This window comes from Dendrobates tinctorius, unplaced genomic scaffold (assembly GCF_039654945.1).
Source record: "Dendrobates tinctorius isolate UK_male_01 unplaced genomic scaffold, ASM3965494v1 ptg000020l, whole genome shotgun sequence".
Classification (NCBI taxonomy): domain Eukaryota; kingdom Metazoa; phylum Chordata; class Amphibia; order Anura; family Dendrobatidae; genus Dendrobates; species Dendrobates tinctorius.
In genome coordinates, this window is record NW_027361688.1 from 1404743 (window position 1) to 1475536 (window position 70794).

Sequence of the window (70794 nt, forward strand, 5' to 3'; positions counted from 1 at the left end):
CCCCCCACATATGGGGTATCAGCGTACTCAGGACAAATCACACAACAACTGTGGGGGTATGATTTCCCCTGTTACCCTTGTAAAAATAAAAATTTGGGGGCGAAAAGATAATTTTTGTGGAAAAAAAATAGAATTAGACTTACCGGTAATTCGGTTTCTTGGAACCTTCCACGACAGCCACCTTGGAGGTTGTCTCCCCGTCCTAATAGGGGACAGGAACACAAAGAGGTTAAATATCCCTCCCCTTCCTGCTACCTCAGTGTTTTTTCTGAACTAGTGATGGGAAGTTCGGCTCTTTTTGGCGATCCGGCTCCGCTGACCATAAAGAGCCGGCTCTTTCAACGGCTCTTTTCTTTAATATTATTATTATTTATTGTTATAGCGCCATTTATTCCATGGTGCTTTACATGTAAGGAGGGGTATACATAAAAACAAGTACAATAATCTTAAACAATACAAGTCATAACTGGTACAGGAAGAGAGAGGACCCTGCCCGCGAGGGCTCACAATCTACAAGGGATGGGTGAGAATACAGTAGGCGAGGGTAGAGCTGGTTGTGCAGCGGTTTGGTGGATCGGTGGTTACTGCAGGTTGTAGGCTTGTCGGAAGAGGTGGGTCTTCAGGCTCTTTTTGAAGGTTTCAATGGTAGGTGAGAGTCTGACATGTTGTGGTAGAGAGTTCCAGAGTAGGGGTGATGCGCGAGAGAAATCTTGTATGCGATTGTGGGAAGAGGAGATAAGAGGGGAGTAGAGAAGGAGATCTTGTGAGGATCGGAGGTTGCTTGCGGGAAAGTACCGGGAGACGAGGTCACAGATGTATGGAGGAGACAGGTTGTGGATGGATTTGTATGTCATGGTTAGGGTTTTGTACTGGAGTCTCTGGGCAATGGGGAGCCAGTGAAGGGATTGACAGAGGGGAGAAGCTGGGGAATAGCGGGGGGACAGGTGGATTAGTCGGGCAGCAGAGTTTAGAATAGATTGGAGGGGTGCGAGAGTGTTAGAGGGGAGGCCACAGAGCAGGAGGTTGCAGTAGTCAAGGCGAGAGATGATGAGGGCATGGACTAGGGTTTTTGCAGATTCTTGGGTGAGGAATGAACGGATTCGTGAAATATTTTTGAGTTGAAGTCGGCAGGAAGTGGAAAGGGCTTGGATATGTGGTTTGAAGGAGAGATCAGCGTCAAGGATTACTCCGAGACAGCGAGCTTGTGGGACTGGAGAGAGTGGGCAGTAATTTACTGTAATTGATAGGTTCGTAGGGGGGCCACGTGAGATGGGGGAAAGATGATGAATTCTGCTTTGTCCATGTTGAGTTTCAGAAATCTAGCGGAGAAGAAGGATGAAAGAGTGGACAGACATTGAGGGATTCTGGTTAGTAGGGAGGTGATATCTGGTCCAGAGATGTAGATCTGTGTGTCATCAGCATAAAGATGATACTGAAAGCCATGAGATTCTAGGAGCTGTCCCAGGCCAAAGGTGTAAATAGAGAACAGCAGGGGCCCAAGGACTGAACCTTGTGGGACTCCGACAGATAGGGGGCGAGGTGAGGAGGTGGTGTGTGAGTGGGAGACGCTGAATGTCCGGTCTGTTAGGTATGATGAGATCCAGGATAGGGCCAAGTCTGTGATGCCGAGGGATGAGAGGGTCTGTAATAATAGGGAATGGTCCACTGTGTCAAAGGCAGCCGACAGGTCCAGGAGGAATCCGTTTTCCACATTCCTCGTTCCAGGTCTTTGCCTGTACAGTGAGGGCCTCATTCTCCACCTGTATAAGGATCTAGTGACGCAGTGTAGACTGTTATTCAGCATTGCTGTCTCCTCAGATTGTCAGCTCTTGTGATCAGGCCCCGGCTCCTTGGTTGCAGACGGTCTTACCATGTATTCTTTTCTGATCTGTGGCGTTTTTTGTAGATGTCCTGTCTGGATTAGTAAGTGCTGCAATCTGTGTTGGCGCTGTATAAGAGTATAATCCGTAAAAGGTACGTTGGAAGCACTGCGCCAACACACACACACTCCAAAATATGTAAGCAAAGCATACTGAATGGTAAAATCAGCCACTAAGAACAGTTGACTGGCAGGGGTGCTCGGTGTCGCACCCTCACTGATCAGACATTGCTGACCTATTCTAAGGTCAGCCAGCATTAAAGTCATGGACAACCTCGCACGTGTACTTATTTGAAGCCTGCAAAATGATTTGGACTAGGGCCAGTTTTGTTTCCATATTACACTGAAAAGATCCTTTATGTTCCCCTAGTGGCACCTTTCCTCCTGACCCCCCTATTACTGCATTGTAATAAAGTCATGTGCATTAAAAATAGTGTCATATCGGCACTGGTGATCTGATAATGAACCAGTAGTAGCCCAGCGGGACGTCTATTCCCCCAGACTACTAGTCTGCACCTTCATTGCTGCAGTCATTCCCTCTTGGACGCGATTTATTCGCATCTGTATTTTTTCTGCAAATGGATGCAAACGCATGGAACTGCACCCTAATGAGGATTTGGTTTGAAATGTGAAATTCTGACTTCTGGGGCAGAGGATAGGGGGAGAGAGGAGAGAGAGACTGGTGAAAGGAAAAAAGAAAATGGGGTTCGGAGCCTGCGCAGTAGGAAATCCACATGCAGATTGGACGCAGGCATCCTGATTCAGGTGCGTCTACATTGACAATCATATGTTTTTGCTGACACATATCAGGATGTCTGCAGATTTTTTTTAACACCCAAAATTCGCATCAAGCTGCGTTTTGGGAGAACATGGAAAATCCTGATGCAAACGCAGGTCCGTGCCTCCCTATGGTAAGTATAGGGATGTAATCTGGATCAGGATTGCTACGCTTCACAACGCACAGTACCAAAGCACTAGTGTGAACGCAGTCCCACTCATGCAGCCCCTAACCAGGTGCCCCCATGTCATATACATGCTCCCAATACATTTTATTATCATTACCACACTGTAACACAGGGCACAAGCCCTTCTAGTGAGGCAGATCACTGTATGACAGAGCAGCATGCGGACATAGTCTATATTATGTCTCCAGTCTGGTCCCATACAGTTTCATCACTTTCCCATAGCACATCCCTCACTGCCGAGCATCAGTGCCGCAACACAGATCCCTGCACACGGACCCGTGTTGTCCTGGATCCGTGCTCCATGTTATTTCCAGACGTGTAGCCGCGGATCCGTGCGTCTCCCTGTGCCTCGTGTTTTTCAGATGACACAAAACTGCAACAACTTGCGTTTTTGTGCATCTGATAAAATATGCAGACATGCGGATCTGTGGGAAAACGGTGACACCTGGATGCACATACAAGTCCCATCCGTCACCACTGAAAGTCAATGGAGATGAAAACGGATCCGTGTGCAGCTAAAATATGCATGCGTGAAACCAGTTTAACCCTATAAGGCCATGTGCACACGGTGCGGATTCTGCTGCGGAACCGCAGCGTTTCAGGCTCTGTGGGTCCGCAGCAGCTTTAGCTGCGTTGTACAGTACCATTGTTTTCAATAGTAAACTCAAAAACGCTGTGCACATGCTGCAGATTTTTCCACACGGATTTGCTGCGGGTTCATATCCGCAGCATGTCAATTCTTTGTGCGGAATCCGCTGCGGTTTCAAACCTCTATTGTAGAGGTGTGAAACCGCAGGGCTAAACCGCAGGTCTTTTTTACCTGCGGATTTTTCCAAATCTGCAGCACCAAAAATTATGTGTGCACATGGCCTAATTATTGGGGCTGGACCTAGATCTCTGCACAGTTTTGCCTGAAATCACTTCATTATATTGCTTACCCCTACCCTACCCTCAGCAAGAACTGACACTTCTCCCTGTAGGGTTCCTGTCCTGTGTGACTGTCCTGAATCCTCCTCACTCACTCAGTGCTGCACTGCTGCTGCTGAGCCAGCTGACTTTCACTAATAGTATACTATAGTATAGTATATGTGAGAGTCTACATGAGACCAATTTGCTGAGTCACTTGAGTTTAACCCCTCTACAGTCACATGCCATATACTGTATGCCATGCATGCATGTCTGAAGCTAGGAGGAGTATATCACTTTAAATATTTCCACTCACTCCAGCACAGACAGCACACATTTCCCTCTGTCTCCTGACAGCTTCGCCTCCTCCGAGATGAGTCACTGCCACTGCCTGGGGCAGGAAAAAAAAAAAAACTGGCTCGTTCACAGTGCAGAGCCGGCTCATTTTGTTCCCAGCGGGGAGCCGGCTCTTTGAATCGGATCGTTCATGAATGACACATCACTATTCTGAACGTACTAGCATGAATAGTTACCACCAGTAGAGCAGGAATCATCAGGTAAACATATTATATAGGGAGGGAAAATAATGCTGTCGTGGAAGGTTCCTAGAAACCGAATTACCGGTAAGTCTAATTCTATTTTCTCTAGTCACCTTCCACGACAGCCACCTTGGAGTCATGCCTACATTAATTTTTTAGGGAGGGACTACGGCTTGCAAGACGCGTCTGCCGAACGTGAGATCCCTATTGAAATCCAGTCTATAGTGTCTGGTAAAGGTGTGCACAGAGGACCAGGTAGCCGCTCTGCATATCTGCTCTGAAGACGTATTTCCTCTTGCTGCCCAGGAAGTAGCGACTGATCGAGTGGAGTGGGCTTTTAACGATCCGGGAGGAGAGAGATGTCTTGAAGAATATGCCAGGGAGATGGACTGCTTGATCCAACCCGCTATTGTGTTCTTTGCCACTTTCTTCCCCTTATTTCTTCCCGAATACTGAAGGAACAGGTTCTGATCGATTCTCCAATCCTTGGTTGCCTCGAGGTAGCGGAGAACTACCCTGCGGACATCCAAGGTATGAAATTTTCCTTCCTTCGGATTAGAAGGATTTGGGCAAAATGAGGGCAACGCGATATCTTGACTTCTATGAAAGTCTGACACCACTTTGGGCATAAAGGAGGGGTCTAGATGCAGTACTATACTGTCTGAATTGAGTAGGAGGTAAGGTTCCTGTACTGAAAGGGCCTGCAGTTCCCCCACCCGTCTAGCCGATGTGATTGCCGCCAGAAACACCGTTTTAAGTGTGAGAATTTTTAATGGGATTTCTGACAGGGGCTCAAACGGGGCCTGTGTTAGGCTATTGAGCCCTAAATTAAGATCCCAGGGAGGAACCCAATTAGGGAGCAAAGGGCAAATTCTGCCTGCCGCTGTCATGAACCGCTTGACCCAGCGGTGTTTGGCTAGGTCTTGGTCAAAAAAAGAACTAAGGGCAGATACCTGTACTTTCAATGTACTTGGAGTAAGCCCTAGATCTAACCCTTTCTGCAGGAAGTCTAGTATTTGGACAATATTTGGGTGGGTGGAGTCAGGGGCCCCCGGAAGGCACCAGGAGGAAAATTTTTTCCATACTTGCCGTAAATTGCATTTGTTACCGGCTTTCTACTTTTTTGAAGGGTCCGGATTACCTCATTCGACAACCCTTTGGCCCTCAGAATGTTGGCCTCAATAACCAAGCTGCTAGATATAACTTGGTTGGGTTCGGGTGTAGTAATGGACCCTGGAAAAGGAGGTCGGTCTTCTGGGGTAGAAGCAAGGGACCTTCCTGGGCCATGTCCAACAGAGCGCTGTACCAGCTTCGTCCTGGCCACATGGGAGCCACCAGGATTGTCTTGACTCCGTCTGCTCTGATCTTTTGTAACTTTTTTGCCAGCATCGGGATTGGTGGAAAAGCGTAGGCCAGTCTGAAGACCCATGGATGGGCAAATGCATCCGTCCCCAGGGCTCCGTACGTGGGACTGAGGGAGAAATAAGTCGCTGCTTTTGTATTTTGCATACTCGCGAACATGTCGACCTCTGGGTCTCTCCATCTCGAGGCTAGAGCCTGGAAGACCTCTTGGTTTAGACACCATTCTCCTGGATGGACGTCCTTCCTGCTCAGGAAGTCTGCCTGGATGTTTTCCGACCCCTTCAAGTGTACCGCAGAAATGGATAACAGGTGCTTCTCTGCCCAGAGGAAGATCCTTGCTGCTACCTTCTTTAGACTGGCGTACCTTGTGCCCCCTTGGTGTCTGAGATATGCCACCGTGGTCACGTTGTCGGAGTATATTCGAACATGATGGTTCTTGACAAGGGTTGATGCGGCCTTCAGTGACTCTTCCACCGCCGTCAACTCCCTTAGGTTTGAAGATCCGGATCTTATGTTCTGGGGCCACTGCCCCTGGAAGTATGAATCCTCGACCACGGCTCCCCAGCCTCTCAGACTGGCATCGGTACATAATATTCTTTGAGGAAGCTGATTCCAGCTTACTCTTCGTCTCAGGTTTCGGTAGCTCAGCCACCACCAGAGGGTCGATTTCACATGTCCTGGAAGTGGAACCCTCTTTGATAGGTTGTTTGGGTGCTTCCTCGTGTTTATCAGGACGTATGACTGGAGGACTCGCGTGTGAGCTTGTGCCCAGCTTACCGCCTGAATGCACGGTCAGGGAACCCAGGATGGACATGGCATCCCTCAGCGTAGGTGCCCTTTTGTCTCTGAACCGGATTATTCTCTGCCGAAGGTCTATTAAAGGACGTCCTCTTTTCTTAATCCAAGAGGATCCCCAGGAATTTTTTCCTCAGGGAAGGATAGAGGGCCGACTTCTGGAGATTCGGTATCCACCCTAGGGTTTCGAGTATCTGTAGGGTTCTTGATAAGTCCTGGTTCAGCCGGGTTACCGATGGGGCGACGATCAGCAGATAGTCTAGATATGGCACAATGCATATCCCCTGAAGCCAAATGGAGATGACTGCTTCCTTCATGATCTTCGTGAACACCCTTGGTGCTGGGGATACCCCAAACGGCAGGGCATTGAATTGGAGGTGGCTGATTCCTTGGTCGTGGGAGATCGCGAACCTCAGGAACTTCCGGTGGTCTGGATGAATGGGAACGTGGTAATACACGTCCCTTAGATGTATTGTAGCCATCTGCCAGCCTCGTCCAATAAGAGGGATCGCTGATTTCACTGACTCCATCTTGAACCTTCGGTACTTGATGAAGTGGTTCAGGGGCTTTAGGTTTATTATGAGCCTGTGCTTTCCTGAGGGTTTCTTTATCAGGAACAGGTGAGAGTAATGTCCTCTGCCTGCCTCTTGTGGATGTACATACGAGACCACTCCTTCCCGTAGAAGTTCTATCTGAAGCAACAGGACTTTTTGCAGGCTCGGGGACAGTGCCGGGGTAATTTTTAGGGCATGCGGGGGGGGGGGGGTGCTCGAACTCCAGTTTCAGCCCAAATTGAGTAGTGTACAGAACCCACTGGTTCGAGGTCGTGGCTTGCCATTGGGCAAGAAACTGTGTGAGTCGACCCCCGACCCAGGAGTCACTGCTTCTCTGGGGGCTGCTGCTGTTGGGGCACAAGGATGTTTCTTCCTTTACCCCCTTTCGGGTAGCTCCAACGACCCGTCTTGCCCTTCCCTCTGAATGCCTTCTGAGAGGACTGTTCTGTTGAGGGACGAAAAAAACACCTTTTGGTGGATTTCTGTTCTGGCAGTGACTTATTCTTGTCAGAAGTCTTCTCAAGGATATCATCCAGGACAGGCCCGAACACGTGGTGCCCCTGGAAGGGGATGGCGCAGAGTTTCGTCTTGGAGGTGATGTCGCCCCTCCACGACTTCAGCCACAAGGCTCTCCAGGCCAAGTTTGAAAGGACTAGGGACCTTGCTGCCACCCGTACCGGTTCTCCTGAAGCATCAGCTAAATAACCTGTTGTGTTCTGGAGGATTGACAGGGAGTCTAAGATTTCCTCTCTTGGGGTACCCCCCGATAGGTGGTCTTCCAACGCACGTAGCCAGAAAAACAAAGATCTGGCTACGCAGGTGGAAGCAATATTTGCCTTGAGCAGGTTCGTAGAAGCTTGCCAGGACTTTTTAAGGTGGCTTTCTATTTTGCGATCCATCGGATCTTTCAATTGGGAAGCATCCTCAAAGGGCAAGGACGTTTTCTTAGTGACCTCAGACACTTGGACGTCTATCTTAGGGACCTCCCAAATAGAACTATCACCTTCTAGGGGAAACCGATTTTTTTTTTTTTTAGCTCAGAAGGCACCGTAAGTGCCATCTCGGGGGAGGACCACTCCTGAGCTATTAGGTCCTGTATAACCTCATGAACCAGGAAACCCTTTCTACCTCTGGGTTTCAACCCTCCAAACATATCATCCTGGACTGAGAGCCTGACCTCCTCCTCCTCCAACCCCATGGTATTTCTTACCCTGGAGACTCCTCCATATCCGCCGAGGAGAAATAGTATTTTTTTGCATCATGACTGGAGGCGGACGTGGAGCCCTCATTTTCCCAAATATCCTCCGATCCTGAGGAACGGACTTCTCCCGAGTCTGAGTCGGCTTCTATAGGAGTCCTTATCCTCTTTTTTTGGGGCAGGGCCCTGGGACACCGGGATTTAGGCTACTATGGAGGTTTGAACCTCCTGCCTAATGAGAGTTTTTATGCTGTCAAACAGGGAGGGTTGCTCGGTACGCAGGATATTTTGCGTACAAGGTTGGCATAACTTCTTTTTGTAGTCAGAAGGAAACCTGGCACCACATATACCATACTTGCGGGGGTGTTTAGGGACAGAGGCCTTGTCTTCCTACAAGAAGAAGAAAAGGCTTACTCAGACTTGTGCCACCAACTATTTGACAGGCAAGGGACCGGCCCTGCTACTCACTGTAGGAGGGGGAACACTGGGCTCAGCAGATGCTGCAGTTGAGGGCTTCTCACCATCCATGTCTGCACACACCACAGACACACTGCGCTTTCCTGGAGCTGCTGCGTTAGTTTGCTAGGTGCTCCTCCCTCCTTCCCTGAGGAGGATACCGCTCGACCCCCGCCGCCATTGGAATCATTTCCCGGGCCCCCTGGGTGCCGGCGCGCGTTTCCCCCTCACAGGACGCCGGAGGTTGCGAACCGGAAGTGCGCGTCACCGCTACCTCCGGTCGATTGCCCGCCCCCTCTGACGTGCGCAGCTCCAATGCAGCGCTGGGAGGAAGGAGGAAGCCGGGGAGCTATGCAGGACCCCGGCAGGCACCATACTGCCCCGCTTTACCCCGGAGGGCGCGGGTGGGGCGGCAGAAGTCCCGAGTCACACCGCGGTGGAGACGGAAGCAGCCCATGGAGGAGAGGTAAACCCCCCGACCTCGGCTGCCCAGCTCTGTGAGTACATAGGGGCTCCGCTCGCTGGCCACGGCAGCCCCTTGTGACCTCTTCATGCCTCGACAGGGGACAGGAAAAACACTGAGGTAGCAGGAAGGGGAGGGTTATTTAACCTCTTTGTGTTCCTGTCCCCTATTAGACAACCTCCAAGGTGGCTGTCGTGGAAGGTGACTAGAGAAAATGGATTTTTTATTTTCACGGCTCTACGTTATAAACTTCTGTGAAGCACTTGAAGGTTCAAAGTGCTCACAACACATCTAGATAAGTCCCTTAATGGGTCTAGTTTCCAAAATGGGATCACTTGTTAGAGGTTACCACTGTTTAGGCCCATCGGGAGCTCTGCAAACGCAACATGATGTCCGCAGACCATTCCATCAAAGTCTGCATTCCAAAATGGCACTCCTTCCCTTCCAAGCTCTCCCATGCGCCCAAACAGTGGTTCCCCCCCACATAAGGGGTATCAGCGTACTCAGGACAAATCGCACAATAACTGTGGGGTATGATTTCTCCTGTTACCCTTGTAAAAATAAAAATTTTGGGGCGAAAAGATCATTTTTGTGGAAAAAAATGGATTTCTTATTTTCATGGCTCTACGTTATAAACTTCTGTGAAGCACTTGAATGTTCAAAGTGCTCACCACACATCTAGATAAGTTCCTTAATGGGTCTAGTTTCCAAAATGGGGTCACTTTTTGGAGGTTTCCACTGTTTAGGCACATTAAGGGCTCTCCGAATGCAACTTGGCATCCGATCTCAATTCCAGCCAATTCTGCATTGAAAAAGTCAAACGGCGCTCCATCCCTTGCGAGCTCTGCTGTGTGCTCAAAAAGTGGTTTACCCCCACATATGGGGTATCGGCGTATTCAGGAGAAATTGTACAACAAATTTTGTGGTTGATTTTCTCTTTTAACATTTGTGAACATAAAAAAAATTGGTTCTGAAATAAATTTTTTGAAAAAAAACGTTAAATGTTAATTTTTTCCTTCCACATTGCTTTAGTTCCTGTGAAGCACTTAAAGGGTTAATAAACTTCTTGAATGTGGTTTTGAGCACCTTGAGGGGTCTAGTTTTTAGAATGGTGCCACTTTTGGGTATTTTCTGTCATGTACACCCCTCAAAATGACTTTAAATATGATGTGGTCCCTAAAAAAAATGGTTTTGTAAATTTTGTTGTAAAAATGAGAAATCGCTGGTCAACTTTTAACCCTTATAAATTCATAACAAAAAAAAAAAAATGTTGCTTCCAAAATTGTGGTGATGTAAAGTAGACATGTGGGAAATGTTACTTATTAAGAAATTTTTGTGACACCTCTCTCTGATTTAAGGGCATAAAAATTAAAAGTTTTAAAATTGCAAAATTTTCATCATATTTCCGTTTTTTTTATAAACACAAGACTTATCGAAGAAATTTTACCACTAACATGAAGTACAATATGTCACGAAAAAACAGTCTCAGAATCAGCGGGATCCATTAAAGCGTTCCAGAGTTATAACCTCATAAAGGGACAGTGGTCAGAATTGTAAAAATTGGCTCAGTCATTAAGCTGCAAACTGGCTCTGTCGCTAAGGGGTTAAGGAGGTGATAACTTGTCGATCGATGACCATTGCTTCAGACTCAGGCCCCTTTCACACATCCGTTTTTTGCCATTAGTCGCAATCCGTCGAATTTTGAAAAAAAAAGGATCCAGCGACTGATACCGCTGGACCTGTTTTTTCCCATTGGCATGCTGTATAAAGAGATAACATCCGTATTCCAATATATTCTGGCCTCACAACTTATAGGGTAACATCCAGAATATGGAATCCAGATGGGGGCGCTGGGTCCTAGTGCCCTCTGCCTCCAGTGATCTGCTGGTTAGGCCTGTTTCACACATCCGTATGTTACCATCAGTCAAAATCCGCCGTTTTGCAAGAAAAACCCGGATCCGCCATTTTGCTTGGCGGATCCGTTTTTTTTTCCCATTGAGTTGCATTACCGGCGGATCTTGACGGATGGCCATCCGTTGGATCCGTTTTTTTGCGGATCCACCAAAATGTTGTCGTCCGCCGACATGCCTGGACGGACAATGCAACGTTTTTTCGGGCGGCCGAATCCGCATTTTACATTGCGCATGCCCGGAGGACTTCCCTCGGCCGCAAATTTAACCCTAAACTCTGTTCGGGCGGCTGAAAAATTCTCTCTCTCTCTTCCCCTATTACACACTCTTCACACAATGGAGAGTATATAGCACTATATGGGGGTATACAGCAGGATATGGAGGGTATATAGCACTATATGGGGGTATGCAGCAGGATATGGAGGGTATATAGCACTATATGGGGGTATGCAGCAGGATATGGAGGGTATATAGCACTATATGGGGGTATACAGCAAGATATGGAGGGGATATAGCACTATAAGGGGGTATACAGCAGGATATGGAGGGTATATAGCACTATATGGGGGTATACAGCAGGATATGGAGGTATATAGCACTATATGGGGGTATACAGCAGGATATGGAAGGTATATAGCAGTATATGAGTGTATGCAGCAGGATATGGAGGGTATATAGCACTATATGGGGGTATACAGCAGGATATGGAGGGTATATAGCACCATATGGGGGTATACAGCAGCATATGGAGGGTATATAGCACTATATGGGGGTATACAGCAGGATATGGAGGCGATATAGCACTATATGGGGGTATACAGCAGGATATAGAGGGTATATAGCACTATATGGGGGTATACAGCAGGATATGGAGGCGATATAGCACTATATGGGGGTATGCAGCAGGATATGGAGGGTATATAGCACTATATGGGGGTATACAGCAGGATATAGAGGGTATATAGCACTATATGGGGGTATGCAGCAGGATATGGAGGGTATATAGCACTATATGGGGGTATACAGCAGGATATGGAGGGTATATAGCACTATATGGGGGTATACAGCAGGATATGGAGGGTATATAGCACCATATGGGGGTATACAGCAGGATATGGAGGGTATATAGCACTATATGGGGGTATGCAGCAGGATATGGAGGGTATATAGCACTATATGGGGGTATACAGCAGGATATGGAGGTATATAGCACTATATGGGGGTATACAGCAGGATATGGAGGGTATGTAGCACTATATGGGGGTATACAGCAGCATATGGAGGGTATGTAGCACTATATGGGGGTATACAGCATGATATGGGGGAAAAAAAGAAAAATTTTTCAGCTCACCCCAAAGAAGACAGCTATAAGTCCGATTGGTGCACGGAATGTGGAAACAGGATCCCTCTACAGCAAAACGTGAAATGGAAAAAATTCCAGCATCCAGATCAGTAATTAGATTAAAAAAATTTTTTTATTCCTTTATTCCAAAATTTAAAAAAATCATAAGATTCTCCATCATGATAAGAGACGCATCAGGACGTGTAGTTGGACGCGTTTCGGACAAAAAACCAGTCCTTATTCTAAGACAACACATAATACATCTGAACACATGCTTTTAAAAGGAAACATAGGAAGTCAAGGAACAATCAAGACTAAACATAGCCAGCTGATTAATGGGAGGTAGTAAGTCACAATCACACTTACAAAACACTCAAAATCTCACTCCTAATATTCATACCCGTTGGAACTCTGCTTTGTAACAGTAACATCCATTTTGCCTCTCGGCGTAATAATAAATCATTTAAATTTCCACCTACCCTCTTTGTCTGCACCTTCTCTATGGCATTAACCCTAAAGTTGCTAAGATCTCCTTTATGTATATGCAAAAAATGTTGAGAAGCAGCAGACAAACTGCGTGTGGTAGTGTGACCTACGTCATAAACGTGCTCGGAAATACGACGTCTCAAGGTGCGTGAAGTATTTCCCACATACTGAATATTACAATCCACGCATGTTATGACATAGATCACACCAGTAGAACCACAGTTCAAAAAAGATTTTATTTTAAATTCCTTTCCATTAACAGAAGATACTATTTTTTCTGTGTTCCACATAAACCTACATAGCCCACAGTTTTTCTGAGCACACTTAAAAGATCCACAAGTGGGTAACCAATTAGTTATACTTGCTGAACTGTCTGAAAAATATTTAATAGCATTTCTATTGGCACTAGTATGATCACTTGGAGATACCTTATTAGCAATAGTTTTATTCCTCCTTGAAACAAATCTGATCCCATCCTTCAGTATATTCTTTAATGTATCATCAACATACAAAATAGGGAGGAATTTTTTAATAATATGAACAATCCTGTAGTAGTCAGTACTAAAATTAGTTGAAAAAACAATAGGTGACCGACCCTCCACAGAATTTGGTGTTTTTCTGCTTTCCTTCTGCAAATAATCCTCTCTACTTTTTTCATCCGTTCTATGCTTAGCTTTCTGAATGTCTACCTTAGTATAACCCCTCTTTATAAAACGTTTACCAATGATCTCACATTGTTTATCGTATAAATTAGGCGTAGTACATGTTCTTTTTGCTCTTACAACCTCCCCTGTAGGTATATTGGCTATAACATGACGTGGATGGCAGCTAGATGCGTGTAACAGTGAATTGCCTGCCGTATGTTTTCTAAAAATATCACAATCAATCTTTCTTTCTTCCAAATTTGCCGACAAAAAAATGTCCAAAAACGAAATTATCTTGGCATCAAATTGATATGTGAAACGTATATTGCATGGATTATTATTAATATAGAACATAAAATTCTCAATATTAGATACATCACCATCCCACACAATTATAACATCATCAATGAATCTCAGAAAAAGAAAAATATCAGAAAAAAAAGGATTTTTTTCAGAAAAAATATACTCCTCCTCCCACCAGGCCATAAAAATATTAGCAAGAGACGGTGAAAACTTGGAACCCATGGAACAGCCTTGCACCTGTAAATAAAGATCATCCAAAAAAGAAAATAAATTGTTTTTTAACAAAAAATAAGTCACTTCAATCAAATACATCTGTAAATCTTCTGAAAAATTACTGTATTTCTGTAAATAAGTAGTAAGAGCCAAAATAGCCAAATCGTGTGGGATGGAAGTGTACAAACTTTGTACATCACAAGTGAGCCAACAAAAGGAACTTCGCCATTCCACCTGAGAAAAAATACTGAGAACATGCTTGGAATCCTGCACATAGCTAGGTGAAATAGTGGCTAGAGGTTTTAATCTTGCGTCCAACCATTCCGACAAATTTTCATTAAGAGATCCTATGCCCGATATGATAGGACGAAACAAAGGTGGAAAAACCTCCTTATGAACTTTTGGAAGTGCATGTAACAAAGGAACTCTGGGATATAAAGGACAGAAAAATTCACATTGCTTTTGATTAATAATTCCCAAACTAAAACCCCTATGTAACAATTCCTGTAATTCCATTCTGATGTTATCTGTAGGGTTATAATTAATTCCCTTGTATACTTCACTATTAAAAAGCATAGCCCTCACCTCTCTTTCATACAGCCCAGTATCTAATATGGTCACAGATCCCCCCTTGTCAAAATTTCTTATCACGATATTGACATTAGCAGATAACAAATCAAGTGCCTGTTTCTCAGTACGAGAAATGTTAGAACGACCATTCTGATTAGCATTATAGATTTTCATAAGTTCATCCTCAACAAGAAATTGAAAATCATCCATAACTTGCAATTTTGACTGCTCAGGATAATATCTAGGATTAGGGACTCTAGAGGAAAAATTAACATCAGTTAAATACATTAACTTAGAACCAGATTCAGACAAGTCCCTCAAATTCTTTAGGGTAACTTGCTCCTGGAAAGAAGTAGGCATAAATTCCTCAGGAACTTTATCAACATATTCATCATTGATATTGGAAGTTTTTTCACGTTCCACATCTTCTGCAAAAAAATGTCTCCTAAGAGTCAATCTTCTCATAAAGTGATTAACATCAAGCATAGTGTTGAATAAGTCCATTTTCGCTGTAGGCACAAAATTAAGACCCCTTTAAGAACATGTACCACGCCTGATTTATACGATAAACAATGTGAGATCATTGGTAAACGTTTTATAAAGAGGGGTTATACTAAGGTAGACATTCAGAAAGCTAAGCATAGAACGGATGAAAAAAGTAGAGAGGATTATTTGCAGAAAGAAAGCAGAAAGACACTAAATTCTGTGGAGGGTCGGTCACCTATTGTTTTTTCAACTAATTTTAGTACTGACTAGAGTTGAGCGACTTTTGGTTTTTTAGGGTTGCGTTTCGTTTCGTGAAACCCGACTTTTCCAAAAGTCGGGTCGAGCAAGATCGTCCGATTATAGGGAAAAGTCGGGGTCGTCCCGAAACACGAAACCCAATGTAAGACAATGGGGAATAAAAGTCGGCAGTGAGAGGAGGACAGGAAACACACCTACAGTGCCCATTTGAATGCCAAAAGCATCAATTCTTCTTTCTTAAGCTTGTCAACCTTAATTAACTTCATAATACAAGTTACGCACTCAAAAATGGGGGTTATTTGGCTACAAACTGTGGGGGGGGGAGGGCTGGCTCCAGGTTTTCATGTGACCTGGGCGAAAGAGCGCCCCTTTAACACATACCACAACTCATCATGCTCCGATACGGCAGAGAAATAGCGGTATAGTACAATGAAAAATACCTCACTTTTTACATCTCATGACGAGGCCCATCTATTTCTCCATACAGAATCATTGGTCCCATATAATGTTTGAAACAGTATATGATGAGCTCCACATAATGCTACAGTATATGTTGGTCCCCATGGATGAAGCTCCACTGTCTTATGGGCCCAAATAATGCTCCAAACATAATGGGCCCCATTTCTAATGCTCTAGTGTATAATGGGCCCTGTAAATGCTGCTCCAGTGTCTGATGTCCACCTTTGGAATGTTCCAGTGTATGGTGGGCCCCATCTATCATTCTCCAGAGTATAGTGCTCCCCAAAAATTGCTGTCCCAACATTGAAAACAATCAAATAAGTCTCCTCGCTAGGGAATCCCTGTACTTGTCTGGACAGGTGCTGTAGCTTGCTTAACAGCTCGCCAGCCGTTCTCACGCCCAGTATGGATTACACGTGATTGCACAAAGGTGAGAAAGGGTACCGTATCCCCAGATAACATGTATGGATAGCGTACACATTCAAAATATATGTCTCAGGAGGCAGGCTCAGACAGTGTTAGGCCCAGTATGGATTGCACGTGATTGCACAAAGGTTAGAAAGGGTACCGTATCACCGGATAACATGTATGGATAGCGTACACATTCAAAATATATGTCTATACAGCATGAGGCAGGCTCAGACGGTGTTAGGCCCAGTATGGATTGCACGTGATTGCACAAAGGTTAGAAAGGGTACCTTATCCCCGGATAACATGTATGGATAGCGTACACATTCAAAATATATGTCTATACAGCATGAGGCAGGCTCAGACGGTGTTAGGCCCAGTATGGATTGCACGTGATTGCACAAAGGTTAGAAAGGGTACCGTATCACCGGATAACATGTATGGATAGCGTACACATTCAAAATATATGTCTATACAGCATGAGGCAGGCTCAGACGGTGTTAGGCCCAGTATGGATTGCACGTGATTGCACAAAGGTTAGAAAGGGTACCGTATCCCCGGATAACATGTATGGATAGCGTACACATTCAAAATATATGTCTATACAGCATGAGGCAGGCTCAGACGGTGTTAGGCCCAGTATGGATTGCACGTGATTGCACAAAGGTTAGAAAGGGTACCGTATCCCCGGATAACATGTATGGATAGCGTACACATTCAAAATATATGTCTATACATCAGGAGGCAGGCTCAGACGGTGTCAGGCACAGTATGGATTTGACGGCCCAGATTACACAGCGGAGGAGCAGGGAGAGGTAAAGATTGCAAATGCTGGGGCCCTGCCCAAGCAAGGGGGGCCCACTCGTGGGCGTCGGTACTGGCACTGGGCCCCTCATAGTACAGCGGTGTGTCTGACGGCGGGTGTGCACCACCACCGTCAGAGACACTTGATTGCACTATGAGGGACCCTGTGCCAGTGCCCGCGCCCAAGAGTTGGCCTACCCACCTGTTCAGGGCAACGGCACTCGCACGGTGTCGTGCGGTAGGTGGTGACCCCGGCCATGGGGGGGAGGCAGCACAGTTAGGGAGTTTTAGAAAGTGGCATATGTTGATGTTGGACATTCAGCTGATGCAAAAGGCGAAATAGGTGAAGTACCAGGAAGAGGTGGACCAAAGCAAGCCATTTTTCTGTCACCCTATGTGTCATCAGGGGAAGGTGGGACAAAATCCTTGGAAAACCATGCGTGGTTCATTTTAATGAAGGTTAGATCATCCACATTTTGGGTTGACAGACGGGTCCTTTTTTCTGTCAGGATTGATCCAGCTGCACTGAAGACTCTCCGATAGCACACTTGCAGCTGGGCAAGCGAGCTCCTGTAAGGCATATTGGGCCAATTCAGGCCAGGTGTCCAGTTTAGCGGCCCAATAGTCAAAGGGGAATGACCTGTGTGGGAGAACATCGATATGGGAGGAAAAGTAGTTTGTAACCATAGTTGACAACTGCTGTCTCCTGTCACTTTCCATCGATGCAGTATTACCAGTTGTGTGAGCGGTATTTGAAAAATCAGTCCACAACATTGTCATGAAACCCCTGTCTCCAACGCCACTTCTGCTGTGTGCACCACGAACACCTCTGCCAAGCTGCCCCCGGCCCGTACGGCTCGTGTGAGAACCATCACCGCTGCTGTGTGCTGGGAATGCCTCAAGCAACCGATTTACCAGAGTTGCTTGTTTATTAGCCAATATTAGGTCAAGGTTCTCCTGTGGCATGATGTTTTGTAATTTGCCTTTATAGCGTGGATCCAGGATGCTGGCCAACCAGTAGTCGTCATCGTTCATCATTTTGGCAATGTGGGGGTCCCTTTTTAGGATCCGCAAGGCATAATCTGACATGTGGGCCAATGTTCCCGGTGTCAATGATGCACTGCGAGTGCTGGGTGGAGGAGCACTTTCTGGCAAATCCATATCCCTCCAGTCACGCACAAACCCTGTACCAGACCTTGCCACGCCAACATTTTCACTTGCACCACGAGATGCATCCTCCTCCCCTAAGTAATCATCCCCATCATCATCCTCCTCCTCCTCTTCTTCCTCCACCTCGTCCAGGAGAGGTCCCTGAGCAGACAATGGCTGAATGTCATCAAGGATTCCCTCCTCCTCTTCCTCCTCATCAACATTGGCTGCAGACGCCTGCTCCTTAAGGTGCGTCAAAGTTTGCATGAGCAGACGCATAAGTGGGATGCTCATGCTTAGGATGGCGTCGTCTGCGCTTACCAGCCGTGTGCATTCCTCAAAACACTGAAGGACTTTACAAAGGTCTTTCAGCTTCGACCACTGCACACCTGTCAACTCCATGTCTGCTCTCAAAGTGCCTGGCCGTGTATCCTCCCACAAATGCATTATGGCCTGCCTCTGCTCGCACAGCCGCTCCACCATGTGCAGGGTGGAGTTCCACCTTGTTGCAATGTCGATAATGAGGCGGTGGTTGGGAAGGTGGAGCAATCGCTGCAGCTTCTGCATACGAACGGAGTGTACAGGCGACCGGCGGATGTGCGCGCACAGTGTTCGCACCTTATGGAGCAGGGCTGTTAACTCCGGATAATTTTTGAGGAAGCACTGCACCACCAGGTTCAAGGTGTGAGCCAAGCAAGGTATGTGGCTGAGTTTTGAAAGGGCTATGGCTGCCACAAAATTACGGCCGTTATCACTAACTACCTTGCCTGCCTCAAGATGTACACTGCCCAGCCATGACTCAGTTTGTCGCTTCAAGTACTCGGCCAGCACCTCGGCGGTGTGTCTGTCGCCCAAACACATCATCTGCAACACAGCCTGCTGACGCTTTCCACTAGCTGCTCGATAGGGGGACACATCGTGTGCAACAGTGGCAGCTGCAGATGGAGTGCTCGTACGACTGCGCTCTGTGGACGAGCTTTCGCTTCTGGAGGAGGAGGAGGGTAGAACGCCTACAGCCAACTGTTTCCTATACCGTGGGCTAGGCAGCACTGTCCCACCACCGCTGTCCCCTGTGGACCCTGCATCCACCACATTAACCCAGTGCGCAGTGATGGACACGTAACGGCCCTGGCCATGCCGACTGGACCATGCATCAGTTGTGAGGTGCACCTTTCCGCTCACTGACTGCTTGAGTGCATGGACAATGCGGTCTTTCACATGATGGTGGAGGGCTGGGATGGCTTTGCGAGAGAAGAAGTGGCGACTGGGTAGGTCATAGCGTGGTACTGCATAGGCCATGAGTTCGCGGAAAGCTGTGCTTTCCACCAACCGAAAGGGCATCATCTCAAACGAGATTAGTTTGGCAATGTGGGCGTTCAAACCCAGTGTACGCGGATGAGAGACTGAGTACTTTCTTGACCTACTCATAGTGTCTGGGAGGGTGAGCTGGACTTGAGAGCTGCATATGGTGGAAGTAGCGGTGGACAGGGCGGACTGAGAGAGGGTTGATGATGGTGATGGAGTTGGTGTTCTTTCTGATGGCCTAGAATCAGTCTTTCGTTGATATAACAGTGGGATTCCCTGACTGCTGTGGTCTTGCAACGACACCTCAACATTTGCTGCTGTGCTAACCGGTGGGCTTACAGTGGGGGAAACAATGTAGCGTTGCTGACTACCTTCGTTGTGATCAGTTGCACATGTGGCACTTGAGGTTTGGTGTTGTGTCCACGCTTGCAAGTGCATGCTGGTTAAATGTCTAAGCATGCAACTGGTATTCAAATTTTTCAGATTTTTCCCTCGGCTAAAGGTCTTTGCGCACTTCTTACAGATAACCTTGGCCTGATCATGAGGATTTTGTTCAAAAAAGTGCCACACTGCACTCTTCCTACTTTGGCAGACATTTTGCGGCCTAGCACGCTGTGATCTTTTGACCCTCTGGACAAGCTGTCCAGCAACTCTTTTGATGTTTGGAACCTGTCTTTGGAGTGCTCCGGGCCTGCCAGATAACAGCTGTTGCGATGTCGATGTCTGCTGTGGATGCTCCTCATCTGAGCTATTGGAAGCAGCACCCTCTTCCCCCAATGGATGCCAATCTGGGTCAACAACTGGGTCATCCATCACCTCCTCTTCTATGTCATGTGCACCTTTCTCTGTGTCACCGTGTATGGTGGTATAGTGTGCGGGAAGGGGCACCTGAGTCTCATCAGGGTCAGAATCTGTCTCTGTACACTGCGAGGACAATGTAGTGCTCTGAGTGAATGTACCAGCAGAATCATCCATCAGCGGCTGTGCATCAGTGCACTCCATGTCAGATTCATCTTGGCCTGGGTAATTCACCATTTCACTTGATAATCCAGGCATGGTATGTGAAAACAGCTCCATGGAGTAATCAGTAGTATGGTCTGCATCATCCTTCAATCTTGGTTGGGGTGAAGGACACAAGGAAAGGTGTGGTTCATGAACATGAGCCTCCAATGACGACTCAGTGATTTTACTTTTTACAACTGAAGAAGAGGAAGCGATAGAGCTGGAGGCTGAGTCAGCAATGTAAGACAAAACTTTTTCCTGATGCTCTGGCTTTAAAAGCGGTTTGCCAACTCCTAGAAAACTAAGCGTTCGAGGCCTTATGTAGCCAGACGATGACGCAGGGTCAGCACCTCCTGCATTCGGTCCTATTTTGCTCTTGCCACTACCATCAGATCCACCACCAACACCATCATTACCAGCTGCCAACCCCCGCCCAATTCCACGGCCTCTTCCACCAGCCTTCCTCATTTTTGGTAGAAATGTAGACAAAATCCAACAAACTATATAGTAATGTAAAACAAGGTACAAGGTGTCTATAGGACAGGGGAGATTTTGAATATCTGCACACACTTTTGGACACTGGACACTTTTGGATTGTGTGAGGCCCACTGATATCTCAGCGCTATGTGACAGGCTCGATGGCACTGCTGTGACAAAAGTGACTAGAGGATAAGGGAGATTTTGAATATCTGCACACACTTTTGGACACTGGACACTTTTGGATTGTGTGAGGCCCACTGATATCTCAGCGCTATGTCACAGGCTCGATGGCACTGCTGTGACAAAAGTGACTAGAGGATAAGGGAGATTTTGAATATCTGCACACTTTTGGACAGTGGACACTTTTGGATTGTGTGAGGCCCACTGTTATCTCAGCGCTATGTGACAGGCTCGATGGCACTGCTGTGACCTAAGTGACTAGAGGATAAGGGAGATTTTGAATATCTGCACACACTTTTGGACACTGGACACTTTTGGATTGTGTGAGGCCCACTGATATCTGAGCGCTATGTGACAGGCTCGATGGCACTGCTGTGACAAAAGTGACTAGAGGATAAGGGAGATTTTGAATATCTGCACACACTTTTGGACACTGGACACTTTTGGATTGTGTGAGGCCCAATGAATATCTGAGCGCTATGTGACAGGCTCGATGGCACAGCTGTGACCAAAGTGACTAGAGGATAAGGGAGATTGGATTGCTTTTAAAAAAGCAGTTTGCGGAGCAGTGGGTAAACAGCAATGCCAGCCTGTCAGGAAGCCTTAAAAGGCAGCCCAACAACCAACACCACTGATACACCACTATATAGCCTCCCCTTGCACTGCACACACAGTGACTGGTGTGTTGTGCAGGCCAAATTGCTATCAGCAGCAGAAGCAGTTTTTTTTTCTTCTCAGCAGGACAAAAAAAAAAATTGGGATTGCTTAAGCAGTTTGAGGCCCAATGAATATCTGAGCGCTATGTGACAGGCTCGATGGCGCAGCTGTGACCAAAGTGACTAGAGGATAAGGGAGATTGGATTGCTTTTAAAAAAGCAGTTTGCGGAGCAGTGGGTAAACAGCAATGCCAGCCTGTCAGGAAGCCTTAGAAGGCAGCCCAACAACCAACACCACTGATACACCACTATATAGCCTCCCCTTGCACTGCACACACAGTGACTGGTGTGTTGTGCAGGCCAAATCGCTAGCAGCAGAAGCAGTTTTTTTGTCTTCTTCCCTGCCTAATGCTCTCCCTACAGAATCAGCAGCAACCTCTCCCTATGCTAAGATCGGCAGAAGTAAGATGGCGGTCGGCGTGCACGCCCTTTTATACCCCCTGTGACGCCCACCAAAGCAAGCCAATCACTTGCATGCCCTTCTGAAAGATGGTGGTGACCCGTGCCTATGTCATCACGTTGCCCACAGTGTCCGTGGATCCTGATTGGCTGAAAGAGCGCAAAACAAACTTTTGAAACGCGACTTTGGCGCGTAAGTCGCCGACCTCGTGGCCGACCTCATCCTAGGGTCGGGTTCCGTTTCATGAAACCCGACTTTGCCAAAAGTCGGCGACTTTTGAATTTTTTCGACCCGTTTCGCTCAACTCTAGTACTGACTACTACAGGATTGTTCATATTATTAAAAAATTCCTCCCTATTTTGTATGTTGATGATACATTAAAGAATATACTGAAGGATGGGATCAGATTTGTTTCAAGGAGGAATAAAACTATTGCTAAGAAGGTATCTCCAAGTGATCATACTAGTGTCAATAGAAATGCTAATAAATTTTTTTCAGACAGTTCAGCAAGTATAACTAATTGGTTACTCACTTGTGGATCTTTTAAGTGTGCTCAGAAAAACTGTGGGCTATGTAGGTTTATGTGGAACACAGAAAAAATAGTATCTTCTGTTAATGGAAAGGAATTTAAAATAAAATCTTTTTTGAACTGTGGTTCTACTGGTGTGATCTATGTCATAACATGCGTGGATTGTAATATTCAGTATGTGGGAAATACTTCACGTACCTTGAGACGTCGTATTTCCGAGCACGTTTATGACGTAGGTCACACTACCACACGCAGTTTGTCTGCTGCTTCTCAACATTTTTTGCATATACATAAAGGAGATCTTAGCAACTTTAGGGTTAATGCCATAGAGAAGGTGCAGACAAAAAGGGTAGGTGGAAATTTAAATGATTTATTATTACGCCGAGAGGCAAAATGGATGTTACTGTTACAAAGCAGGGTTCCAACGGGTATGAACATTAGGAGTGAGATTTTGAGTGTTTTGTAAGTGTGATTGTGACTTACTACCTCCCATTAATCAGCTGGCTATGTTTAGTCTTGATTGTTCCTTGACTTCCTATGTTTCCCTTTAAAAGCATGTGTTCAGATGTATTATGTGTTGTCTTAGAATAAGGACTGTTTTTTTGTCCGAAACGCGTCCAACTACACGTCCTGATGCGTCTCTTATCATGATGGAGAATCTTATGATTTTTTTAAATTTTGGAATAAAGGAATAAAAAAATTTTTTTTTAATCTAATTACTGATCTGGATGCTGGAATTTTTTCCATATCAAGCATGATATGGGGGGTATACATCAGGATATGGAGGGTATGTAGCACTATATGGGGATATACAGCACTATATTGGGGTATACAGCAAGATATGGAGAGTATATAACACTATAGGGGGGTATACAGTAGGATATGGAGGTATATAGCGCTATATGGGGGTATACAGCAGGATATGGAGGTATATAGCGCTATATGGGGGTATACAGCAGGATATGGAACTGAGTGTGCGGCTCTCAGCGCCTCTGTATATATGGAGATAAATGCTATTATGAGGAGTCCGCTTCTTCTCAGTTCTGTTAATCACACTGCTATTATTATACACATAATGTAAATTTCTGGTTATCTAGAGAGGTAAACAGAAGAATTGCAGGTATTCAGGGTGGTCCTGACAAGCACAATGGATGTGGCCTGTGGGAATACAGAGGACAGAACTTGTTCTTCAAGCTTGGGGGATGCAGGGAGAAAAGTCCATGTACATGGCTACTTCAGGGAACAAGATGGAGACAACATGGTTTCCTTCACAATCCCGTTCATCCAGTGCTGTGTACACAGATTGTGCTGTTGATGCCTCTATGCTTTCCACCCCCATATTGTACTGTTTACCCCCATATAGCGCTGTATAATCCTGATATGCTGTTCTGCCCCAGATAGCGTAGTATACCGCCACATAGCTCTGTATACCGACACATGATGTAGTTTACCCTCCATGTAGTGCTGTATAACCCCTAAAAATATAAACTATCACCCCATATATATGGTTCACTCACCACTACCAGATATTTAAAGGGGTATTCCCAGCTCCAAGATACTATCCAATATGGAGAAGGTAGAATAATAGCATAGTTGCTAGTGTTGGTAATCATGGATACCTAAGGTTCTGCAATAACTGCACACGAGGAAAGAGAAATAGTAAATCAGAAGAACTATACTATATTTCTAATTGGAGGTATTTGCTAATATAGGATCTTGGAGATGGAACTACCCCTGTAATCACAGCTCCCAGCCTGACAAGAGCAGATCCACCGCCGCCATCCTGACACCACATGTTACAGAGAACAAAGAGCAGAAGAAACCATCAGCCCATGTGCACAGCCAATCAGCACTCGGTAGGGCTATGGCTCCGCCCACAGGCAGCTCCAGATTACTCCCCCCACACCCTCAGTGTTAACCCATTAGTGCCTGCAATGTATCCAGCTGCAGCAGCACAGGCTGCAATCATCCCAGCACAGGACTATCAGCAGCCCCTTCCCCCTCTCCCTCCCCAGGAGCTGTAGCTTCTCCTCAGAAGATGTGGGTGGCTCTTAAAAGAGCCTTTGGGTTGTCAGGATAGAGAAGAGAATACAATTAACCTCCGAAGCCGTAGAGAGTGCGGCCCTGGCGCTTGAGCGCGTACACCACGTCCATGGCGGTGACGGTCTTCCTCTTGGCATGCTCAGTGTAGGTGACGGCATCACGGATCACGTTCTCCAGGAAGACTTTCAGGACGCCGCGGGTCTCCTCATAGATGAGGCCGGAGATGCGCTTCACTCCTCCCCTGCGAGCGAGACGGCGGATGGCAGGCTTGGTGATGCCCTGGATGTTATCACGGAGAACCTTCCTGTGCCGCTTGGCGCCGCCCTTCCCCAGACCTTTCCCTCCTTTACCGCGACCAGACATCTTCCAGGTAGTCAGCAGAAATCTATGACTGAGGAGTGCACAGTCCGCCTTTATATAGTCTGTGAGCGGACCAGAAAGAGAACTGCAGCGATGACGCGTTTCCAGGGCAGGGATGGAAAGTAATTTGCATTATCAGCCCCGCCCCTTCCTCTGCTGATTGGCCAATCACAGAAATGTTAGTGATTTTGAATTTCCCGCTCATTCTTTTGTTCTTTTCCGCTTCTACAGGGATGACACTAACAATAGTCAGAAACCTGATTCCTCTCCCCGGTGACATCCTGCTCGGAGTAATTACAATGTGAGAGCCGGACCTACTATATTCTCTCCATCCATAGAGTAACGTATAACCGCCATATACTGCTGTATACCTGTAATATACCACTATATTTCTCCATGTAGTGCTATAAACCCCCATATTGTGCTTTATACCCTCCATATTGTGCTCTGCTCATTTATCTCAGTGACAGGTTCTGCTGCGATAAACAAGTGATCGGCTTCTCAATGACAATGTGAGATTCAGACCTAGAAATAGATCAATCTTTGGGATCTTATTGGCCAGGAGCCTCCACCAATCTGCGGAGCAAAGGGTGTGTAATATCAGAGGAACGTCAGTGAGAAAGTGCAGAGAGCTCTGATCAGAATGAGGACAAACTGCTGGAAACATCGCTGACTACAAAGAGCCAACAGCCCATCTCCACCTACTATCAGCAGAACAATGGACACCAGGCCCCAGCGCTCTGGGAGAGAACCGGATTCAATGAGAGAGGAGCAACCGATCATCTATGGCTGCCTGCACCTGCTCCTCCACTGTCAGACTATTCCTGATGTTCCCCATCATTCTACATCTCACTACAACCCTCATCTCCCTCTCCATTTTACTATCCTTTAATCCCCAACCTCTAATGCCAGATACATTAATCTGATCTCTTCCTCCAGCTAACACACGAGGTGTCAGTAAGTGCAGACATTCCCCAGGGAGAGGAGCGAGATACAGACACGCAGCCACAGCTCTGCTGTAGACGGGGTGGGTGGCTCTTAGAAGAGCCTTTGGGTTGTGGGTGCAGTGCACAGAGCAGATCACTTGGCGCTGGTGTACTTGGTGACGGCCTTGGTGCCCTCGGACACGGCGTGCTTGGCCAGCTCTCCGGGCAGCAGCAGGCGCACAGCGGTCTGGATCTCCCGGGAGGTGATGGTGGAGCGCTTGTTGTAGTGAGCCAGGCGGGAGGCTTCCCCTGCGATGCGCTCAAAGATGTCATTGACGAAGGAGTTCATGATGCCCATGGCCTTGGAGGAGATGCCGGTGTCGGGGTGGACCTGCTTCAGCACCTTGTACACATAGATGGCGTAGCTCTCCTTCCTGCTCTTCCTCCGCTTCTTTCCATCCTTCTTCTGAGTCTTGGTCACAGCTTTCTTGGAGCCCTTCTTGGCCGCTGGTGCAGACTTGGCAGGATCAGGCATGATGAGAGCAGAATGTTCTCTTCACTGGAGAGAGAATAATGATCCTGCTCCTCCCAGAGCGGCCGTATTTATAGACCGGCCATGCAAATGAGCAATGCTGTCAGATCGCTGTGCTATTGGGTGAGAAAGTCATGTGACCAATGTACAGGTAATGATCTCTGCCCACTGCAGCTCATTGGTGTTTCCACAAGTCTTGTTTCCATTGGTGACTTCAGATCCAGCCAATGGCAGGAGAGGAGGCGGGGCAGCAGCAGGTTATAAAAGGTGCAGGAGACTGCGCACTCCCCATACAAGAGCATTCTCTATCTGCTGATAACTGTGAGCGCAGTGATGTCTGGACGTGGCAAACAAGGAGGGAAGGTCCGTGCTAAAGCCAAGACCCGCTCATCCCGGGCAGGACTGCAGTTCCCGGTTGGTCGTGTGCACAGACTTCTCCGCAAGGGTAACTATGCTGAGCGGGTGGGCGCCGGGGCTCCGGTCTATCTGGCCGCTGTGCTGGAGTATCTGACTGCTGAGATCCTGGAATTAGCCGGTAATGCCGCCCGAGACAACAAGAAGACCCGCATCATCCCCCGACACCTGCAGCTGGCTGTGCGCAATGACGAGGAGCTGAACAGGCTGCTGGGTGGGGTCACCATCGCCCAGGGGGGCGTCCTGCCCAACATCCAGGCCGTGCTGCTGCCCAAGAAGACCGAGAGCAGCAAGTCCAGCAAGAGCAAGTGAGCGCTGTCACCGACCCCGTATCATCCACACAACCCAAAGGCTCTTCTAAGAGCCACCCACACCGTCCCCACAGGAGCTGACGCCGCTGATCTCTGGTGTGATCTGTTTTTTGAAAAAAAAAAAAAATTTATTGAAACTTTATTTTAAGATTTTTGTAGGAAAAGAGTAAATTTAGCCATTTTAAATTTTCCACTCATTTATAGATTGTCAACCAATATTCTATAATTTAAACTTTTGGTTAAACATTTTCATGTATATAATAAAGTGTAAAAGCTCACAAACTAACAGACCGATACAAAATAAAAAAGGGGGTATGATATAGAATGTTGTGATCTAGTTATATCCATCTCATAGAGGTCATATATTTACCATGACCCAAAAGCCGTCCCAAGGAAACCAAATTAGGTTAAATCTCTACAGTATTGTCATTAGGTGCTCCCTAGTACGCAAGATTCCTGATATCCTTGATGCGAGACTATAGATCTAGTGGGAAGGGGGAGAGGTTTGCTTCCAGTGGTGAGCAATAAACAGCCGGCTGCTGTCAGCATATGTAAAAGCAATCTAATGGATCTCTTAGATATGGACTCGGAAAAATTTAATAGGAATAGCTAAAGATCTAGAGGGACCTCTCCAAAAACGTGCTTAGTGGGGAGTTGGACTTTCACCCAAAATGGTTTAATCAAAGGGCAGTACCGAAAAGTAGAAGCTTTAGGTAGGGGGTGCCTGCAAGCAAAGTGGAGGAATAGATGAAGCAAAGATGAAGGATTTTGGACCGATTTTCTTTGTATGAATTAAAAGATGCAGTCTTAGCTACTTGGGTCCAAACATTTCTCCACTCCATCTTACATGTTCCTCCCATCTGAGCATATAAGTGTCTAGTTACAGCAGGGGTGGGGAACCTCAGGCCCCAGGGCCATTTACGGCCCCTGATAACCTTTTATCCGGCCCCCGGGCAGATTCTTAGGGACTGTAGTGCTTTGGCAGGGAGCTGTATTTTGACTGCAACCAGCTCCTTAATTTCTTCTTGCTCTGTGAGCATACACACGCAGTATTCACTCCTGAACAATGAAGGGCATGCAATGAAAGATTACGTCCTGACACCAGTGCCAGAGTCAGGATGTAATTTGTGGGCGGAGTTTGTACGGCCCCCCCGGCAGAAAAAAAGATTCCTCACCCCTGAGTTACAGAATCTGTGTCTGGAGTCTAACACATTGTAAATACTAAACCTTTTGTTGTTGAAGTATTGTTCCATGGTCTCTCGAAAGGAGTAGACGCCTGTAGACTGTGGAATAATTATAAGGCAAAGTGCCTAATCTTAATGTAGTGGAATAATGAAAGACAATGGAGAGAGAACTTTGTCCGCGAAGTTAAACCAGACTGAGTCCACACCCCTGTCATTGAGTGGCCTAGACTTGTAGGGAAATGCAGATGGAAAAGGAAGGAAGTAAGACTGGAGTTAGGTGATGAAAGATTGAAATTTTTTTGAGAAGATCCTCTATAAATTTCTAGCACGCATCAGTGGGCCTAATAGGTCTATTGAAGGACGACTGTGAGCCCCATTCCAGTTTAGGAAATTGGAGAATTAGGGAAACCAGAGAACCTGGGGGAGAACATACAAACTCCTTGCAGATGTTGTCCTTGGTGGGATTTGAACAGTGGGTCTCCTCAAAACATTCCAAAGCCATAGTGATATTTTTAGATTGTGAGCCCCATCGGGGACAGCGATGACAATGTCTGTAAAGCGCTGTGGAATTAACGGCGCTATATAAATAAGTAAAAAATTAATATTTAGTCGTCTACCTACATATAGAACTCTACACAGCAATGTAATGCGGTTTACCCCGATACACTACTGATTATATGGGTCCTAGCGCTGCCTGTTCTGCTGATGAAAGGCTGAGCTGTTAGCGCTCAATGCCCAGACCCACTTTTAGTACTGATGTTGCATTAACCCTTTTTGCTCCTGAGACTGATGGATGCGCATGTCTGTTATAGTGATGCGCGAACGTGCTCGAAAAATAGGTTAGAGTCCTAGCGGCTACATGTCTCACGCCTGTTAGGCAGTCCCTACATGTGTTCCAGCTGTATAACAGGTGTGAGACAAGTAGACCCATAGACTGGAACATATGTTTCAAGCACACTGAAGACACCGTTAGCACATGATCATGCTCCCGTAACGCCTTATCCGAGCACATTTGCTCATTACTTATAAACTAAGTTGTGATTTATTTCCATAAGGGAAACTCACTTAACTTGAGATAACCCATCGGCACATATTACCGCAAGGATCCGGTGCAGGATCCGGATAGTTTAGGCATTGGCTCCTTAGTGGGGGAATTTGGTGGCTCTGGGAAGAGCCTTTGTGTTGTCTTCAGTGCCCGGGGCGGATCTAAGCCCTCTCCCCACGGATCCTGCGAGCCAGCTGGATGTCTTTGGGCATGATAGTGACCCTCTTGGCGTGGATGGCACACAGGTTGGTGTCCTCGAACAGTCCCACCAGATAAGCCTCACTGGCCTCCTGCAGGGCCATCACCGCCGAGCTCTGGAAGCGCAGATCCGTCTTGAAGTCCTGGGCGATCTCCCTCACCAGGCGCTGGAAGGGAAGCTTACGGATTAGCAGCTCGGTGGACTTCTGGTAGCGGCGGATCTCCCGAAGAGCGACTGTTCCTGGGCGGTAGCGGTGCGGCTTCTTCACTCCGCCAGTGGCAGGCGCGCTCTTCCTGGCAGCCTTTGTGGCCAGCTGCTTGCGGGGAGCTTTCCCTCCGGTGGATTTACGGGCGGTCTGCTTAGTTCTGGCCATAACTCTGTAGAGATGTACACAGATGTGATGAGAGGAGCAACAAGAGCAGGGTCTTTATACTCATGGGATTGTTCTCATTGGTTTATGTGAATCACGCCCCTTACACTTCATTGGCTGTGTGCAACCAATCATTAAGCAGAAGAAGCTCAGCACAACTCCCAGTAATCTCGTTGTTCCCTCCTCCATGAAGTGCTGCTGGGTATCCGCAGTTCACACTGGTCACAGGCTGCCATAATGCAGGAGAGGGTCACATCATGTCTACACTGGTCACACAGCTCTGCCGGGACAAGGTGGTGGCAGTGAATGCTTTGTGGGAGGATGGGGCAGCTAAATCTTATTTCTCGGCAGGGACTTCTTGTCTTTAGCTATCTTCTTAGTCGGACTCTTCGTCATCTTCAGCTTCGGGGGTTATTTGGCTTCTCAGTGACTTTCTTGGATTTTTTCGGGCTCTTCCTGAGATTAGAGATTCGCCCACTTTCTTGCCTGCTGGTTTCTCAGGGTTGTCCGCATCCATTGTCAGCTTGAAGGATCTGGAGGCGCTGCTGCCCGTCAGCTGGAGCCCAGTGCCCTTGGTGACCGGAGGCTTGATGGTTCAGGCGGCTGTTACGCTTCTCTACATCCCATCCTTCAGGAGCCGGAGCCTTCTTCAGGGCAACTAGAGCTGCAGCGCTATGTATATATCCATTGTGTGCAGAGTATGGGGGGCAGTGTTCACATCTGGGGTCACAGGAAACACAACCTTTGATGATTAAGCTAAAATATCATATAACCCCAGAATCCCACTGCTATGTCATGTACCCCCATATAGTGCTGTGATCCTCAGTATTGTGCTATATACCCTCTGTATAGTTCTATACACAACATATAGTTCTGTATACATCCAGCGCAGCGCTTCATACCCTCCAAATTGTGCCGTATACATCCGTATAGAGCAGAAATCCTCCTTGTAGTGCTATAGACTGATGCTGATACTAAAATACTGCGGTTTTGTCCACTTACAGAGGAACGAAAATCCAGCGAGGCTGCAGGTGTGTACGATAACATCCACATTTATTATAGAAAAATAAACTAAAAGTGCCTGTCAGCTCCAGTGTGACTGAGACCGGCGCATCTCACCTCTCTGGCGCCTCACTCATGGGCACTTAGGTCTCGGTCACATTGGAGCGGCCATGGACTTCTAAAGGATCCTTGCTGCAACGTGGGTGAGTGGACGCTCCTTCCCCGTTCATGGTCTTATCCTCATGTCACCCCCCATGTGGTGCTGTATATCGCCATATAGTGTCACCCCCCATGTGCTGCTGTATATCGCCATATAGTGTCACCCCCCATGTGCTGCTGTATATCGCCATAGTGTCACCCCCCATGTGGTGCTGTATATCGCCATATAGTGTCACCCCCCATGTGGTGCTGTATATCGCCATATAGTGTCACCCATGTGGTTCTGTATGTCGCCATATAGTGTCACCCCCCATGTGGTTCTGTATGTCGTCATATAGTGTCACCCCCCCATGTGGTGCTGTATGTCGCCATATAGTGTCACCCCCCATGTGGTGCTGTATATCGCCATATAGTGTCACCCACCATGTGGTGCTGTATATCGCCATATAGTGTCACCCCCCCATGTGGTGCTGTATATCGCCATATAGTGTCACCCTCCCATGTGGTGCTGTATATCGCCATATAGTGTCACCCCCCCATGTGGTGCTGTATATCGCCATATAGTGCCACCCCCATGTGGTGCTGTATATCGCCATATAGTGTCACCCCCCATGTGGTGCTGTATATCGCCATATAGTGTCACCCCCATGTGGTGCTGTATGTCGCCATATAGTGTCACCCCCCATGTGGTGCTGTATATCGCCATATAGTGTCACTCCCCATGTGGTGCTGTATATCGGCATATAGTGCCACCCACATGTGGTGCTGTATATCTCCATATAGTGTCACCCCCCATGTGGTGCTGTATGTCGCCATATAGTGTCACCCCCCCATGTGGTGCTGTATATCGCCATATAGTGTCACCCCCCTATGTGGTGCTGTATATCGCCATATAGTGTCACCCCCCGTGTGGTGCTGTATATCGCCATATAGTGTCACCCCCCCATGTGGTGCTGTATATCGCCATATAGTGTCACCCCCCCATGTGGTGCTGTATATCGCCATATAGTGTCACCCCCCCATGTGATGCTGTATATCGCCATATAGTGTCACCCCCCCATGTGGTGCTGTATATCGCCATATAGTGTCACCCCCATATGGTGCTGTATGTCGCCATATAGTGTCACCCCCCATGTGGTGCTGTATATCGGCATATAGTGCCACCCACATGTGGTGCTGTATATCTCCATATAGTGTCACCCCCCATGTGGTGCTGTATGTCGCCATATAGTGTCACCCCCCCATGTGGTGCTGTATATCGCCATATAGTGTCACCCCCCTATGTGGTGCTGTATATCGCCATATAGTGTCACCCCCCGTGTGGTGCTGTATATCGCCATATAGTGTCACCCCCCCATGTGGTGCTGTATATCGCCATATAGTGTCACCCCCCCATGTGGTGCTGTATATCGCCATATAGTGTCACCCCCCCATGTGATGCTGTATATCGCCATATAGTGTCACCCCCCCATGTGGTGCTGTATATCGCCATATAGTGTCACCCCCCTATGTGGTGCTGTATATCGCCATATAGTGTCACCCCCGTGTGGTGCTGTATATCGCCATATAGTGTCACCCCCGTGTGGTGCTGTATATCGCCATATAGTGTCACCCTCCCATGTGGTGCTGTATATCGCCATATAGTGTCACCCCCCATGTGGCGCTGCATATCACCATAGTGTCACCCTCCCATGTGGCGCTGCATATCGCCATATAGTGTCACCCTCCCATGTGACGCTGTATATCTCCATATCCGACACTGGGGGGCGCTATTCACTTTCTCCACAGTGCTGTGAATTAGCGGCGCTGTGGTTTTAGCATAGTTAAATACCGCTGTTAAAAGGCGTTGGGGATTAAAGGATAGTAAAATGGAGATGGAGATGAGGGTTGTAGTGAGATGTAGAATGATGGGGAACATCAGGAATAGTCTGACAGTGGAGGAGCAGGTGCAGGCAGCCATAAATGATCGGTTGCTCCTCTCTCATTGAATCCGGTTCTCTCCCAGAGCGCTGGGGCCTGGTGTCCATTGTTCTGCTGATAGTAGGTGGAGATGGGCTGTTGGCTCTTTGTAGTCAGCGATGTTTCCAGCAGTTTGTCCTCATTCTGATCAGAGCTCTCTGCACTTTCTCACTGACGTTCCTCTGATATTACACACCCTTTGCTCTGCTGATTGGTGGAGGCTCCTGGCCAATAAGATCCCAAAGATCTATTTCTAGGTCTGAATCTCACATTGTCATTGAGAAGCCGATCACTTGTTTATCGCAGCAGAACCTGTCACTGAGATAAATGAGCAGAGCACAATATGGAGGGTATAAAGCACAATATGGGGGTTTATAGCACTACATGGAGAAATATAGTGGTATATTACAGGTATACAGCAGTATATGGCGGTTATACACTACTCTATGGATGGAGAGAATATAGCAGGTCCGGCTCTCGCATTGTAATTACTCCGAGCAGGATGTCACCGGGGAGAGGAATCAGGTTTCTGACTATTTTTAGTGTCATCCCTGTAGAAGCAGGAAAAGAACAAAACAATGAGCGGGAAATTCAAAATCACTAACATTTCTGTGATTGGCCAATCAGCAGAGGAAGGGGCGGGGCTGATAATGCAAATTACTTTCCATCCCTGCCCTGGAAACGCGTCATCGCTGCAGTTCTCTTTCTGGTCCGCTCACAGACTATATAAAGGCGGACTGTGCACTCCTCAGTCATAGATTTCTGCTGACTACCTGGAAGATGTCTGGTCGCGGTAAAGGAGGGAAAGGTCTGGGGAAGGGCGGCGCCAAGCGGCACAGGAAGGTTCTCCGTGATAACATCCAGGGCATCACCAAGCCTGCCATCCGCCGTCTCGCTCGCAGGGGAGGAGTGAAGCGCATCTCCGGCCTCATCTATGAGGAGACCCGCGGCGTCCTGAAAGTCTTCCTGGAGAACGTGATCCGTGACGCCGTCACCTACACCGAGCACGCCAAGAGGAAGACCGTCACCGCCATGGACGTGGTGTACGCGCTCAAGCGCCAGGGCCGCACTCTCTACGGCTTCGGAGGTTAATTGTATTCTCTTCTCTATCCTGACAACCCAAAGGCTCTTTTAAGAGCCACCCACATCTTCTGAGGAGAAGCTACAGCTCCTGGGGAGGGAGAGGGGGAAGGGGCTGCTGATAGTCCTGTGCTGGGATGACTGCAGCCTGTGCTGCTGCAGCTGGATACATTGCAGGCACTAATGGGTTAACACTGAGGGGGGGGAGTAATCTGGAGCTGCCTGTGGGCGGAGCCATAGCCCTACTGAGTGCTGATTGGCTGTGCACATGGGCTGATGGTTTCTTCTGCTCTTTCTTCTCTGTAACATGTGGTGTCAGGATGGCGGCGGTGGATCTGCTCTTGTCAGGCTGGGAGCTGTGATTACAGGGGTAGTTCCATCTCCAAGATCCTACATTAGCAAATACCTCAAATTAGAAATATAGTTCTTCTAATTTACTATTTCTCTTTCTTCGTGTGCATTTATTGCAGAACCTTAGGTATCCATGATTACCAACACTAGCAACTATGTAACATGGATACCTAAGGTCCTGCAATGATTGCACTTGAGGAAAGAGACAACAAATCCGAAAAACTATACTATATTTCTAATTTGAGGTATTTGCTATTATTATTCTACCTTCTCCATATTGGATAGTATCTTGGAGCTGGGAATACCCCTTTAAATATCTGGTAGTGGTGAGTGAACCATATATATGGGGTGATAGTTTATATTTTTAGGGGTTATACAGCACTACATGGAGGGTAAACTACATCATGTGTCAGTATACAGAGCTATGTGGCGGTATACTACGCTATCTGGGGCAGAACAGCATATCAGGATTATACAGCGCTATATGGGGGTAAACAGTACAATATGGGGGTGGAAAGCATAGAGGCATCAACAGCACAATCTGTGTATACAGCACTGGATGAACGGGATTGTGAAGGAAACCATGTTGTCTCCATCTTGTTCCCTGAAGTAGCCATGTACATGGACTTTTCTCCCTGCATCCCCCAAGCTTGAAGAACAAGTTCTGTCCTCTGTATTCCCACAGGCCACATCCATTGTGCTTGTCAGGACCACCCTGAATACCTGCAATTCTTCTGTTTACCTCTCTAGATAACCAGAAATTTACATTATGTGTATAATAATAGCAGTGTGATTAACAGAACTGAGAAGAAGCGGACTCCTCATAATAGCATTTATCTCCATATATACAGAGGCGCTGGGAGCCGCACACTCAGTTCCATATGCTGCTGTATACCCCCATATAGTGCTATATACCCTCCATATCCAGCTATATACCCCCATATAGTGCTATATACCCTCCATATGCTGCTGTATACCCCCATATAGTGCTATATACCCTCCATATCCTGCTGTATACCCCCATATAGTGCTATATACCCTCCATATGCTGCTGTATACCCCCATATAGTGCTATATACCCTCCATAACCTGCTGCATACCCCCATATAGTGCTATATACCCTCCATAACCTGTTGCATACCCCCATATAGTGCTATATACCCTCCATATCCTGCTGTATACCCCCATATAGCGCTATATACCCTCCATATGCTGCTGTATACCCCCATATAGTGCTATATACCCTCCATAACCTGTTGCATACCCCCATATAGTGCTATATACCCTCCATATCCTGCTGTATACCCCCATATAGTGCTATATACCCTCCATATGCTGCTGTATACCCCCATATAGTGCTATATACCCTCCATAACCTGCTGCATACCCCCATATAGTGCTATATACCCTCCATAACCTGTTGCATACCCCCATATAGTGCTATATACCCTCCATATCCTGCTGTATACCCCCATATAGCGCTATATACCTCCATATCCTTCTGTATACCCCCATATAGCGCTATATACCACCATATCCTGCTGTATACCCCCATATAGCGCTATATACCCTCCATATCCTGCTGTATACCCCCATATAGTGCTATATACCCTCCATATCCTGCTGTATACCCCCATATAGTGCTATATACTCTCCATATCCTGCTGTATACCCCTATATAGTGCTATATATATCTGTACTGTCACACACTTAACATTATGGCTGGTCCATACAATCAGGGCAACTGTTACCACCCACCTTTCGTATCTCCCTCTTTCCTCATAGACTGTAAGCTTGCGAGCAGGGCCCTCACTCCTCTTGGTATCTGTTATGATCTATGTGATTATTGTTATGCTGTAATGTCTATTGTCTGTACAAATCCCCTCCGAAATGTAAAGTGCTGCGGAATATGTCGGCGCTATAAAAATAAAATTTATTATTATTATATACCCTCCATATCCTGCTGTATACCCCCATATAGTGCTACCTACCCTCTGTATCCTGCTGTATACCCCCATATAGTGCTGTATACCCCCATATAGTGCTACATACCCTCCGTATCCTGCTGTATACCCCATATAGTGCTACATACCCTCCGTATCCTGCTGTATACCCCCATATAGTGCTACATACCCTCCGTATCCTGCTGTATACTCCCATATAGTGCTATATACCCTCCATATCCTGCTGTATACCCCCATATAGTGCTACCTACCCTCTGTATCCTGCTGTATACCCCCATATAGTGCTGTATACCCCCATATAGTGCTACATACCCTCCGTATCCTGCTGTATACCCCATATAGTGCTACATACCCTCCGTATCCTGCTGTATACCCCCATATAGTGCTACATACCCTCCGTATCCTGCTGTATACCCCCATATAGTGCTACATACCCTCCGTATCCTGCTGTATACTCCCATATAGTGCTATATACCCTCCATATCCTGCTGCATACCCCCATATAGTGCAACATACCCTCCATAGAGTTTAGGGTTAAATTTGTGGCTGAGGGAAGTCCTCCGGGCATGCGCAATGTAAAATGCGGATCTGGCCGCCCGAAAAATCATTGCATTGTCCGTCCAGTCATGTCGGCGGAGGACAACATTTTGGTGGATCCGCAAAAAAACGGTTCCATCGGCTAGCCATCCGTCAAGATCCGCCGGTAATGCAACTCGATGGGAAAAAAAACTGATCCGCCAAGCAAAATGGCGGATCCGGGTTTTTCTTGCAAAACGGCGGATTTTGACTGATGGTAACATACGGATGTGTGAAACAGGCCTAACCAGCAGATCACGGAAGGCAGAGGGCACTAGGACCCAGCGCCCCCATCTGGATTCCATATTCTGGATGTTACCCTATAAGTTGTGAGGCCAGAATATATTGGAATACGGATGTTATCTCTTTATACAGCAAGCCAATGGGAAAAAAACAGGTCCAGCGGTATCAGTCGCTGGATCCTTTTTTTTTCCAAAATTCGACGGATTGCGACTAATGGCAAAAAACGGATCTGTGAAAGGGGCCTGAGTCTGAAGCAATGGTTATCTTATATGATCCACAAAGACCAAGTGGGATTTGTCCCTTGAAGACAAGGTGGCGACAGCACCAGAAGGACAGTCAATCTCCTAGAAATAGTAAAAAAAATATCTGGAAAATCTACTGTCTTCCTGAGTTTGGACGCATTCTTCGGATCGGTGCGATTTCCAATGGTCGGATTCCATAGATCGACAAGTTATCACCTCCTTAACCCCTTAGCGACAGAGCCAGTTTGCAGCTTAATGACCGGGCCAATTTTTACAATTCTGACCACTGTCCCTTTATGAGGTTATAACTCTGGAACGCTTTAATGGATCCCGCTGATTCTGAGACTGTTTTTTCGTGACATATTGTACTTCATGTTAGTGGTAAAATTTCTTCGATAAGTCTTGTGTTTATAAAAAAAACAGAAATATGATGAAAATTTTGCAATTTTAAAACTTTAAATTTTTATGCCCTTAAATCAGAGAGAGGTGTCACAAAAATTTCTTAATAAGTAACATTTCCCACATGTCTACTTTACATCACCACAATTTTGGAAGCAACATTTTTTTTTTGTTATGAATTTATAAGGGTTAAAAGTTGACCAGCGATTTCTCATTTTTACAACAAAATTTACAAAACCATTTTTTTTAGGGACCACATCATATTTAAAGTCATTTTGAGGGGTGTACATGACAGAAAATACCCAAAAGTGGCACCATTCTAAAAACTAGACCCCTCAAGGTGCTCAAAACCACATTCAAGAAGTTAAGTAACCCTTTAAGTGCTTCACAGGAACTAAAGCAATGTGGAAGGAAAAAATTAACATTTAACGTTTTTTTTCAAAAAATTTACTTCAGAACCAATTTTTTTTATTTTCACAAATGTTAAAAGAGAAAATCAACCACAAAATTTGTTGTACAATTTCTCCTGAATACGCCGATACCCCATATGTGGGGGTAAACCACTTTTTGAGCACACGGCAGAGCTCGCAAGGGATGGAGCGCCGTTTGACTTTTTCAGTGCAGAATTGGCTGGAATTGAGATCGGATGCCAAGTTGCATTCGGAGAGCCCTTAATGTGCCTATACAGTGGAAACCTCCAACAAGTGACCCCATTTTGGAAACTAGACCCATTAAGGAACTTATCTAGATGTGTGGTGAGCACTTTGAACATTCAAGTGCTTCACAGAAGTTTATAACGTAGAGCCGTGAAAATAAGAAATCCATTTTTTTCCACAAAAATGATCTTTTCGCCTCCAAATTTTTATTTTTATAAGGGTAACAGGAGAAATCATACCCCACAGTTATTGTGCGATTTGTCCTGAGTACGCTGATACCCCTTATGTGGGGGGGGAACCACTGTTTGGGTGCAAGGGAGAGCTTGGAAGGGAAGGAGTGCCATTTTGGAATGCAGACTTTGATGGAATGGTCTGCGGGCATCATGTTGCTTTTGCAGAGCTCCCGATGGGCCTAAACAGTGGTAACCTCTAACAAGTGATCCCATTTTGGAAACTAGACCCATTAAGGGACTTATCTAGATGTGTTGTGAGCACTTTGAACCTTCAAGTGCTTCACAGAAGTTTATAACATAGAGCCGTGAAAATAAAAAATCCATTTTCTCTAGTCACCTTCCACGACAGCCACCTTGGAGGTTGTCTAATAGGGGACAGGAACACAAAGAGGTTAAATAACCCTCCCCTTCCTGTTACCTCAGTGTTTTTCCTGTCCCCTGTCGAGGCATGAAGAGGTCACAAGGGGCTGCCGTGGCCAGCGAGCGGAGCCCCTATGTACTCACCGAGCTGGGCAGCCGAGGTCGGGGGGTTTGCCTCTCCTCCATGGGCTGCTCCCGTCTCTACCGCGGTGTGACTCGGGACTTCTGCCGCCCCTCCCGCGCCCTCCGGGGTAAAGCGGGGCGGTATGGTGCCTGCCGGGGTCCTGCATAGCTCCCCGGCTTCCTCCTTCCTCCCAGCGCTGCATTGGAGCTGCGCGCGTCAGAGGGGGCGGGCAATCGACCGGAGGTAGCGGTGACGCACACTTCCGGTTCGCAACCTCCGGCGTCCTGTGAGGGGGAAACGCGCGCCGGCACCCAGGGGACCCGGGAAATGATTCCAATGGCGGCGGGGGTCGAGCGGTATCCTTCCCAGGGAAGGAGGAAGGAGCACCTAGCAAACGAACGCAGCAGCTCCAGGAAAGCGCAGTGTGTCTGTGGTGTGTGCAGACAAGGATGGTGAGAAACCCTCAACTGCAGCATCTGCGGAGCCCAGCGTTCCCCCTCCTACAGTGAGTAGCAGGGCCGGTCCCTTGCCTGTCAAATAGTTGGTGGCACAGGTCTGAGTAAGCCTTTTCTTCTTCTTGCAGGAAGACAAGGCCTCTGTCCCTAAACACCCCCGCAAGTATGGTATATGTGGTGCCAGGTTTCCTTCTGACTACAAAAAGAAGTTATGCCAACCTTGTACGCAAAATATCCTGCGTACCGAGCAACCCTCCCTGTTTGACAGCATAAAAACTCTCATTAGGCAGGAGGTTCAAACCTCCATAGCAGCCTAAACCCCGGTGTCCCAGGGCCCTGCCCCAAAAAAAGAGGAAAAGGACTCCTATAGAAGCCGACTCACACTCGGGAGAAGTCCGTTCCTCAGGATCGGAGGATATTTGGGAAAATGAGGGCTCCACGTCCGCCTCCAGTCATGATGCAAAAAAATACTATTTCTCCTCGGCGGATATGGAGGAGTCTCCAGGGTAAGAAATACCATGGGGTTGGAGGAGGAGGAGGTCAGGCTCTCAGTCCAGGATGAGATGCTTGGAGGGTTGAAACCCAGAGGTAGAAAGGGTTTCCCGGTTCATGAGGTTATACAGGACCTAATAGCTCAGGAGTGGTCCTCCCCCGAGATGGCACTTACGGTGCCTTCTGAGCTAAAAAAAAAATCGGTTTCCCCTAGAAGGTGATAGTTCTATTTGGGAGGTCCCTAAGATAGACGTCCAAGTGTCTGAGGTCACTAAGAAAACGTCCTTGCCCTTTGAGGATGCTTCCCAATTGAAAGATCCGATGGATCGCAAAATAGAAAGCCACCTTAAAAAGTCCTGGGAAGCTTCTACGAACCTGCTCAAGGCAAACATTGCTTCCACCTGCATAGCCAGATCTTTGTTTTTCTGGCTACGTACGTTGGAAGACCACCTATCGGGGGGTACCCCAAGAGAGGAAATCTTAGACTCCCTGTCAATCCTCCAGAACACAACAGGTTATTTAGCTTATGCTTCAGGAGAACCGGTACGGGTGGCAGCAAGGTCCCTAGTCCTTTCAAACTTGGCCTGGAGAGCCTTGTGGCTGAAGTCGTGGAGGGGCGACATCACCTCCAAGACGAAACTCTGCGCCATCCCCTTCCAGGGGCACCACGTGTTCGGGCCTGTCCTGGATGATATCCTTGAGAAGACTTCTGACAAGAATAAGTCACTGCCAGAACAGAAATCCACCAAAAGGTGTTTTTTTCGTCCCTCAACGGAACAGACCTCTCAGAAGGCATTCAGAGGGAAGGGCAAGACGGGTCGTTGGAGCTACCCGAAAGGGGGTAAAGGAAGAAACATCCTTGTGCCCCAACAGCAGCAGCCCCCGGAGAAGCAGTGACTCCTGGGTCGGGGGTCGACTCACACAGTTTCTTGCCCAATGGCAGGCCACGACTTCGAACCGGTGGGTTCTGCACACTACTCAATTTGGGCTGAAACTGGAGTTCGAGGACCCCCCCCCCGCATGCCCTAAGAATTACACCGGCACTGTCCCCAAGCCTGCAAAAAGTCCTGTTGCTTCAGATAGAACTTCTACGGGAAGGAGTGGTCTCGTATGTACCTCCACAAGAGGCAGGCAGAGGACATTACTCTCGCCTGTTCCTGATAAAGAAACCCTCAGGAAAGCACAGGCTCATAATAAACCTAAAGCCCCTGAACCACTTCATCAAGTACCGAAGGTTCAAGATGGAGTCAGTGAAATCAGCGATCCCTCTTATTGGACGAGGCTGGCAGATGGCTACAATACATCTAAGGGACGCGTATTACCACGTTCCCATTCATCCAGACCACCGGAAGTTCCTGAGGTTCGCGATCTCCCACGACCAAGGAATCAGCCACCTCCAATTCAATGCCCTGCCGTTTGGGGTATCCCCAGCACCAAGGGTGTTCACGAAGATCATGAAGGAAGCAGTCATCTCCATTTGGCTTCAGGGGATATGCATTGTGCCGTATCTAGACGATCTGCTGATCGTCGCCCCATCGGTAACCCGGCTGAACCAGGACTTATCAAGAACCCTACAGATACTCGAAACCCTAGGGTGGATACCGAATCTCCAGAAGTCGGCCCTCTATCCTTCCCTGAGGAAAAAATTCCTGGGGATCCTCTTGGATTAAGAAAAGAGGACGTCCTTTAATAGACCTTCGGCAGAGAATAATCCGGTTCAGAGACAAAAGGGCACCTACGCTGAGGGATGCCATGTCCATCCTGGGTTCCCTGACCGTGCATTCAGGCGGTATCCTGGGCACAAGCTCACACGCGAGTCCTCCAGTCATACGTCCTGATAAACACGAGGAAGCACCCAAACAACCTATCAAAGAGGGTTCCACTTCCAGGACATGTAAAATGGACCCTCTGGTGGTGGCTGAGCTACCGAAACCTGAGACGAAGAGTAAGCTGGGATCAGCTTCCTCAAAGAATATTATGTACCGATGCCAGTCTGAGAGGCTGGGGAGCCATGGTCGAGGATTCATACTTCCAGGGGCAGTGGCCCCAGAACATAAGATCCGGATCTTCAAACCTAAGGGAGTTGACGGCGGTGGAAGAGTCACTGAAGGCCGCATCAACCCTTGTCAAGAACCATCATGTTCGAATATACTCCGACAACGTGACCACGGTGGCATATCTCAGACACCAAGGGGGCACAAGGTACGCCAGTCTAAAGAAGGTAGCAGCAAGGATCTTCCTCTGGGCAGAGAAGCACCTGTTATCCATTTCTGCGGTACACTTGAAGGGGTTGGAAAGCATCCAGGCAGACTTCCTGAGCAGGAAGGACGTCCATCCAGGAGAATGGTGTCTAAACCAAGAGGTCTTCCAGGCTCTAGCCTCGAGATGGGGAGACCCAGAGGTCGACCTGTTTGCGAATATGCAAAATACAAAAGCAGCGACCTATTTCTCCCTCAGTCCCACGTACGGAGTCCAGGGGACGGATGCATTTGCCCATCCATGGGTCTTCAGACTGGCCTATGCCTTTCCACCAATCCCGATGCTGGCAAAAAAGTTACAAAAGATCAGAGCAGACGGAGTCAAGACAATCCGGGTGGCTCCCGTGTGGCCAGGACGAAGCTGGTACAGCGCTCTGTTGGACATGGCCCAGGAAGGTCCCTTGCTTCTACCCCAGAAGACCGACCTCCTTTTCCAGGGTCCATTACTACACCCGAACCCAACCAAGTTATATCTAGCAGCTTGGTTATTGAGGCCAACATTCCGAGGGCCAAAGGGTTGTCGAATTAGGTAATCCGGACCCTTCAAAAAAGTAGAAAGCCGGTAACAAATGCAATTTACGGCAAGTATGGAAAAAATTTTCCTCCTGGTGCCTTCCATCCTGCAGAAAGGGTTAGATCTAGGGCTTATTCCAAGTACATTGAAAGTACAGGTATCTGCCCTTAGTTCTTTTTTTGACCAAGACCTAGCCAAACACCGCTGGGTCAAGCGGTTCATGACAGCGGCAGGCAGAATTTGCCCTTTGCTCCCTAATTGGGTTCCTCCCTGGGATCTTAATTTAGGGCTCAATAGCCTAACACAGGCCCCGTTTGAGCCCCTGTCAGAAATCCCATTAAAAATTCTCACACTTAAAACGGTGTTTCTGGCGGCAATCACATCGGCTAGACGGGTGGGGGAACTGCAGGCCCTTTCAGTACAGGAACCTTACCTCCTACTCAATTCAGACAGTATAGTACTGCCTCTAGACCCCTCCTTTATGCCCAAAGTGGTGTCAGACTTTCATAGAAGTCAAGATATCGTGTTGCCCTCATTTTGCCCAAATCCTTCTAATCCGAAGGAAGGAAAATTTCATACCTTGGATGTCCGCAGGGTAGTTCTCCGCTACCTCGAGGCAACCAAGGATTGGAGAATCGATCAGAACCTGTTCCTTCAGTATTCGGGAAGAAATAAGGGGAAGAAAGTGGCAAAGAACACGATAGCGGGTTGGATCAAGCAGTCCATCTCCCTGGCATATTCTTCAAGACATCTCTCTCCTCCCGGATTGTTAAAAGCCCACTCCACTCGATCAGTCGCTACTTCCTGGGCAGCAAGAGGAAATACGTCTTCAGAGCAGATATGCAGAGCGGCTACCTGGTCCTCTGTGCACACCTTTACCAGACACTATAGACTGGATTTCAATAGGGATCTCACGTTCGGCAGACGCGTCTTGCAAGCCGTAGTCCCTCCCTAAAAAATTAACGTAGGCATGACTCCAAGGTGGCTGTCGTGGAAGGTGACTAGAGAAAATAGAATTAGACTTACCGGTAATTCGGTTTCTAGGAACCTTCCACGACGGCATTATTTTCCCTCCCTATATAATATGTTTACCTGATGATTCCTGCTCTACTGGTGGTAACTATTCATGCTAGTACGTTCAGAATAGTGATGTGTCGTTCATGAATGATCCGATTCAAAGAGCCGGCTCCCCGCTGGGAAAATGAGCCGACTCTGCACTGTGAACGAGCCAGTTTTTTTTTTTTTTCTGCCCCAGGCAGTGGCAGTGACTCATCTCGGAGGAGGCGAAGCTGTCAGGAGACAGAGAGGGAAATGTGTGCTGTCTGTGCTGGAGTGAGTGGAAATATTTAAAGTGATATACTCCTCCTAGCTTCAGACATGCATGCATGGCATACAGTATATGGCATGTGACTGTAGAGGGGTTAAACTCAAGTGACTCAGCAAATTGGTCTCATGTAGACTCTCACATATACTATACTATAGTATACTATTAGTCAGCTGACTCAGCTCAGCATCAGCAGCAGCAGTGCAGCACTGAGTGAGTGAGGAGGATTCAGGACAGTCACACAGGACAGGAACCCTACAGGGAGAAGTGTCAGTTCTTGCTGAGGGTAGGGTAGGGGTAAGCAATATAATGAAGTGATTTCAGGCAAAACTGTGCAGAGATCTAGGTCCAGCCTCAATAATTAGGCCATGTGCACACATAATTTTTGGTGCTGCAGATTTGGAAAAATCCGCAGGTAAAAAAGACCTGCGGTTTAGCCCTGCGGTTTCACACCTCTACAATGGAGGTTTGAAACCGCAGCGGATTCCGAACAAAGAATTGACATGCTGCGGATATGAACCCGCAGCAAATCCGCGTGGAAAAATCCGCAGCATGTGCACAGCGTTTTTGAGTTTACCATTGAAAACAATGGTACTGTACAACGCAGCTAAAGCTGCTGCGGACCCACAGAGCCTGAAACGCTGCGGTTCCGCAGCAGAATCCGCACCGTGTGCACATGGCCTTATAGGGTTAAACTGGTTTCACGCATGCATATTTTAGCTGCACACGGATCCGTTTTCATCTCCATTGACTTTCAGTGGTGACGGATGGGACTTGTATGTGCATCCAGGTGTCACGGTTTTTCCACAGATCCGCATGTCTGCATATTTTATCAGATGCACAAAAACGCAAGTTGTTGCAGTTTTGTGTCATCTGAAAAACACGAGGCACAGGGAGACGCACGGATCCGCGGCTACACGTCTGGAAATAACATGGAGCACGGATCCAGGACAACACGGGTCCGTGTGCAGGGATCTGTGTTGCGGCACTGATGCTCGGCAGTGAGGGATGTGCTATGGGAAAGTGATGAAACTGTATGGGACCAGACTGGAGACATAATATAGACTATGTCCGCATGCTGCTCTGTCATACAGTGATCTGCCTCACTAGAAGGGCTTGTGCCCTGTGTTACAGTGTGGTAATGATAATAAAATGTATTGGGAGCATGTATATGACATGGGGGCACCTGGTTAGGGGCTGCATGAGTGGGACTGCGTTCACACTAGTGCTTTGGTACTGTGCGTTGTGAAGCGTAGCAATCCTGATCCAGATTACATCCCTATACTTACCATAGGGAGGCACGGACCTGCGTTTGCATCAGGATTTTCGATGTTCTCCCAAAACGCAGCTTGATGCGAATTTTGAGTGTTAAAAAAAAATCTGCAGACATCCTGATATGTGTCAGCAAAAACATATGATTGTCAATGTAGACGCACCTGAATCAGGATGCCTGCGTCCAATCTGCATGTGGATTTCCTACTGCGCAGGCTCCTAACCCCATTTTTTTTTTTCCTTTCACCAGTCTCTCTCTCCTCTCTCCCCCTATCCTCTGCCCCAGAAGTCAGAATTTCACATTTCAAACCAAATCCTCATTAGGGTGCAGTTCCATGCGTTTGCATCCATTTGCAGAAAAAACACAGATGCGAATAAATCGCGTCCAAGAGGGAATGACTGCAGCAATGAAGGTGCAGACTACTAGTGTGGGGGGAATAGACGTCCCGCTGGGCTACTACTGGTTCATTATCAGATCACCAGTGCCGATATGACACTATTTTTACTGCACATGACTTTATTACAATGCAGTAATAGGGGGGTCAGGAGGAAAGGTGCCACTAGGGGAACATAAAGGATCTTTTCAGTGTAATATGGAAACAAAACTGGCCCTAGTCCAAATCATTTTGCAGGCTTCAAATAAGTACACGTGCGAGGTTGTCCATGACTTTAATGCTGGCTGACCTTAGAATAGGTCAGCAATGTCTGATCAGTGAGGGTGCGACACCGAGCACCCCTGCCAGTCAACTGTTCTTAGTGGCTGATTTTACCATTCAGTATGCTTTGCTTACATATTTTGGAGTGTGTGTGTGTTGGCGCAGTGCTTCCAACGTACCTTTTACGGATTATACTCTTATACAGCGCCAACACAGATTGCAGCACTTACTAATCCAGACAGGACATCTACAAAAAACGCCACAGATTAGAAAGGAATACATGGTAAGACCGTCTGCAACCAAGGAGCCGGGGCCTGATCACAAGAGCTGACAATCTGAGGAGACAGCAATGCTGAATAACAGTCTACACTGCGTCACTAGATCCTTATACAGGTGGAGAATGAGGCCCTCACTGTACAGGCAAAGACCTGGAACGAGGAATGTGGAAAACGGATTCCTCCTGGACCTGTCGGCTGCCTTTGACACAGTGGACCATTCCCTATTATTACAGACCCTCTCATCCCTCGGCATCACAGACTTGGCCCTATCCTGGATCTCATCATACCTAACAGACCGGACATTCAGCATCTCCCACTCACACACCACCTCCTCACCTCGCCCCCTATCTGTCGGAGTCCCACAAGGTTCAGTCCTTGGGCCCCTGCTGTTCTCTATTTACACCTTTGGCCTGGGACAGCTCCTAGAATCTCATGGCTTTCAGTATCATCTCTACGCTGATGACACACAGATCTACATCTCTGGACCAGATATCACCTCCCTACTAACCAGAATCCCTCAATGTCTGTCCACTATTTCATCCTTCTCCGCTAGATTTCTGAAACTCAACATGGACAAAACAGAATTCATCATCTTTCCCCCATCTCACGTGGCCCCCCCTACGAACCTATCAATTACAGTAAATGACTGCCCACTCTCTCCAGTCCCACAAGCTCGCTGTCTCGGAGTAATCCTTGACGCTGATCTCTCCTTCAAACCACATATCCAAGCCCTTTCCACTTCCTGCCGACTTCAACTCAAAAATATTTCACGAATCCGTTCATTCCTCACCCAAGAATCTGCAAAAACCCTAGTCCATGCCCTCATCATCTCTCGCCTTGACTACTGCAACCTCCTGCTCTGTGGCCTCCCCTCTAACACTCTCGCACCCCTCCAATCTATTCTAAACTCTGCTGCCCGACTAATCCACCTGTCCCCCCGCTATTCCCCAGCTTCTCCCCTCTGTCAATCCCTTCACTGGCTCCCCATTGCCCAGAGACTCCAGTACAAAACCCTAACCATGACATACAAATCCATCCACAACCTGTCTCCTCCATACATCTGTGACCTCGTCTCCTGGTACTTTCCCGCACGCAACCTCCGATCCTCACAAGATCTCCTTCTCTAGTCCCCCTCTTATCTCCTCTTCCCACAATCGCATACAAGATTTCTCTCGCGCATCACCCCTACTCTGGAACTCTCTACCACAACATGTCAGACTCTCACCTACCATTGAAACCTTCAAAAAGAGCCTGAAGACCCACCTCTTCCGACAAGCCTACAACCTGCAGTAACCACCGATCGACCAAACCGCTGCACGACCAGCTCTACCCTCGCCTACTGTATTCTCACCCATCCCTTGTAGATTGTGAGCCCTCGCGGGCAGGGTCCTCTCTCTTCCTGTACCAGTTATGACTTGTATTGTTTAAGATTATTGTACTTGTTTTTATGTATACCCCTCCTTACATGTAAAGCGCCATGGAATAAATGGCGCTATAACAATAAATAATAATAGTAATAATAATAATAATATTAAAGAAAAGAGCCGTTGAAAGAGCCGGCTCTTTATGGTCAGCGGAGCCGGATCGCCAAAAAGAGCCGAACTTCCCATCACTAGTTCAGAAAAAACACTGAGGTAGCAGGAAGGGGAGGGATATTTAACCTCTTTGTGTTCCTGTCCCCTATTAGGACGGGGAGACAACCTCCAAGGTGGCTGTCGTGGAAGGTTCCTAGAAACCGAATTACCGGTAAGTCTTATACTATTTTTTTTCCACAAAAATTATCTTTTCGCCCCCAAATTTTTATTTTTACAAGGGTAACAGGGGAAATCATACCCCCACAGTTGTTGTGTGATTTGTCCTGAGTACGCTGATACCCCATATGTGGGGGGGAACCACTGTTCGGGCGCTTGGGAGAGCTCGGAAGGGAAGGAGTGCCATTTTGGAATGTAGACATTAATGGAATAGTCTGCGGGCGTCATGTTGCGTTTGCAGAGCGCCTGATGGGCCTAAACAGTGGAAATCCCCCACAAGTGACCCCATTTTGGAAATTAGACCCCCTAAAGAACTTATGTAGATGTGTAGTGAGCACTTTGAACCCCCAAGCCCTTCACAGAAGTTTATAAACGCAGAGCCGTGAAAATAAAAAGTCTTTTATTTTCACAAAAGTGATTTTTTTAGACCCAATTTTTAGACCCCCAAAGTTGGTAAATAGTGGAAACCCCTCAATTCTTGCTCCAACCCTAATCCTAGTTCGCCCTAACCCTAATGGAAAACAAAAAAAAATTTTTCTTTATTTCGTTATGTTGGCTTAACTAAGGGGGTGATAAATGGGGGGATTATGTACTATTTTGATCACGATGATAGTTTATCAATCGTGATCAAAATGAATGAATGGAATCTGCCAGCCGGAGCCTGCAGATTCCCGTCGGGTGCACTGCTCATGCGCCCGCCATTTTCTCCGGATCCAAGATGGTGGCTCCCACCGGAGGACGCGGCACCACCGGGAGGGGTCCCTGGACCACAGAGAGGTACGGGGGGGATCGGGGACCCTAGTTCTCTCTCCTCTGATGTGCGATCACATCAGAGGAAAGAGAAATTTAATGCACAATTGCGGCTTGCTTTTTTTTTGCGGTCGCCGTTATAGGGTTAATAACGACGATCGCAAAAGCGGGGTCGGTAAAAAAACTACCGATTCATGTTCTCTGGGGTCTCGGCTACCCCCGGCAGCCGAGACCCCGGAGAAAATCCGACACTGGGGGGGCGCTATTCACTTTCTCCACAGCGCCGTGAATTAGCGGTGCTGTGGTTTTAGTACAGTTAAATACCGCCGTTAAAAGGTGTATCGGCAGTCGCTAAGGGGTTAACATGTGGATAACATACTACCATAATTATACATCCCAGTTATGGTGGCGCACAGTAATGTGCAGCAGCTGCCTGTGTTTTCCAGTCGATGCTCCACTGTATCAGGGATAACGGCTAAGGTATTTGCATACAGCTGTAGGGGCCCAGACACCCCAGCCCTGGATACAGCACTAGATGGATGAAGGGTATCATTTACTTTATAGCAGTATGCAGCACTATATAGACATGCACAGCATTAAATGGATGTTCATATATGGTGGGTATACAGCAGTATAAGGAGAAATTACTGCACTATATGACGTTATATAGCAATGTTTGTGAACAGCACTATAAGGTGGTATACATGACAGATCAGTACACAGATCACATATGAGATCAGCGGCGTCAGCTCCTGTGGTGACGGTGTGGGTGGCTCTTAGAAGAGCCTTTGGGTTGTGTGGATGATACGGGGTCGGTGGCAGCGCTCACTTGCTCTTGCTGGACTTGCTGCTCTCGGTCTTCTTGGGCAGCAGCACGGCCTGGATGTTGGGCAGGACGCCCCCCTGGGCGATGGTCACCCCACCCAGCAGCCTGTTAAGCTCCTCGTCATTGCGCACAGCCAGCTGCAGGTGTCGGGGGATGATGCGGGTCTTCTTGTTGTCCCGGGCGGCATTACCAGCTAATTCCAGGATCTCAGCAGTCAGATACTCCAGCACAGCGGCCAGATAGACCGGAGCCCCGGCGCCCACCCTCTCAGCATAGTTACCCTTGCGGAGAAGTCTGTGCACACGACCAACCGGGAACTGCAGTCCTGCCCGGGATGAGCGGGTCTTGGCTTTAGCACGGACCTTCCCTCCTTGTTTGCCGCGTCCAGACATCACTGCGCTCAGTTATCAGCAGATAGAGAATGCTCTTGTGTGGGGAGTGCGCAGTCTCCTGCACCTTTTATAACCTGCTGCTGCCCCGCCTCCTCTCCTGCCATTGGCTGGATCTGAAGTCACCAATGGAAACAAGACTTGTGTACACACCAATGAGCTGCAGTGGGCAGAGATCATTACGTGTACTTTGGTCACATGACTTTCTCACCCAATAACACAGCGATCTGACAGCATTGCTCATTTGCATAGCCGGTCTATAAATACGGCCGCTCTGGGAGGAGCAGGATCATTATTCTCTTTCTCCAGTGAAGAGAACATTCTGCTCTCATCATGCCTGATCCTGCCAAGTCTGCACCAGCGGCCAAGAAGGGCTCCAAGAAAGCCGTGACCAAGACTCAGAAGAAGGATGGAAAGAAGCGGAGGAAGAGCAGGAAGGAGAGCTACGCCATCTATGTGTACAAGGTGCTGAAGCAGGTCCACCCTGACACCGGCATCTCCTCCAAGGCCATGGGCATCATGAACTCCTTCGTCAATGACATCTTTGAGCGCATTGCAGGGGAAGCCTCCCGCCTGGCTCACTACAACAAGCGCTCCACCATCACCTCCCGGGAGATCCAGACCGCTGTGCGCCTGCTGCTGCCCGGAGAGCTGGCCAAGCACGCCGTGTCCGAGGGCACCAAGGCCGTCACCAAGTACACCAGCGCCAAGTGATCTGCTCTGTGCTCTGCACCCACAACCCAAAGGCTCTTCTAAGAGCCACCCACCCCGTCTACAGCAGAGCTGTGGCTGCGTGTCTGTATCTCGCTCCTCTCCCTGGGGAATGTGTCTGCACTTACTGACACCTCGTGTGTTGGCTGGAGGAAGAGATCAGATCAATGTATCTGGCAATAGAGGTTGGGGATTAAAGGATAGTAAAATGGAGAGGGAGATGAGGGTTGTAGTGAGATGTAGAATGATGGGGAACATCAGGAATAGTCTGACAGTGGAGGAGCAGGTGCAGGCAGCCATAAATGATCGGTTGCTCTTCTCATTGAATCTGGTTCTCTCCCAGAGCGCTGGGGCCTGGTGTCCATTGTTCTGCTGATAGTAGGTGGAGATGGGCTGTTGGCTCTTTGTAGTCAGCGATGTTTCCAGCAGTTTGTCCTCATTCTGATCAGAGCTCTCTGCACTTTCTCACTGACGTTCCTCTGATATTACACACCCTTTGCTCTGCTGATTGGTGGAGGCTCCTGACCAATAAGATCCCAAAGATTGATCTATTTCTAGGTCTGAATCTCACATTGTCATTGAGAAGCCGATCACTTGATTATCGCAGCAGAACCTGTCACTGAGATAAATGAGCAGAGCACAATATGGAGGGTATAAAGCACAATATGGGGGTTTATAGCACTACATGGAGAAATATAGTGGTATATTACAGGTATACAGCAGTATATGGCGGTTATACGTTACTCTATGGATGGAGAGAATATAGCAGGTCCGGCTCTCGCATTGTAATTACTCCGAGCAGGATGTCACCACGGAGAGGAATCAGGTTTCTGATTATTTTTAGTGTCATCCCTGTAGAAGCGGGAAAAGAACAAAACAATGAGCGGGAAATTCAAAATCACTAACATTTCTGTGATTGGCCAATCAGCAGAGGAAGGGGCGGGGCTGATAATGCAAATTACTTACCATCCCTGCCCTGGAAACGCGTCATCGCTGCAGTTCTCTTTCTGGTCCGCTCACAGACTATATAAAGGCGGACTGTGCACTCATCAGTCATAGATTTCTGCTGACTACCTGGAAGATGTCTGGTCGCGGTAAAGGAGGGAAAGGTCTGGGGAAGGGCGGCGCCAAGCGGCACAGGAAGGTTCTCCGTGATAACATCCAGGGCATCACCAAGCCTGCCATCCGCCGTCTCGCTCGCAGGGGAGGAGTGAAGCGCATCTCCGGCCTCATCTATGAGGAGACCCGCGGCGTCCTGAAAGTCTTCCTGGAGAACGTGATCCGAGACGCCGTCACCTACACCGAGCACGCCAAGAGGAAGACCGTCACCGCCATGGACGTGGTGTACGCGCTCAAGCGCCAGGGCCGCACTCTCTACGGCTTCGGAGGTTAATTGTATTCTCTTCTCTATCCTGACAACCCAAAGGCTCTTTTAAGAGCCACCCACATCTTCTGAGGAGAAGCTACAGCTCCTGGGGAGGGAGAGGCGGAAGGGGCTGCTGATAGTCCTGGGCTGGGATGATTGCAGCCTGTGCTGCTGCAGCTGGATACATTGCAGGCACTAATAGGTTAACACTGGGGGGGGGAGTAATCTGGAGCTGCCTGTGGGCAGAGCCATAGCCCTACTGAGTGCTGATTGGCTGAGCACATGGGCTGATGGTTTCTTCTGCTCTTTGTTCTCTGTAACATGTGGTGTCAGGATGGCGGTGGTGGATCTGCTCTTGTCAGGCTTGGAGCTGTGATTACAGGGGTAGTTCCATCTCCAAGATCCTACATTAGCAAATACCTCCAATTAGAAATGTAGTATAGTTCTTCTGATTTGCTATTTCTCTTTCCTCCTGTGCAGTTATTGCAGAACCTTAGGTATCCATGATTACCAACACTAGCAACTATATAACATAGATACCGAAGGTCCTGCAATGATTGCACATGAGGAAAGAGACAGCGAATCTGAAAAACTATACTATATTTCTAATATGAGGTAATTGCTATTATTATTCTACCTTCTCCATATTGGATAGTATCTTGGAGCTGGGAATACCCCTTTAAATATCTGGTAGTGGTGAGTGAACCATATATATGGGGTGATAGTTTATATTTTTAGGGGTTATACAGCACTACATGGAGGGTAAACTACATCATGTGTCGGTATACAGAGCTATGTGGCGGTATACTACGCTATCTGGGGCAGAACAGCATATCAGGATTATACAGCGCTATATGGGGGTAAACAGTACAATATGGGGGTGGAAAGCATAGAGGCATCAACAGCACAATCTGTGTATACAGCACTGGATGAACGGGATTGTGAAGGAAACCATGTTGTCTCCATCTTGTTCCCTGAAGTAGCCATGTACATGGACTTTTCTCCCTGCATCCCCCAACCTTGAAGAACAAGTTCTGTCCTCTGTATTCCCACAGGCCACATCCATTGTGCTTGTCAGGACCACCCTGAATACCTGCAATTCTTCTGTTTACCTCTCTAGATAACCAGAAACTTACATTATGTGTATAATAATAGCAGTGTGATTAACAGAACTGAGAAGAAGCGGACTCCTCATAATAGCATTTATCTCCATATATACAGAGGCGCTGGGAGCCGCACACTCAGTTCCATATGCTGCTGTATACCCCCATATAGTGCTATATACCCTCCATATCCAGCTATATACCCCCATATAGTGCTATATACCCTCCATATCCTGCTGTATACCCCCATATAGTACTACATAACCTCCATATCCTGCTGTATACCCCCACATAGTGCTATATACCCTCCATATCCTGCTGTATACCCCCACATAGTGCTATATACCTCCATATCCTGCTGTATACCCCCATATAGTGCTATATACCCTCCATATCCTGCTGTATACCCCCATATAGTGCTATATACCCTCCATATCCTGCTGTATACCCCCATATAGTACTACATAACCTCCATATCCTGCTGTATACCCCCATATAGTGCTATATACCCTCCATATCCTGCTGTATACCCCCACATAGTGCTATATACCTCCATATCCTGCTGTATACCCCCATATAGCGCTATATACCTCCATATCCTGCTGTATACCCCCAAATAGTGCTATATACCCTCCATATACTGCTATATACCCTCCATATCCTGCTGTATACCCCCATATAGTGCTATATACCCTCCATATCCTGCTGCATACCCCCACATAGTGCTACATACCCTCCATATCCTGCTGCATACCCCCATATAGTGCTACATACCCTCCATATCCTGCTGCATACCCCCATATAGTGCTACATACCCTCCATATCCTGCTGTATACCCCATATAGTGCTATATCCCCTCCATATTCTGCTGCATACTCCCATATAGTGCTATATACCCTCCATATCCTGCTGCATACCCCCACATAGTGCTACATACCCTCCATATCCTGCTGCATACCCCCATATAGTGCTACATACCCTCCATATCCTGCTGCATACCCCCATATAGTGCTACATACCCTCCATATCCTGCTGTATACCCCCATATAGTGCTACATACCCTCCATATCCTGCTGTATACCCCATATAGTGCTATATACCCTCCATATCCTGCTGCATACCCCCATATAATGCAACATACCCTCCATATCCTGCTGTATACCCCCATATGGTGCTATATACCCTCCATATCCTGCTGTATACCCCCATATACTGCTATATACCTTCCATATCCTGCTGTATACCCCCATATAGTGCTATATACCTCCATATCCTGCTCTATACCCCCATATAGTGCTATGTACCCTCCATATCCTGCTGTATACCCCCTTATAGTGCTATATCCCCTCCATATCCTGCTGCATACTCCCATATAGTGCAACATACCTTCCATATCCTGCTGTATACCCCCATATAGTGCTATATCCCCTCCATATTCTGCTGTATACCCCCATATAGTGCTATATACCCTCCATATCCTGCTGCATACCCCCACATAGTGCTACATACCCTCCATATCCTGCTGCATACCCCCATATAGTGCTACATACCCTCCATATCCTGCTGCATACCCCCATATAGTGCTACATACCCTCCATATCCTGCTGTATACCCCCATATAGTGCTACATACCCTCCATATCCTGCTGTATACCCCATATAGTGCTATATACCCTCCATATCCTGCTGCATACCCCCATATAATGCAACATACCCTCCATATCCTGCTGTATACCCCCATATGGTGCTATATACCCTCCATATCCTGCTGTATACCCTTCCATATACTGCTATATACCTTCCATATCCTGCTGTATACCCCCATATAGTGCTATATACCTCCATATCCTGCTCTATACCCCCATATAGTGCTATGTACCCTCCATATCCTGCTGTATACCCCCTTATAGTGCTATATCCCCTCCATATCCTGCTGCATACTCCCATATAGTGCAACATACCTTCCATATCCTGCTGTATACCCCCATATAGTGCTATATACCCTCCATATCCTGCTGTATACCCCCTTATAGTGCTATATCCCCTCCATATCCTGCTGCATACTCCCATATAGTGCAACATACCCTCCATATCCTGCTGTATACCCCTATATAGTGCTATATACCCTCCATATCCTGCTGCATACCCCCATATAATGCAACATACCCTCCATATCCTGCTGTATACCCCCATATAGTGCTATATACCCTCCATATCCTGCTGTATACCCCCATATACTGCTATATACCTTCCATATCCTGCTGTATACCCCCATATAGTGCTATATACCTCCATATCCTGCTGTATACCCCCATATAGTGCTATATACCCTCCATATCCTGCTGTATACCCCCTTATAGTGCTATATCCCCTCCATATCCTGCTGCATACTCCCATATAGTGCAACATACCTTCGATATCCTGCTGTATACCCCCATATAGTGCAACATACCCTCCATATCCTGCTGTATACCCCTATATAGTGCTATATCCCCTCCATATCCTGCTGCATACCCCCATATAGTGCTATATACTCTCCATTGTGTGAAGAGTGTGTAATAGGGGAAGAGAGAGAGAGAATTTTTCAGCCGCCCGAACAGAGTTTAGGGTTAAATTTGCGGCCGAGGGAAGTCCTCCGGGCATGCGCAATGTAAAATGCGGATCTGGCCGCCCGAAAAAACGTTGCATTGTCCTTCCAGGCATGTCGGCGGACGCCAACATTTTGGTGGATCCGCAAAAAAACGGATCCAACGGATGGCCATCCGTCAAGATCCGCCGGTAATGCAACTCAATGGGCAAAACGGATCCGCTAATCAAAATGGCGGATCCGGGTTTTTTTGAAAAACGGCGGATTTTGACTGATGGTAACATACGGATGTGTGAAACAGGCCTAACCAGCAGATCACTGGAGGAAGAGGGCACTAGGACCCAGCGCCCCCATCTGGATTCCATATTCTGGATGTTACCCCTGTATAAATAAGTTGTGAGGTCAGAATATATTGGAATATTGGATGTTATCTCTTTATACAGACTATACAGCAAGTCAATGGGAAAAAACAGGTCCAGCGGTATCAGTCGCTGGATCCGGTTTTTTTTCAAAATTCGACGGATCTGTGAAAGGGGCCTGAGTCTGAAGCAATGGTTATCTTATATGATCCACAAAGACCAAGTGGGATTGAAGACAAGGCGGCGGACAGCACCAGAAGGACAGTCAATCTCCTAGAAATAGTTAAAAAAAATCTGGAAAATCTACTGTCTTCCTGAGTTTGGATGCATTCTTCGGATCGGTGCGGTTTCCAATGGTCGGATTCCATTGATCAACAAGTTATCACCTCCTTAACCCCTTAGCGACAGAGCCAGTTTGCAGCTTAATGACTGGGCCAATTTTTACAATTCTGACCACTGTCCCTTTAGGGTGTGTGCACACGCTGCGGAATCCGCTGCGGATTAATCCGCACGGATTTTGCAAAAACCGCAGATAATCCGCAGGTCAAAAGACCTGCTTATTAGCTGCGGTTTTGCCTGCAGTTTGGTCCTGCGGATTCACTATCTCCACAATGGTGGAGATAGGAACCCGTAGCGGTTTCCGCAGAAAGAATTGACATGCAATTCTTTCTGCGGATTCAAAACCGCAGCAAATCCGCGCGGATTTTTCCGCAGCGTCGGCACAGCGTTTTTTTTTCCCCATTCATTTGAATGGTACTGTACACCGCAGCTAAAGCTGCAGCGGGTCCGCAGCGGCCAAAACCGCTGCGGAAACGCAGCGGAATCCGCAGAGTGTGCACGTACCTTTATGAGGTTATAACTCTGGAACACTTTAATGGATCCCGCTGATTCTGACATTGTTTTTTCGTGACATATTGTACTTCATGTTAGTGGTAAAATTGCTTCGATAAGTCTTGTGTTTATTTATGAAAAAAATGGAAATATAGCGAAAATTTTGCAATTTTAAAACTTTAAATTTTTATGCCCTTAAATCAGAGAGAGGTGTCACAAAAATTTCTTAATCAGTAACATTTCCCACATGTCTACTTTACATCACCACAATTTTGGAAGCAAAATTTTTTCTTGTTATGAAATTATAAGGGTTAAAAGTTGACCAGCGATTTCTCATTTTTACAACAAAATTTACAAAACCATTTTTTTTAGGGACCACATCATATTTAAAGTCATTTTGAGGGGTGTACATTACAGAAAATACCCAAAAGTGGCACCATTCTAAAAACTAGACCCCTCAAGGTGCTCAAAACCACATTCAAGAAGTTTATTAACCCTTTAAGTGCTTCACAGGAACTAAAGCAATGTGGAAGGAAAAAATTAACATTTAACGTTTTTTGCAAAAAATTTACTTCAGAACCAATTTTTTTTATTTTTACAAATGTTAAAAGAGAAAATCAACCACAAAATTTGTTGTACAATATCTCCTGACTACGCCGATACCCCATATGTGGGGGTAAACCACTTTTTGAGCACACGGCAGAGCTCGCAAGGGATGGAGCGCCGTTTGACTTTTTCAATGCAGAATTGGCTGGAATTGAGATCGGATGCCAAGTTGTGTTCGGAGAGCCCTTAATGTGCCTAAACAGTGGAAACCTCCAACAAGTGACCCATTTTGGAAACTAGACCCAAAAAATGATCTTTTCGCCCCCAAATTTGTATTTTTACAATGGTAACAGGAGAAATCATACCCCCACAGTTATTGTGCGATTTGTCCTGAGTACGCTGATACCCCTTATGTGGGGGGGAACCACTGTTTGGGCGCATTGGAGAGCTCGGAAGGGAAGGAGTGCCATTTTGGAATGCAGACTTTGATGGAATGGTCTGCGGGCATCATGTTGCGTTTGCAGAGCCCCTGATGGGCCTAAACAGTGGAAACCTCCAACAAGTGATCCCATTTTGGAAACTAGACCCATTAAGGGACTTATCTAGATGTGTTGTGAGCACTTTGAACCTTCAAGTGCTTCACAGAAGTTTATAACGTAGAGCCGTGAAAATAAAAAATCCATTTTCTCTAGTCACCTTCCACGACAGCCACCTTGGAGGTTGTCTCCCCGCCCTAATAGGGGACAGGAACACAAAGAGGTTAAATAACCCTCCCCTTCCTGCTACCTCAGTGTTTTTCCTGTCCCCTATCGAGGCATGAAGAGGTCACAAGGGGCTGCCGTGGCCAGCGAGCGGAGCCCCTATGTACTCACAGAGCTGGGCAGCCGAGGTCAGGGGGTTCGCCTCTCCTCCATGGGCTGCTCCCGTCTCCACCGCGGTGTGACTCAGGACTTCTGCCGCCCTTCCTGCACCCTCCGGGGTAAAGCGGGGCGGTATGGTGCCTGCCGGGGTCCTGCATAGCTCCCCGGCTTCCTCCTTCCTCCCAGCGCCGCATTGGAGCCGTGCGCGTCAGAGGGGGCGGGCAATCGACCGGAGGTAGCGGTGGCGCGCACTTCCGGTTTGCAGCCTCCGGCGTCCTGTGAGGGGGAAACGCGCGGCGGGACCCGGGGGACCTGGGAAATGAATCCAATGGTGGCGGGGGTCGAGCGGTATCCTCCCCAGGGAAGGATGGAGTAGCACCCAGCAAACGAACGCAGCATCATCCTTAAAAGGGTGCAGCAGCTCCAGGTAAGCGCAGTGTCTCTGTGGTGTGTGCAGACATGGATGGTGAGAAGCCCTCAACTGCAGCATCTGCGGAGCCCAGCGTTCCCCCTCCTACAGTGAGTAGCAGGGCCGGTCCCTTGTCTGTCAAATAGTTGATGGCACAGGTCTGAGTAAGCCTTTTCTTCTTCTTGCAGGAAGACAAGGCCTCTGTCCCTAAACACCCCCGCAAGTGTGGTATATGTGGTGCCAGGTTTCCTTCTGACTACAAAAAGAAGTTATGCCAACCTTGTACGCAAAATATCCTGCGTACCGAGCAACCCTCCCTGTTTGACAGCATAAAAACTCTCATTAGGCAGGAGGTTCAAACCTCCATAGCAGCCTAAACCCCGGTGGCCCAGGGCCCTGCCCCAAAAAAGAGGAAAAGGGCTCCTATAGAAGCCGACTCAGACTCGGGAGAAGTCCGTTCCTCAGGATCGGAGGATATTTGGGAAAATGAGGGCTCCACGTCCGCCTCCAGTCATGATGCAAAAAAATACTATTTCTCCTCGGCGGATATGGAGGAGTTAGTCTCCATGGTAAGAAATACCATGGGGTTGGAGGAGGAGGAGGTCAGGCTCCCAGTTCAGGATGAGATGTTTGGAGGGTTGAAACCCAGAGGTAGAAAGGGTTTCCCGGTTCATGAGGTTATACAGGACCTAATAGCTCAGGAGTGGTCCTCCCCCGAGAAGGCACTTACGGTGCCTTCTGAGCTAAAAAATCGGTTTCCCCTAGAAGGTGATAGTTCTATTTGGGAGATCCCTAAGATAGACGTCCAAGTGTCTAAGGTCACTAAGAAAACGTCCTTGCCCTTTGAGGATGCTTCCCAATTGAAAGACCCAATGGATCGCAAAATAGAAAGCCACCTTAAAAAGTCCTGGGAAGCTTCTACGAACCTGCTCAAGGCAAATATTGCTTCCAACTGCGTAGCCAGATCTTTGTTTTTCTGGCTACGTACGTTGGAAGACCACCTATCGGGGGGTACCCCAAGAGAGGAAATCTTAGACTCCCTGTCAATCCTCCAGAAGGCAACAGGTTATTTAGCTGATGCTTCAGGAGAACCTGTGCGGGTGGCAGCAAGGTCCCTAGTCCTTTCAAACTCGGCCTGGAGAGCCTTGTGGCTGAAGTCGTGGGGGGGCGACATCACCTCCAAGACGAAACTCTGCGCCATCGCCTTCCAGGGGCACCACGTGTTCGGGCCTGTCCAGGATGATATCCTTGAGAAGGCTTCCGACAAGAATAAGTCACTGCCAGAACAGAAATCCACCAAAAGGCGTTTTTTTTGTCGCTCAAGAGAACAGACCTCTCAGAAGGCATTCAGAGGGAAGGGCAAGACGGGTCGTTGGAGCTACCCGAAAGGGGGTAAAGGAAGAAACATCCTTGTGCCCCAACAGCAGCAGCCCCCGGAGAAGCAGTGACTCCTGGGTCGGGGGTCGACTCACAGCTTCTTGCCCAATGGCAGGCCACGACCTCGAACCTGTGAGTCCTGCACACTACTCAATTTGGGCAGAAACTGGAGTTCGAGCACCCCCCCCCCCGCATGCCCTAAGAATTACCCCGGCGCAGTCCCCCAAGCCTGCAAAACGTCCTGCTGCTTCAGATAGAACTTCTATGGGAAGGAGTGGTCTCGTATGTACCTCCACAAGAGGCGGGCAGAGGACATTACTCCCGCCTGTTCCTGATAAACAAACCCTCAGGAAAGCACAGGCTCATAATAAATCTAAAGCCCCTGAACCACTTCATCAAGTACTGAAGGTTCAAGATGGAGTCAGTGAAATCAGCGATCCCTCTTTTTGGACGAGGCTGGCAGATGGCTACAATAGATCTAAGGGACGCGTATTACCATGTTCCCATTCATCCAGACCACCTGAAGTTCCTGAGGTTCACGATCTCCCACGACCAAGGAATCAGCCACCTCCAGTTCAATGCCCTGCCGTTTGGGGTATCCCCAGCACCAAGGGTGTTCACGAAGATCATGAAGGAAGCAGTCATCTCCATTCGGCTTCAGGGGATATGCATTGTGCCGTATCTAGACGATCTGCTGATCATCGCCCCATCGGTAACGCGGCTGAACCAGGACGTATCAAGAACCCTACAGATACTCGAAACCCTAGGGTGGATACCGAATCTCCAGAAGTCGGCCCTCTATCCTTCCCCGAGGAAAAAATTCCTGGGGATCCTCTTGGATTCAGAAAAGAGGACGTCATTTCTTCCCAAAGACCGTCAAATAGACCTTCGGCAGAGAATAATCCGGTTCAGAGACCAAAGGGCACCTACGCTGAGGGATGCCATGTCCATCCTGGGTTCCCTGACAGCGTGCATTCAGGCGGTATCCTGGGCACAAGCTCACACGCGAGTCCTCCAGTCATACGTCCTGATAAACACGAGGAAGCACCCAAACAACCAATCAAAGAGGGTTCCACTTCCAGAACATGTAAAATCGACCCTCTGGTGGTGGCTGAGCTACCGAAACCTGAGATGAAGAGTAAGCTGGGATCAGCTTCCTCTAAGAATATTATGTACCGATGCCAGTCTGAGAGGCTGGGGAGCCGTGGTTGAGGATTCATACTTCCAGGGGCAGTGGCCCCAGAACATAAGATCCGGATCTTCGAACCTAAGGGAGTTGACGGCGGTGGAAGAGTCACTGAAGGCCGCATGAACCCTTGTCAAGAACCATCATGTTCAAATATACTCCGACAACGTGACCACGGTGGCATATCTCAGACACCAAGGGGGCACAAGGTACGCCAGTCTAAAGAAAGTAGCAGCAAGGATCTTCCTCTGGGCAGAGAAGCACCTGTTATCCATTTCTGCGGTACACTTGAAGGGGTCGGAAAACATCTAGGCAGACTTCCTGAGCAGGAAGGACGTCCATCCAGGAGATTGGTGTCTAAACCAAGAGGTCTTCCAGGCTCTAGCCTCGAGATGGAGAGACCCAGAGGTAAACCTGTTCGCGAATGCGCAAAATACAAAAGCAGCGACCAATTTCTCCCTCTGTCCCACGAACGGAGCCCAGGGGACGGATGCATTTGCCCATCCATCGGTCTTCAGACTGGCCTACGCCTTTCCACCAATCCCGATGCTGGCAAAAATGTAACAAAAGATCAGCGCAGACGGGGTCACGGCAATCCTGGTGGCTCCCATGTGGCCAGGACGAAGCTGGTACAGCGCTCTGTTGGACATGGCCCAGGAAGGTCCCTTGCTTCTACCCCAGAAGACCGACCTCCTTTTCCAGGGTCCATTACTACACCAGAACCCAACCAAGTTATATCTAGCAGCTTGGTTATTGAGGCCAACATTCTGAGGGCCAAAGGGTTGTCGAATGAGGTAATCCGGACCCTTCAAAAAAGTAGAAAGCCGGTAACAAATGCAATTTACGGCAAAGTATGGAAAAAGATTTCCTCCTGGTGCCTTCCGGGGGCCCCTGACCCCACCCACCCAAATATTGCTCAAATACTAGACTTCCTGCAGAAAGGGTTAGATCTAGGGCTTACTCCAAGTACATTGAATGTACTGGTATCTGCCCTTAGTTCTTTTTTTTACCAAGACCTAGCCAAACACCGCTGGGTGAAGCGGTTCATGACAGCGGCAGGCAGAATTCGCCCTTCGCTCCCTAATCGGGTTCCTCCCTGGGATCTTAATTTAGTGCTCAATAGCCTAACACAGGCCCTGTTTGAGCCCCTGTCAGAAATCCCATAAAAAATTCTCACACTTAAAACGGTGTTTCTGGCGGCAATCACATTGGCTAGACGGGTGGGGGAGCTGCAGGCCCTTTCAGTACAGGAACCTTACCTCCTACTCAATTCAGACAGTATAGTACTGCGTCTAGACCCCTCCTGTATGCCCAAAGTGGTGTCAGACTTTCATAGAAGTCAAGATATCGTGTTGCCCTCATTTTGCCCAAATCCTTCTAATCCGAAGGAAGGAAAATTTCATACCTTGGATGTCCGCAGGGTAGTTCTCCGCTACCTCGAGGCAACCAAGGATTGGAGAATCGATCAGAACCTGTTCCTTCAGTATTCGGGAAGAAAGCGGCAAAGAACACGATAGCGGGTTGGATCAAGCAGTCCATCTCCCTGGCATATTCTTCAAGACATCTCTCTCCTCCCGGATCGTTAAAAGCCCACTCCACTCGATCAGTCGCTACTTCCTGGGCAACAAGAGGAAATACGTCTTCGGAGCAGATATGCAGAGCGGCTACCTGGTCCTCTGTGCACACCTTTACCAGACACTAGAGACTGGATTTCAATAGGGATCTGACGTTAGACAGACGCGTCTTGCAAGCCGTAGTCCCTCCCTAAAAAATTAACGTAGGCGTGACTCCAAGGTGGCTGTCGTGGAAGGTGACTAGAGAAAATAGAATTAGACTTACCTGTTATGATTGAGTCACCGTAGGAGGCAAAAATAGAAATGCTAGCTAAGTCCAGAAAACCAGAGAAGTTGGCAGCTATCGGATTGCAGACCCCTGAACCTATCAACACAACTAGCAGTAGCCGTGGGGGGGCTCCTACGATGCCCTAGGCCCCTCGATCACAGCCGGAGGACTACATAGCCTAAAGACAGAAAGGGAAATCTAAACTGCCCCAGAGCAGACCCCAAAGCAAAAGGCAGCCCCCACATATAATGACGGTGAAACAAGAAGAAAGAACAAAACACAGACAGAAAGATAGACTGAGCAAATTTGGGGCCCAAGCTAGCTTAGATAGGAAAGGACAGGAAGGCTGCTGTCTGCAATCCGTGAAAAACCCTATGAAAATAAGAGCCAACAAACTGACAGTAAAAAAGGCCCTGAAGACGCTAGGCTTCAAAAAGGCTATGTCAGTACTCTGGAATATTCTGAAGACAGAGCAAGAGGCAAAAGGAGATTCAGCTCACCCCAGCAGGGAATGGCAGAATCCAGAAAAGCAAGGAAAACAAAACACTAATGCAAAAAGGCAAAGAAGAAATCTTAGCTTTAGATGAGCAGGAATCAGACTGGTTTCCTAGAAGTCCACAGAGAAATCACCCGCAGGCCAGAAGGGCGTCGGCAGCCTTATATCCAGTCATTAACTCCACTCAGCCAGTCATCATCATCAGCCCCAGGTGTTTGACAATCAGGCTCACTACCTTTCTTCACCAGAAGAGGGAGTTCCTCGGGCCTCAGTAGTGAAGGGGAAAATGAACTCACAACAGTACCTCCCCCTTGAGGAGGGGTCACCGAACCCTCAACCACGCCACCAGGGCGATCAGGGTGAGCCCGATGAAAGGCACGCACCAATCTTTTGGCATGAATATCAGAGGCAGAGACCCAGGAATTATCCTCCTGATCATAACCCTTCCACTTAACCAAATACTGGAGTCTCCGTCTAGCCAGACGGGAATCCAATACTTTCTCTACCTCATATTCCATGTTACCTTCAACCAATACAGGGTCTGGAGGTGCAACCCCTGGAACAACAGGTTCAACAAACCTCTTCAACAAAGATTTATGGAACACATTATGGATTTTAAATGTGACAGGAAGAGCCAAACGAAAAGAGACCGGATTAATAATCTCCAAAATCTTGTAAGGTCCAATAAATCTAGGCTTAAACTTAGGAGAAGCCACCTTCATAGCAATATTTTTTGATGATAACCACACCATATCACCAACCTTAAACTGGGGACCAATGGTCCTATGTCGGTTGGAAAACCGCTGGGCCTTTTCCTGGGAGAGAGATAACTTATCCACCACTTGGTCCCAGATCTGGTGCATTCTCTCCACCACAGTGTCAACACCTGGGTAGGCAGAGGGCTCCACCTGCCCTGAAGAAAATCGAGGATGAAACCCAAAGTTACAAAAAAAAGGTGACATCAAAGTGGCAGAACTAGCTCTATTATTTAAAGCAAATTCGGCCAAGGGCAAAAATGAAACCCAATCATCCTGATCAGCAGAAATAAAACATCTCAAATATGACTCCAAGGTCTGGTTTGTTCTCTCTGTCTGCCCATTGGTCTGAGTGTGAAAAGCGGAGGAGAAGGACAACTGAATTTCCAGCTTGGAACAGAAAGTTCTCCAAAATCTAGACACAAACTGGACTCCTCTGTCAGACACAATGTTCTCAGGAATCACGTGCAAGCGAACCACCTGTTGTAAAAACAGGGGCACCAATTCAGAGGGAGACGGCAACTTAGGGAGTGGTACAAGATGAACTATCTTAGAGAACCTATCACAAATCACCCAAATAACAGTCATCATTTGAGAGACAGGCATATCAGAGATGAAATCCATTGAAATATGGGTCCATGGCCTCTTGGGGACAGGCAAAGGCATCAACAACCCACTAGAGCGAGAACACGATTTAGACCGGGAGCACGTCCCACAGGACTGCACAAAATTCCTGACATCACGAGACAAGGAGGGCCACCAAAAAGACCGACTCACCAGATCTCTAGTACCAAAAATACCTGGATGACCAGCCAAAGCAGAGCAATGAACTTCAGACATCACTCTCTTCTTCCACTGGTCAGGAACATACAACTTTCCACTGGGACAACGCTCAGGTTTGTCCTCCTGGAACTCTTCCAGAGCACGTCTCAAATCGGGCGAGATGGCAGAAAGAACTACCCCTTCGCCTAAGATGGTAGCAGGCTTGGTCACCACAGGAGAATCAGCAAAGAAGCTCCTAGAGAGGGCGTCAGCCTTGACATTGTTAGTTCCAGGAAGAAAAGAAACCACAAAATCAAAACGTGTAAAAAACAAGGCCCACCTAGCCTGTCTAGGGTTCAAGCGCTTAGCCGACTCTAGGTAAAACAAATTCTTGTGGTCAGTGAGGACCACGACTTGATGCTTAGCTCCCTCCAAGCAATGTCTCCACTCCTCAAATGCCCATTTCATGGCTAACAGTTCCCGATTCCCCACATCATAGTTACGTTCAGATGGAGAGAACTTTCAGGAAAAGAAAGCACAGGGATTCATTTTAGATGTTACAGGATCCTTTTGGGACAAAACAGCTCCTGCACCAATCTCAGAAGCATCCACCTCTACCTGGAACGGAAGTGAGACATCAGGTTGTCGCAAAACCGGGGCGGAGGTGAATCTTCGCTTCAGCTCCTGAAAGGAAGAAACAGCCTCCGGAGACCAATTTAACACATCAGCACCCTTCTTAGTCAAATCAGTCAATGGCTTGGCAATACTAGAAAATTTTGCTATAAATTTCCGATAAAAATTAGCAAAACCCAAAAACTTCTGGAGGGCCTTCAAAGAAGTGGGCTGAACCCAATCGTAAATGGCCTGTACCTTGGCCGGGTCCATTTCAATAGTTGACGGGGACAAAATAAATCCCAAAAAAGAAATCCTCTGTACTCCAAAAAGGCATTTAGATCCTTTGACATACAGGGAATTCTCCCTCAAGATCCGGAACACAGTCCGAATATGTTCCACATGAGAATCCCAATCCTTGGAGAAGATCAAAATATCATCCAGATAGATAATCAAAAATGTATCGACAAAATCTCGGAAAATATCGTTCATGAAGCACTGGAAGACAGAAGGGGCATTAGTGAGCCCAAAAGGCATCACCAGGTACTCAAAATGTCCCTCCGGAGTATTAAACACCGTCTTCCATTCATCCCCATGCTTAATGCGAATAAGATTATAGCTTGGTAAACCAGCAAGCACCTTTAACTCTGGAGAATAGATCAGAAATAAGGGGTAACGGATACTGATATTTAACAGTAATTTTGTTGAGAGCACGATAATCAATACAAGGTCTTAATGATCCATCCTTTTTGGCTACAAAAAAAAAACTGGCACCTAAGGGTGACGAGGATGGTCTAATATGACCCTTCTCCAACGCCTCCTTAACATAGGATTGCATAGCCTCGTGCTCGGGTACAGATAAATTGAAGAGCCGACCCTTGGGAAATTTACACCCCGGGCTCAGTTCAATTGCACAGTCATAACTCCTATGAGGAGGCAGAGACGCAGACTCATTCTCACTAAATACATCATAAAAGTCTGCCAAATAATCAGGAACATCATGCGACTGAGGAGAGGTAGAAAACACCGGAGCCTCACTAAAGGCACACCGACAACCCCAACTCACCACAGACACAGATTTCCAATCCAAAACTGGATTATGAATTTGTAACCAGGGAAACCCCAGAACAATAGTATCATGCAGATTATGTAACAACAAAAACCTGCAATTTTCTTGATGGTCTGGGGCGACCCGCATTACCACCTGGGTCCAAAACTGAGGTTTATTTTTAGCCAAAGGAGTAGCATCAATCCCCCTCAAAGGGATAGGCGTCTGCAGAGGTGTCATCGGAAATCCACAACGTTTAGCAAAATCCAAGTCCATTAGGTTTAGAGCTGCTCCCGAATCCACAAAAGCCTTGGCGGAAAATGTGGACAGGGAGCAGATCAGAGTAATAGCCAGAAGAAACTTAGGTTGAACACCACCAACAGAAAACGTGTGTGCAAGGCGTTTCTCGCGTTTAGGACAGACAGAAATAATATGTGAGGCATCTCCACAGAAAAAACACAACTTATTACGCCTTCTGAACTCCTGACGCTGCTCTCTGGAAAAAACTCTATCACATTGCATAGGTTCAGACATCTGTTCAACAGGTGGCAACACCTCTCGTGCAGCTCTGCGTTCGCGCAAACGCCGATCAACCTGAATGGCTAAAGACATAGAATCGTCAAGACCAGAGGAAACAGGAAATCCTATCATAGTATCTTTTACGGCTTCTGACAACCCCTTCCGAAAGAGAGCAGCCAAGGCATTATCATTCCAGGTAGTAAGTACTGCCCACTTTCGGAATTTTTGACAGTACAATTCTGCAGAATCACGACCCTGGTTCAATGCCAGCAGGGTCTTTTCAGCCTGATCAATGGCATTAGGTTCGTCATACAACAACCCCAAGGCCTGAAAAAATGCGTTCACATTAGTCAGAATAGGATCATCTGGTTTCAAAGAAAACGACCAATCCTGGGGATCGCCACGCAGCAAAGAAATGACAATTTTAACCTGCTGCGCGGAGCTCCCTGACGAGTTAGGCTTCAAAGCAAAAAATAATTTACAATTATTTTTGAAATTCAAAAATTTAGACCGATCCCCAAAAAATACATCAGGTGTAGGAATCTTTGGTTCAGTAGCATGTGAATGAGCAAGGTAGGCGGAAATTCCCCGCACTTCCGCAGCGAGCTGCTCCACACGATCAGACAATTGCTTTATCTCCACTGAGAGAAAAAAAAAATTCCCCCTACGGCCTCAGAGATATAGAGGAAAAAATATACACACCTTTTTTTTTTTTTATACAATTCTTTCCTGCAATTGAGTACCCTAGGATCTGCGGTATGGCGGGTGATTCTGTTATGATTGAGTCACCGTAGGAGGCAAAAATAGAAATGCTAGCTAAGTCCAGAAAACCAGAGAAGTTGGCAGCTATCGGATTGCAGACCCCTGAACCTATCAACACAACTAGCAGTAGCCGTGGGGGGTTCCTACGATGCCCTAGGCCCCTCGATCACAGCCGGAGGACTACATAGCCTAGAGACAGAAAGGCAAATCTAAACTGCCCCAGAGCAGACCCCAAAGCAAAAGGCAGCCCCCACATATAATGACGGTGAAGCAAGAAGAAAGAACAAAACACAGACAGAAAGATAGACTGAGCAAATTTGGGGCCCAAGCTAGCTTAGATAGGAAAGGACAGGAAGGCTGCTGTCTGCAATCCGTGAAAAACCCTATGAAAATAAGAGCCAACAAACTGACAGTAAAAAAGGCCCTGAAGACGCTAGGCTTCAAAAAGGCTATGTCAGTATTCAGGAATATTCTGAAGACAGAGCAAGAGGCAAAAGGAGATTCAGCTCACCCCAGCAGGGAATGGCAGAATCCAGAAAAGCAAGGAAAACAAAACACTAATGCAAAAAGGCAAAGAAGAAATCTTAGCTTTAGATGAGCAGGAATCAGACTGGTTTCCTAGAAGTCCACAGAGAAATCACCCGCAGGCCAGAAGGGCGTCGGCAGCCTTATATCCAGTCATTAACTCCACTCAGCCAGTCATCATCATCAGCCCCAGGTGTTTGACAATCAGGCTCACTACCTTTCTTCACCAGAAGAGGGAGTTCCTCGGGCCTCAGTAGTGAAGGGGAAAATGAACTCACAACACTTACCGGTAATTCGGTTTCTAGGAACCCTCCACGACAGCACTAATTTCTCTCCCTATATGTTTACCTGATGATTCCTGCTCTACTGGCGGTAACTATTCATGCTAGTACGTTCAGAAAAAACGCTGAGGTAGCAGGAAGGGGAGGGATATTTAACCTCTTTGTGTTCCTGTCCCCTATTAGGGCGGGGAGACAACTTCCAAGGTGGCTGCCGTGGAAGGTTCCTAGAAACCGAATTACTGGTAAGTCTAATTCTATTTTTTTCCACAAAAATTATATTTTCGCCCCCAAATTTTTATTTTTACAAGGGTAACAGGAGAAATCATACTCCCACAGTTGATGTGCGATTTGTCCTGAGTACGCCGATACCCCATATGTGGGAGGGAACCACTATTTGGGCGCATGGGAGAGCTCGGAAGGGAAGGAGTGCCATTTTGGAATGGAGACTTTGATGGAATGGTCTGCGGGCATCATGTTAAATTTGCAGAGCCCCTGATGGGCCTAAACAGTGGAAATCCCCCACAAGTGACCCCATTTTGGAAATTAGACCCCCTAAAGAACTTATATAGATGTGTAGTGAGCACTATGAACCCCCAAGCGCTACAAAGAAGTTTATAAACGCAGAGCCGTGAAAATAAAGTCTTTTATTTCCACAAAAGTGATTTTTTTAGACCCAATTTTTAGACCCCCAAAGTTGGTAAATAGTGGAAACCTCTCAATTCTTGATCCAACCCTAATCCCTAATCCTAGTTTGCCCTAACCCGAGCCCTAACCCTAGTCCAATCCTAACTCTAATGGAAAACTGAAAAAAAAAAATATTTTCTTTATTTTGTTATGTTGGCCTAACTAAGGGGGTGATAAATGGGGGGGATTATGTACCATTTTGTTTATTTTGATCACGATGATAGTTTATCAATCGTGATCAAAATGAATGAATGGAATCTGCCAGCCAGAGCCTGCAGATTCCCGGCGGACGCACTGCGCATGCGCCCGCCATTTTCTCCGGATTCAAGATGGCGGCGCCCACCGGAGGACGCGGGACCACCGGGAGGGGACCCTGGACCACGGAGAGGTACCGGGGGGGATCGGGGACAATTGCGGCTTTCTTTTGTTTTGCGGTCGCCGTTATAGGGTTAATAACGGCAATTGCAAAAGCGGGGTCGGTATAAACCGACCGATTCATGTTCTCTGTTTTACAGTCGACGCTCCACTGTATTAGGCATAACGGCTAAGTTATTTGCATACTGCTGTAGCGGCCCAGACACCCCAGCCCTGGATACAGCACTAGATGGATGAAGGGTATCATTTACTTTATAGCAGTATGCAGCACTATATAGACATGCACAGCATTAAATGGATGTTCATATATGGTGGGTATACAGCAGTATAAGGAGAATTTA

General features: G+C 47.5%; 7 protein-coding genes and 1 pseudogene across 7 annotated transcripts; 4 read left to right on the plus strand and 4 right to left on the minus strand.

The window, feature by feature from the left end:
• Positions 1–24804: 24804 nt before the first annotated feature.
• Positions 24805–25176, minus strand: LOC141083240 (histone H4). Its single transcript, XM_073567409.1, has one exon. The coding sequence runs from the start codon at positions 25165–25167 to the stop codon at positions 24856–24858; it is 312 nt and encodes a 103-aa protein (XP_073423510.1). The 5' UTR covers positions 25168–25176; the 3' UTR covers positions 24805–24855.
• Positions 25177–26194: 1018 nt separating this feature from the next.
• LOC141083238 (histone H2B 1.1-like) lies at positions 26195–26673 on the minus strand. Its single transcript, XM_073567407.1, has one exon. It carries the CDS (start codon positions 26623–26625, stop codon positions 26245–26247), a length of 381 nt encoding a protein of 126 aa, XP_073423508.1. The 5' UTR covers positions 26626–26673; the 3' UTR covers positions 26195–26244.
• A 156-nt stretch (positions 26674–26829) lies between these two features.
• Positions 26830–27405, plus strand: LOC141083237 (histone H2A type 1). The gene has a single exon (XM_073567406.1). It carries the CDS (start codon positions 26956–26958, stop codon positions 27346–27348), a length of 393 nt encoding a protein of 130 aa, XP_073423507.1. The 5' UTR covers positions 26830–26955; the 3' UTR covers positions 27349–27405.
• A 2282-nt stretch (positions 27406–29687) lies between these two features.
• Positions 29688–30212, minus strand: LOC141083236 (histone H3-like; annotated as a pseudogene).
• A 3733-nt stretch (positions 30213–33945) lies between these two features.
• Positions 33946–34408, plus strand: LOC141083239 (histone H4). The gene has a single exon (XM_073567408.1). It carries the CDS (start codon positions 34046–34048, stop codon positions 34355–34357), a length of 312 nt encoding a protein of 103 aa, XP_073423509.1. The 5' UTR covers positions 33946–34045; the 3' UTR covers positions 34358–34408.
• Positions 34409–50011: 15603 nt separating this feature from the next.
• LOC141083129 (histone H2A type 1) lies at positions 50012–50497 on the minus strand. The gene has a single exon (XM_073567314.1). It carries the CDS (start codon positions 50459–50461, stop codon positions 50069–50071), a length of 393 nt encoding a protein of 130 aa, XP_073423415.1. The 5' UTR covers positions 50462–50497; the 3' UTR covers positions 50012–50068.
• Positions 50498–50738: 241 nt separating this feature from the next.
• On the plus strand, positions 50739–51224 carry LOC141083241 (histone H2B 1.1-like). Its single transcript, XM_073567410.1, has one exon. It carries the CDS (start codon positions 50792–50794, stop codon positions 51170–51172), a length of 381 nt encoding a protein of 126 aa, XP_073423511.1. The 5' UTR covers positions 50739–50791; the 3' UTR covers positions 51173–51224.
• A 989-nt stretch (positions 51225–52213) lies between these two features.
• On the plus strand, positions 52214–52613 carry LOC141083242 (histone H4). Its single transcript, XM_073567411.1, has one exon. It carries the CDS (start codon positions 52251–52253, stop codon positions 52560–52562), a length of 312 nt encoding a protein of 103 aa, XP_073423512.1. The 5' UTR covers positions 52214–52250; the 3' UTR covers positions 52563–52613.
• The last annotated feature ends 18181 nt before the right edge of the window (positions 52614–70794 follow it).

Coding starts and splice junctions, on each gene's coding strand:
- LOC141083240 (XM_073567409.1), bottom strand. CDS start 25,167: ATGTCTGGTCGCGGTAAAGGAGGGAAAGGTCTGGGGAAGGGCGGCGCC.
- LOC141083238 (XM_073567407.1), bottom strand. CDS start 26,625: ATGCCTGATCCTGCCAAGTCTGCACCAGCGGCCAAGAAGGGCTCCAAG.
- LOC141083237 (XM_073567406.1), top strand. CDS start 26,956: ATGTCTGGACGTGGCAAACAAGGAGGGAAGGTCCGTGCTAAAGCCAAG.
- LOC141083239 (XM_073567408.1), top strand. CDS start 34,046: ATGTCTGGTCGCGGTAAAGGAGGGAAAGGTCTGGGGAAGGGCGGCGCC.
- LOC141083129 (XM_073567314.1), bottom strand. CDS start 50,461: ATGTCTGGACGCGGCAAACAAGGAGGGAAGGTCCGTGCTAAAGCCAAG.
- LOC141083241 (XM_073567410.1), top strand. CDS start 50,792: ATGCCTGATCCTGCCAAGTCTGCACCAGCGGCCAAGAAGGGCTCCAAG.
- LOC141083242 (XM_073567411.1), top strand. CDS start 52,251: ATGTCTGGTCGCGGTAAAGGAGGGAAAGGTCTGGGGAAGGGCGGCGCC.